This window comes from Sesamum indicum, linkage group LG13 (genome assembly GCF_026168435.1).
Source record: "Sesamum indicum cultivar Baizhima isolate 11 linkage group LG13, ASM2616843v1, whole genome shotgun sequence".
Classification (NCBI taxonomy): Eukaryota; Viridiplantae; Streptophyta; class Magnoliopsida; order Lamiales; family Pedaliaceae; genus Sesamum; species Sesamum indicum.
Genome location: NC_142669.1, coordinates 17,424,641 through 17,494,519, shown reverse-complemented (window position 1 = coordinate 17,494,519; position 69,879 = coordinate 17,424,641). Strand labels below are relative to the sequence as shown.

The 69,879-nt window shown below is 34.2% G+C and overlaps 9 protein-coding genes, 1 non-coding gene and 1 pseudogene across 18 annotated transcripts; 7 read left to right on the top strand and 4 right to left on the bottom strand.

Annotated features, from left to right (window-relative positions):
• Positions 1-7,410: 7,410 nt before the first annotated feature.
• LOC105176367 (geranylgeranyl pyrophosphate synthase 7, chloroplastic-like) lies at positions 7,411-8,577 on the top strand. The gene has a single exon (XM_011099148.3). The coding sequence runs from the start codon at positions 7,411-7,413 to the stop codon at positions 8,443-8,445; it is 1,035 nt and encodes a 344-aa protein (XP_011097450.3). The 3' UTR covers positions 8,446-8,577.
• Positions 8,578-8,743: 166 nt separating this feature from the next.
• Positions 8,744-12,368, bottom strand: DHAR3 (dehydroascorbate reductase 1). Its single transcript, XM_011099147.3, has 6 exons — positions 11,993-12,368; positions 11,514-11,604; positions 11,261-11,404; positions 10,083-10,200; positions 9,351-9,491; positions 8,744-9,098 (listed from the first exon to the last, which is right to left on the bottom strand). Exons 1-6 carry the CDS (start codon positions 12,219-12,221, stop codon positions 9,012-9,014), a joined length of 810 nt encoding a protein of 269 aa, XP_011097449.1. The 5' UTR covers positions 12,222-12,368; the 3' UTR covers positions 8,744-9,011.
• A 2,969-nt stretch (positions 12,369-15,337) lies between these two features.
• On the top strand, positions 15,338-19,516 carry LOC105176365 (uncharacterized). Of its 2 annotated transcripts, XR_016063527.1 has the most exons (3): positions 15,338-16,578; positions 18,560-19,003; positions 19,079-19,516. XR_016063527.1 is itself a non-coding variant. In XM_088876953.1 (2 exons), the coding sequence occupies exons 1-2, from the start codon at positions 15,554-15,556 to the stop codon at positions 18,567-18,569; spliced, it is 1,035 nt and encodes a 344-aa protein (XP_088733079.1). In that variant the 5' UTR covers positions 15,338-15,553; the 3' UTR covers positions 18,570-19,516. The 2 variants fall into 2 exon arrangements, 1 of the variants encoding a protein (XP_088733079.1); XM_088876953.1 differs by having other exon boundaries at positions 18,560-19,516.
• An 8,158-nt stretch (positions 19,517-27,674) lies between these two features.
• On the bottom strand, positions 27,675-28,829 carry LOC148784578 (uncharacterized). Its single transcript, XM_088877303.1, has one exon. The coding sequence runs from the start codon at positions 28,827-28,829 to the stop codon at positions 27,747-27,749; it is 1,083 nt and encodes a 360-aa protein (XP_088733429.1). The 3' UTR covers positions 27,675-27,746.
• A 1,278-nt stretch (positions 28,830-30,107) lies between these two features.
• Positions 30,108-34,446, top strand: BOU (Mitochondrial substrate carrier family protein). Of its 3 annotated transcripts, none has more exons than XM_011099144.3 (4): positions 30,108-30,253; positions 30,601-30,695; positions 32,491-32,882; positions 33,729-34,446. In XM_011099144.3, exons 3-4 carry the CDS (start codon positions 32,491-32,493, stop codon positions 34,228-34,230), a joined length of 894 nt encoding a protein of 297 aa, XP_011097446.1. In that variant the 5' UTR covers positions 30,108-30,253; positions 30,601-30,695; the 3' UTR covers positions 34,231-34,446. The 3 variants fall into 3 exon arrangements, with proteins under 3 accessions (XP_011097446.1, XP_011097447.1, XP_011097444.1); XM_011099145.3 differs by having other exon boundaries at positions 30,165-30,317; XM_011099142.3 differs by lacking the exon at positions 30,108-30,253 and adding an exon at positions 30,336-30,489.
• Positions 34,447-38,265: 3,819 nt separating this feature from the next.
• Positions 38,266-41,142, top strand: LOC105176419 (caldesmon-like protein (Protein of unknown function, DUF593)). The gene is made up of 4 exons (XM_011099215.3): positions 38,266-39,318; positions 39,411-39,566; positions 39,657-40,757; positions 40,934-41,142. The coding sequence occupies exons 1-3, from the start codon at positions 38,337-38,339 to the stop codon at positions 40,745-40,747; spliced, it is 2,229 nt and encodes a 742-aa protein (XP_011097517.1). The 5' UTR covers positions 38,266-38,336; the 3' UTR covers positions 40,748-40,757; positions 40,934-41,142.
• A 2,948-nt stretch (positions 41,143-44,090) lies between these two features.
• LOC148784577 (pentatricopeptide repeat-containing protein At5g43790-like) lies at positions 44,091-46,912 on the top strand (annotated as a pseudogene). The gene is made up of 2 exons (XR_016063511.1): positions 44,091-44,231; positions 44,589-46,912. The product of XR_016063511.1 is annotated as a pentatricopeptide repeat-containing protein At5g43790-like (transcript).
• ALY4 (ALWAYS EARLY 4) lies at positions 44,097-51,240 on the top strand. 4 transcript variants are annotated; one of them, XM_011099138.3, is made up of 7 exons: positions 44,097-44,231; positions 47,597-47,813; positions 48,636-48,779; positions 48,864-48,932; positions 49,783-49,970; positions 50,502-50,555; positions 50,863-51,240. In XM_011099138.3, the coding sequence occupies exons 2-7, from the start codon at positions 47,619-47,621 to the stop codon at positions 51,038-51,040; spliced, it is 828 nt and encodes a 275-aa protein (XP_011097440.1). In that variant the 5' UTR covers positions 44,097-44,231; positions 47,597-47,618; the 3' UTR covers positions 51,041-51,240. The 4 variants fall into 4 exon arrangements, with proteins under 4 accessions (XP_011097440.1, XP_020554292.1, XP_020554293.1 ...); XM_020698633.2 differs by lacking the exon at positions 44,097-44,231 and adding an exon at positions 46,728-46,853; XM_020698634.2 differs by lacking the exons at positions 44,097-44,231; positions 47,597-47,813 and adding an exon at positions 47,851-48,481 and having other exon boundaries at positions 48,636-48,752.
• A 638-nt stretch (positions 51,241-51,878) lies between these two features.
• Positions 51,879-58,365, bottom strand: LOC105176363 (alpha/beta-Hydrolases superfamily protein). The gene is made up of 5 exons (XM_011099141.3): positions 57,201-58,365; positions 56,149-56,207; positions 55,889-56,017; positions 53,889-54,024; positions 51,879-52,415 (listed from the first exon to the last, which is right to left on the bottom strand). The coding sequence occupies exons 1-5, from the start codon at positions 57,897-57,899 to the stop codon at positions 52,071-52,073; spliced, it is 1,368 nt and encodes a 455-aa protein (XP_011097443.3). The 5' UTR covers positions 57,900-58,365; the 3' UTR covers positions 51,879-52,070.
• A 2,849-nt stretch (positions 58,366-61,214) lies between these two features.
• Positions 61,215-61,288, top strand: TRNAI-UAU (transfer RNA isoleucine (anticodon UAU)). The gene has a single exon. It is a non-coding gene; the product is annotated as a tRNA-Ile (tRNA).
• Positions 61,289-65,375: 4,087 nt separating this feature from the next.
• On the bottom strand, positions 65,376-69,631 carry LOC105176360 (glucan endo-1,3-beta-glucosidase 2). Of its 2 annotated transcripts, none has more exons than XM_011099135.3 (4): positions 69,006-69,631; positions 66,156-67,409; positions 66,023-66,050; positions 65,376-65,778 (listed from the first exon to the last, which is right to left on the bottom strand). In XM_011099135.3, exons 1-4 carry the CDS (start codon positions 69,067-69,069, stop codon positions 65,634-65,636), a joined length of 1,491 nt encoding a protein of 496 aa, XP_011097437.1. In that variant the 5' UTR covers positions 69,070-69,631; the 3' UTR covers positions 65,376-65,633. The 2 variants fall into 2 exon arrangements, with proteins under 2 accessions (XP_011097437.1, XP_020554290.1); XM_020698631.2 differs by having other exon boundaries at positions 65,376-65,775; positions 69,006-69,624.
• Positions 69,632-69,879: the final 248 nt, after the last annotated feature.

The window sequence follows — 69,879 nt, the reverse complement described above, 5'->3', positions numbered from 1 at the left end:
CTACCAATTTAAAAAAAATATAAAATATAAAAAATTTAGATTAATATTCTACTTACTCGAAGATCCAAACCCACAAGTGTAATAATTTATACAGTTCAACGAGAGTGATCAATCAAATACTAAGTAGGATTTAGGCCACACATCCAAAAGGTTGTCGATTCGAGTTCCAAGCATTTGATACTAGTAGACTCAAGTCGGAATGTTGAGGCAACACAATCAAAAAGTTGTGAATTCTGATCCATGAATGTAGGTATCTAGTCTATTTTCATAATAGTTTCTTGTGTTTTTTGTTTTCTTTTAATATATTCGTTGATTTGGAATTATCAATTAATTAAGTTAATTTTTGAATTTAAATATATTGAATGATATAATTAATCGAATCATATAAATTTCTTTCTTAAAGTTAATTATGCTCATTGAGTAGAGATCAAATATTACTAATTTCAGGATTTTCTTGAAAAATTTTCAATCATTGTAGTGCTGCTGGATTTCGATAAATATCAATTACATCAATCAATAAATTCAAATTCAATACATAATTAATTTAAATCAACGATTAAATTGAAACAAGATAAATTAACAATAAATTATTTTAAAAATAAACATATACTCATATTCGTAGACTCGAAACCTTACCAGTCCAGCAAGATTTTATATTACACCTCCATTGCTTGTCCAAATCACTTATCTGTCTTCCTAGGGAATCATGTCGTGGATTCTAAGGAAAGGGATCTTCACCCTGGCTGTCCTTAGCGATTAATCCAAAATTATCTGAATTAATTAATTAGAATTTTAATATAAAAAACGATTATCTCTTTCAGTCACTGGCCTGCAATTGGTACTATTTTTTGTTAATATGCACATTTGAGCATCTAAAGCCTGCACATAAGGATAAATTTCATGTAATAATTGTCCCAAAAAATTTCAAAAAACAACAAAAACGCATTTTGGGTCTATCGATTGATTGCCCGTCGTTGATTTGAACCAGTACGATAACTTACGGAACTAGAAGAAATATAACATTTAACTATAATAAATTATCATAATTAGTAATAAATAATTATAGTAAGTATTCATTGATCAAGATCACGCAACGATTGTTGTCTATGATTTTTGCGAATATGGATAAAAAAGTCATTGCACATCTATTTTTTATATGGCACTATAATCATGACAACAAATATTTTTCATAGTAAATAAATTAAATTTTTGCATCGATTTTATATTCATAATTGATAATAGTTATTTACACGCCCTGTTGTCCATAACCATTAAAAATGTAGGTAGGGCTGAGAAAATAATCAGACTATTCAATACTCGATTGAAATCGACCAATAAAAACTCATTTAGATAGAATTGTTAAATTTTACAAACCAAACTTGAACAAAAAGTTTTGCTCGGTAAACTTTTGAGCTCGGCTCGAGCTCGAAGCGATTAGTGCAAAAATAGTAAAATATACTTAAAAATATCAAACCAACTTCAAACACAATCTTTGAAGCTCGATAATAATTCAAACAAGCTGAAAAATAATATGTTTGGTTCAGTCGAATCATTTACCATCCTAAATATAGGCAATAGTAATTTCTTTTTTCTAGTGCAAGGTCTTGATTTCGAATTTTATGAATATATAGATATTAATATTCTTTTTAGTTTGATTACATTTAATTGTTTTTTATGATTAAACTCCTTAACATTTTATTATGTTATAGTGATGACCTAATTTATTATTTTCTAACTTTTTTTGAGTAAATTGATTTTAATTACATCATACTTAAAATATTTAATATGCACTAATTTTTAATATTAAATATATATAATTCGAACTCATAATGGAATCCCACCTCGCTTACTAAAATGGGCCCCGTTGGTGTAATTTTATATTTCATATTCAATCAATTTTGAAAAAATCTCCAAAGGGTATTATGATAGGATTAAGCCGTCAAATGATGCTACTTTTGAGTTGATTAAGACATTTTTCCCAACTCTATTTAAGCTGATTATGACAATTAACTGCTAATTTTATTGGATGATATAATACTGCATAAAATTTCAATTTCTTTGCTAATTAATAATAATAATTAAAAAAAAAGCACTAATGATTTATCGAAAAATTAGAAAAACATCCTATCATTGACACAATAACACTACGTAAATTAAAGGGTTTTAATGTAATTTATCTCATATGATATTATAAATGAGCAAATTATTCTCTTATAAAAAAAACAGTAATTTATCCCGTGTTTTTTTAAAATACCCCCAGTTTCCTGGACAGGGGATAAATTACTTCATTTAAAAAAAATATAGGGGGTAAATTGCTAATTTTTTTCATAAAGGGGTGATTTGCACCTTTACAATATCACAGGGGGTAAATTGTATTTTTTCCTAACTAAAGGGATAATTACACTTTCATTCTTTAAGATTTGATCTAATTACACGCACATCTTATGTGATGTAAAAGATTATATCTAGTACCACTAAGTGTGTTCGTTTAACAAATAAATTCCTTTATTAGTAAAAAATTATCAATTTGCTAGTGTTAGCAAAAAAAAATAGAATGAAGAAATGTATATTTACCACCGATTGACTCACTTATTGCAGGTTTAATAAGTATTTGCTAACCAAAATACCCTTGTAAGGGTGAAGATAACATGCATAATTGTGTGAAGATGTATGAACATAGTTTGGTTAGAAATGATTTGTTAGACCTGCAATAGGTAAGTAATAAGTCAATCAGGTATAAATATAGATTTTTATTGAACTTTTTTACATGTGGGTACTAAATATAATTTTTTAAATTATAAGAGATCTACGTGTAGTTAAACTAAACCTCAGAAGCGAGCAGCTTAACTATCCGTAGACTAAAATAATTGAGCACTTTATAGACCAGCCGGTTTTGAGAATACCTATTATATACCAAATGGAATCCACAGCAACATCTGCCTTCAATACAATTTTACGAAACTTTTTGCATCATTTTTACCGATTAAAAAAGAAATATATTAATTTAACACCACTAAGAATATAAAATACAATTCATGGACTAACTAATTCAAAAGTATTCTTAATTTTCACAGAAAAATTCATACAAAATTAAAAAAAAATAAGCATTCTTGAAAACTGAAAATTGAAGTTGGAAACAAAACCAAAAAAGCCTTAACAAAAACAACCCATCAAAGAGGCAATGTATGATGTAGATTTCTCAAAAATGAACAGACATGATGAGGACACGCATTTAATAGGATCTTGGGACAGTGAACCCAAGATCAACCCATGTGCATCATGTTCGACTGCATGCAATTATTTGTCCAAAACAACAACTTGAAACCTGGAAAAAGCATTGTTCCCATTTCTTGCTTCTAACAACTTTGGGGACCCCAAAAGATTAGGACACATATTTATGTGCTGTCCAGGCAAACAGGAATAGTCCCTCTTGCCCACAACAACAGTTTTCTGCCTGCCCTAAACCAGATCCCACATGCCTATTTCCATCTGATATTGGACATGAGGGCTCCTATAAACTTTTCCAATCAAATCCATCAATATATGTTTTCTTACAATTAAATTTAGAAATAATTATATTTATGCCCCTAATTTATAGATTATTTATATAAATTATTCTTGCTTTTTCTATAATAATATAAATTAACCACTCCTGGCAGTTAAAAAAGCAGAGGTGCTTGTGTAATGGTGTTAACGTTTTTGGGGGTGTAAGTATAATTTTTTCAAAAGTATGGATGCTTTGTGTAAATGAAGTTAGACATTTTTAATGGGTGTAAAAAAGCAGAGGTATTTGTGTAATGATGTTAATATTTCTGGAGGTGTAAGTATAATTCTTCAAATCTTAAAGTAAATCTTAATATTAAATCATTACACAAATAAATCTTAAAGAAATATTATACTTTTTAAGTATTTTTAATTTTTCAAAAGTATGGATAATTTATGTAAATAAACTATAGGTCATGGGGGTAGGTATAATTATCCTTATATATATATATAGATATATATATATGTGTGTGTGTGTGTGCGCAACAAAATACTGAGTGGTAGCTTGAAAATGATCGCTAAGAACATATATTAAGTACTAAAAATTTTATTTTGTTAAAATAATAAATTTTCATAAACTTAATGATTATAAAAAATATATTTAAATTATTTATGGTGGTAAATCATCAGTTGTTAATAATAAAAAATATAATATTAATAATAAAATATTAAGTGATAATTTTATAGTTGTGGCAAAAAATATATATATTAAGTGACAATAAGTAATATCTTGTCACGGTATTATTATGAGTGCACGACTTTTTGTCATTATTTTTTATTAATAAAAACTTTTATAAAATAATAATATCTATTAGAATCATGAATTACATTACCTTGCTTTTTTTTTTTTGGGGGGGGGGGGGGGGAGGGGTAGTGTATATAATTTATATAATTAAAACAATAACATTTTTAATATAATTAACTGTGTGTGGGCAAACTTAATTTCGATAAAAAAAAAATTCTCTTTTTTAAGAGTTCGTAATGTAATTAGATGAATTTAGACAGTCGCTGGATTTAAATTTTGGGTTTGCAAGAGGGGAAATTCTTATTCAAACTCAACAAATTGAAACTAATCACACCTCAAAGTACAGTATAGGGTAAATTACAATCACCATGTTTGGTCTCATATTTTTACATTTTTCGAGATAAAATAAAATGTATTCGATGTTTGTTTTTGTGTTTTTTACACTTTATTTGTGTGTTTTTTTAAAATTTTTCAACTGTCTATATAATATAAAAGAGACATGATTTGACAATGAACAGTATTTTTAGACTCCAAAAAATACAACATTAAACATACAATATTTATATATAAAATAATATATAAAAGAGATATGATTTAACAATGAACAGTGATTTTTATCTGTCAAATCCCAAGATCAAACATACACCACTTATTTTAAAATATTTTTGCCTCTCTCTATCTTCAAAACACCAAAACAAAACACTTAAAACACAAATCCAAATACTAGGAAGGAGTTTTTCTTGAAATTTGACATAGTTACGAATGTCATCTTATTATTTGAAAAAACCATCAATGCCCCCTGATATTTGATGAAATTATGTAATTTTTAAATGGAGTTTAGAATTGTCAGCTTTGCGCTTGTTGGATTTTTTCTTTTAAAAAAAAAAGATTGAAATTGAAAAAATATCAAATAAGATGGATTGGAGAAATTAAAAAAATTGTAAAAAAAATATCCATTTAGTCATAAAAATATTTCAAAAAAAATTAAAAATAAGTAAAAATAATAATTTGTAGTCCACACTGCATTTTGGTCAGCTCACTATAAAAATAGATGAAAACTTAAAAAACAGTAATAGATTGGGCTAATTGTTCGACATGCGTTAATATCAATAGAATGAGTAATTTTCCATATAATAAAGAAGAATTCATAATTATAGATAATGCCAAAGTAGACTGGAATTTAGGGTTTATAAAGTTTTGGGACTTTTCCCACAGGAATCTGTTCATCTTGGATACTATATATTCTATTCCACCAGCATTTGAGAAAGACATATCAATATGTCAGGTGGTCCAATTTTGCATCTCCATCGCTAAATATTATTAGAGAATTGATGGGCTCTACATCATTCCATGCATTAATGTCTAATTTCAACATTAAATAATTCTCTTTGTCTTAATCCATAAATTGTCTATATTCTTAGGGCTAATTTTACCGTCCTCTCCTCAAATTTGATGTAATTACATGTAAATCTTTCGTGATTTTGACAAATTATATATAGTATTTTTTATATTTATTTCTGTCTAATAAATAGATCCCCCAATAGTCCAATTTACTGAATTTGTTGATATTAGCAAAAAACTTGGATGAAAATCCATATTTAGCCATGATTAACTTATTGTTGATTTATTGCAAGAACATTAAGATGATCTTTGTAATAGTTTAATTGAAATACTTGTATACTAAAATTAAATTTGAAAATAGTGTTTGTGATTTATAGTTTATGCATTTTGAATTTTTTAGACTAAGCTCATTTAAATTAAAAGTTATAAGCTTTTACTCACCAATTTTTGTAGTTTATTGGTAAAATTGTACATGTTTATTTATTTATTTTCAACACTTCAATTTTAATTTTTTTTCACTTTTTATTTTTATTTTCAAACACTTCAAATTTTTATTATAATTAAACTTATAACTTGTTCCCGTCGTAGAAACGGAAGTTATTGCAAACTCTCCCAAAGTTGAGTTTGAGCTCAACTCGATAGTTTTTGTACGAACTAGATTTAGATGATTGCATATATATTATCAAATATGAAACAGTAAATTCCAAATTGAATTATGGATAATTATATATACACCTCTTGATTTATGGTCTATTTATATAAATCATCCATGTCTGTTGAAAATTTACACGCACATCCACCAAAAATATCAACGTCATTACACAAATTAATTTTGAAAAATTACACATCCACCCCCAAAAAATCAACGTCATTACACAAACTATCCATATTTTTTAGTTGGCATGGGTAGTTTATGTAATTACTCGAAAAATAATAATAATTTGTGTAAATAAACGATAGATCAGGATGTGTAAATGTAATTATCCATTTAAATTACGAAAGATGCACTTAGACTTGAGTTAGGGGTGTCTGCAAAGACTTATTTTAAATATTTATCAGCTTATTTATTAAAAATAAACAAAAATAAGTACTTGTAACTAAAAAATATACTTTTGAACCACTTAAATTAAGCTTTTGCTATAAGCATCTCTCCATTAACGTTTGCATCCTCTTTGTGAAATTGTAAAACCTTTGAAGTTTGTATTAACCATTTCATCCTTAAACGCTCCAACTTTAATTTATTTCTCTAGAGTCTCGATTCCTCAACTTTTCTTCGCAAATACTCTCAATTCTTATTACAACTAAATTTATAATTTTTCAAATAACTTTTTTTCTACTACAAAGTACAAGTTTTTACGAACACCCCTTTAAGCTTTGCATTATAAGCATTTAATCAATCAACTTGCCAAATGGTACTGATATTGTTACTTGATTGATCATTTATCTTGAACTATACTAATAAGTATAATACACTCATCATATAATTTTAATACGTTCTAATCAAAGCCTATCCATACTAAAAATTCCCAGTTAAAACATAGGAAGTATCTCAAATTTTGAGAGTAGAGTCCGATGCAAGTCTAATGGCATAACCCTAAAGCATATAACTAGAGAACAAAACAGCATCTTAAGTAAGCAAACACACACACACACACACATATATATATATATATATATATATTTGTATGTGCCAGAACAAAACAGCATCTTAAGTAAGCAAACACACACACATACATATATATATATGTATTTGTATGTGCCCTTACTTCACAAGTGAAAGTATGGCAACTCTAGCAACAATCCCTTGTAATAAAACTTCGTCCCTCCAAAAACACTTGTCCATTTTCCACCACCCTAACTGCAAGATTATCTGCAATGCCGCAAACACATCCATTTCTCTTCCCCTCAGCCCACAAACCAATCGCCTCCCCAACTTCCATTTTCAAGAATACATGAAAACAAAAGCAAATAAGATAAACATAGTCCTAGATGCATCAGTCCCACTCCAAAACCCCATCAAGATCCATGAATCCATCAGATACTCCCTGCTCGCCGGTGGCAAACGCGTCCGGCCGATTCTTTGCCTTGCCGCCTGTGAGCTCGTTGGAGGGCATGAGGACACGGCCATCCCCATGGCTTGTGCGGTTGAGATGATCCACACGATGTCGCTCATCCACGACGACCTCCCGTGCATGGATGATGATGATTTACGACGAGGCAAGCCGACGAACCACAAGGCTTTTGGCGAAGAAACAGCAATCCTTGCCGGTGACGCCCTATTGTCCCTTGCATTTGAACATGTTGCTACCAAGACTACAAATGTGGCGCCTCAGAGAGTGGTTCAGGCCATTGCGGAGTTGGGTTCAGCCATCGGGACAGAAGGGCTCGTTGCTGGGCAGATGGTGGACATATTGAGTGCGGGAAAGGAGGTGAGTTTGGATGAGTTGGAGTATATTCATGTGCACAAGACATCTAAGCTTCTTGAGGCTGCTGTGGTTTGTGGCGCAATCATAGGTGGAGGAGACGGAATAGTTGTTGAGAGACTAAGGAAGTATGCAAGATGTATAGGGCTGCTTTTTCAGGTGGTGGATGATATCTTGGACGTCACAAAGTCGTCGAAGGAGCTGGGGAAGACAGCCGGAAAAGACTTGGCGAGCCACAAGGCAACATATCCAAGGCTGATGGGACTGGGGAAGGCCAAGGAGTTTGCCCAACAACTGGTGGGTAACGCCGTGGAGGAGCTGCGCCACTTTGATGCTTCGAGGGCAGCACCATTGTATCATTTGGCTGGTTACATAGCTTCCCGCCAGAACTAATCTATGATTGCTGGGTAGATAGATACTTGCTGAAATTCTAAAGAATGATAATTTGCAATATTTCTTTACTGCATCTTAGAAATGGAAAATTTCAGGCGATGTGAATAGCATCTTTGGTGAAACTTTTATGAATCGAGACAGTTCTTTCAACACCATTGGATTTGAATGCTACAATGTTATTTGACTATTTTTCGAAAATCAGAGGTGACAGAAAGAGGATGAACCCAAAGAAACCAACAGTAACAATCAAAAGCAGTAAAAGACTGATCAAAATTTTCTTCTAGCTATTACCAGGTCATACTGCTGAAAGGGTTGCACACCCTCAAACTCATTTGAAATTTACCAAAAATATTTTCATGTCATATTTTTGTACATTAATACACTAATTTCATTTAAGTTTTGCAAACATCAAAATTCCTACACCACAAGGTGGAAACTAGACATGTTTCAACTTGAACTCAGAGAGTACGATGTTATGTAACAGTGAACAACCTGTCCAACATGTATGTTGGGATACAACCAGAAGCCGCCAAAAAGTGCTGACTGCTGATGACTGTAGTGATGCCTCAACCTTCCACTTTCGACCGCCAACCCTCAATCACATCTTCCCGCAGAGCTCGTGTCTTGATGAAAGAATCCATGGAGAATATAGTCTGAACATCAAAGCCAAACAAGGTTCACAGCATCAACGTTTCAATTACATAGATATGACAAATGTATTGATGGACATATATATATATATGTATATTCTGTATATATTGGGATTTTCATTTCAAAGTCTGTAATGATAAGCATTAGTCGTTGTTTGGATGAGTATGATATATCAAACATGTTAGTGATTAACATGTTAAAGCAATAAATACGCCTGAGAGGCCACAAAGCAACTTGGTGCATATTAACCATACCTCCATATATGACTTCACATAGGTTAGTGAATCTGGGATAGACCAGTTCTTATAGTGTCCCAGAGCGATTTCTAGATGGTAGAGCTTAGGTGCAAGGGACAAATCTGCTGCAGATATCACTTTCCCATTGATAAATGGCCCCTATATGTGGAAGATTCAAAGGAACGAAGAATGTTAAGCACAATCTTGGATAAAAATGTCACCTAGATTTAATTTCCCTCGTCTGCCACTCTATCATCAAAGAATCAATTCATCCATAATGCCCTAATTGTAAGTATTAGGATGAAAAACGTCAAACAGAAAGTCATTTCACAGGGAATTCCATGAGTGACAAACATTAAGGTGCTAATAAAGCTAGTAAGAAACTGCATACAGTTCTTAATCCACTGGTGAAGTACGCAACTAAAACTGGAAATTGACAACAGAACAAGGAAATTAGAGATTTACAAATCTATTGCACATGAAAAAGGTTAGGAGTCATATATAAGAAGAGGCTCGTCCCGTTGAATCATCGAAAGGCTTTAGGCAAACCCTATTAAAGAAGTGGCGTACAGAAACTATCTGAACATCCTGTTCTTGTTCAAAGGCCACTCTACTATTTTCCGCATTCCATAAGCAGTTGTAACTAGATACATGACCATAATAATGGTTTTATGCCTTTGCTAACTATTAACATAGAAAAAGTAGTTGAGTCTTACACAACACAGACGCAACTAGAAATAGATAGCTCACATTTTCTTGAAGATAATCGTTGAAAGCAGTCAGCTCATTGAGTAATGCCTGCTCTGTTCCGTCATTGGAGTCTTTGCTTTTAAGAAACCCAATAAATGTGGAAAAAATCTTCGAACCACTACAAGTCGATCATAAAATAATATGAAAAGCTGTCGTCAAATATCCAATGAAATTCACATAATTTGTTAGAAGTTATTGATTACAGAGCAAAGTCTATATGTGCATCCATTAAGTCAGCATCATCACCAAATGACAACAGTTTCATTAACCCTGATAGACACAGTGACACAGCCATTGCTACAGACTCTAATTAATTCAAAAATGAGAATTGTGGATTTCTTTGTTTAACTCTATAATGATAATTGCAAAAAGTGCATGAATGGAGTTGGTTCCTCACAGTGCTCACACATGTTTGCCTTGGTGTAAAATTCAAAAATTTCCTGCATTGTGATGATGTGAAAGGTGCAAACTTTTGACACACGAAACTCAAGATTAGGTCATTGCCAACATGTGTTATAAAACAGTTACTCTTAAAATCAAGCCAAGTTGTGATCCTTGATAACAACACGCTGACTGAAATTGCTATTATAAATAATCTTGATCTAGGTGTAAGCATGACACTGCAATTTAATTGTAGGTGACAGGTTGGAGTGGCATCAAACAACGGACACTACACTCTAATAACCAGTACAGAGAAACCACCATAGTATCTAAAATCAGTCAACTAATCAAGCATGGTAAAAGCTATCGAGCATGACAGTGAAGACAATATAGGTACATTGAGAACTATTTACGAAATCCTTTTCTTTTTCTTATTTAAAGACAACTAAAATCCGGTATAAAATCATTCAAATGTCTACAATCTAGAAGAGCAACATGTCTGCAATTCACATGTGGGAACCTTTCTGAATTAGTTTGAAACTGTCCGAAAAACTTCAACCATGCTAGGAAACTCACATGGAGAAGTTTCAGGAATCAGCCTAGTTCCGCGTACTATCAAACTTGCAGGAGAAGTGTCAGGAATCAGCTAAGCATAAAACCTCTAGCTAATAAGGAACAAGGACGACAAGAAGCAATTGTACTCACACAAGTAATCCATCTTTACAATTACATCCTCCATTCAGAAAAAACAAAGAATACATAAGAAGCAAAAGAGTTAAGCACATTATGTATCATACACTGAAGCTTTCTCCGGTGGCGTTGCAAGTGGTGGATCAGGGAATTTTTCTTCCAGCGCCTGCGTTATAACATCAGAATCCGGAATCCACTTCTCGTCAAGCTTTATCAAGGGAACTTTACCCTCTGGACTTATGCTCAAGAACCTAAACATTATGAAGTACATAACAAAAGAAGCACAAATTCAAAATAAAATGTACTCTGTCTATATAACAAAATAATGAGCGCAAAATTAAACAGCACGGGATCCATTACCATTCAGGTTTGTTCTTCAAATCAACCAACTTCAAGTCATATGGAAGGTGCTTTTCCTCCAATGTAAGCAAAACTCTTTGCGTGAAGGGACCTGAAAACACAGTTTAGAGCTTAGATACAGCAGAAAACGAAAAGAAACAACCCCAAAACACATACCTGAAAAGGGCTGGGATGATAATTGAAGGGAAAAACTTAGGGAAAAAACAAAGTTGGTTTCTTTCTCATCAACAACCAATTACTCACAAAACCCATGACTAACATACACCAATTCTGAATTAATTATCTCTCGATTCTAAACCACATATCCTTATATTACCAAAACAGCAAACACCAAAAGGAATTCTTGATCATCATTTCTTCTATGCACCGAAAAAAAAAAAAAGAACAATCTTTATCTTCAAACAAAACCAAACTCTTTGGTGAATTCCTAGGACCCTTTAAAAAAACAGGACAATTTGGAGAAGACTAAAATCACTTACAGTCGCCAAGCTTGTTGGGAGTAGTGAGGGACTCCTTGGCGCAGACCTCAAGCGGGTCCGATGCTTTCGAGCACATTGCCATGCCCAGCCCGTTTTTAGGCCGTTTACCGAATCCGGGCACGGTTATCCTGGTGGTGAAATACCTCCGGGTGGGACGAGGGCGTAAAGCAAGGTGTTTAATGGTAGTAGAGAGTGCGGCTGCCGGTGGTGTGATTTTCGCAGTCGACATGTTCTGGAATTCTTGTTTCCTTTTTATCCTTCACTTTTCAGTTTTTGTTATGAATTGAAACGTCAAGAAGAGCGTAGAGTGACGTATGTGTGGCTGTGGCAAGGACTTGCTCGAAAACTCTATCTTCCTCTTCTGAAAACCTTCTGACCAATACGAAGGAGATCTCTCTAATTTATATTGGGAATAAATTACAAAAAACAATAATAAATTAAACAGTAGTAACGAGAAATGGAAAACAAAAACTGAAGTTAAAGTGTTTTAAAAATTACTTAATATTTATAATTTTATTAAAATGTTGGAAAAGTTTATAGGGAGCTATTTTTAATTTTTAACTTTTAACTTTTAACTATATTGTACGTAGTCGTATCAGTGTTGTGTCGTATACTAATTTTTTAAAATTTTTCATGTTGTCATATCTGTATCGTATCATGTCCGTGTCGGCCTGTTCGAGTCTAAGCATTATAGATTTTTGTTCAAGTCAAATTCTTCAAATTTATAGCGTTCAATATGGGAATAAGTCAAAAGACTCCTAAATTAAAGTTATTGAAGATTTGAGTCAACATCAAAGGAGATTAAAATGTCAAGTTCCACCTTTGAAATTCCAAAATTGAAGATTGTGTTTTAATGTGAAGAATCAGATGTTTCAAGTAGAGATTTTATACCCGCAAAAAATACAAATTAAATCAAAAAATCATTTGTAATATTTTCTTGTTTCAATAACATAAAACACAAAATTTGCGTCACATTGTTGGTTCTTATTTTACTTAATTTTTATTATTTTACAACACATTTAAGTGAGTAATTTGAAAATTTTTTATTCAATTCCTTTTTCCATTCGTTTAGTATACCATGAATATCATTCCATTTGTACTTTCATTCTATTCCTAAGTTAATTCTCTTCCCCCAAATTCAAGCGACATACCAATCATGGTCTTATAGTTATGCTCTTCTTTTTAGTAACACTATAGTACACAACTCACAATATTTTTTTTAAATGTTACTAGTTGTTATAGCATGTTGTCCCCACGAGTATGTAAAAAAAATTATAATGTGAGATGAAGATAACAAAAAAATAATGTGTTGGGTATCAACCACCAATAGTAAAGCCCAGGAATCAACTCCAATCATACTATTACAAAAGATAAACGAGTTTGAAACCCTTATACAATTATTCAACAGTATAAGAATAAAGAATAAAGATAATTACAGATCTATACCAACAAAAATATATCTATATTGTAAATAATATAGCAATTAAAGAAATAAAGAAAGATAGAAGATCTTAAGCTCAAAAAGTCAGATTCGGAAATAACAAACCCAAACGCCACAAAGGCTTGCAACCTAACTCATGATTGCTTAAAATACAGAGCCACAAAGGCACATATCAACTTAGAGTCACTTAGGCACAGATTCACTAAGGATCATTATCAACCACAAATATTAGTTCACTAAGAACTTTTAATCGGGAGCATAGAGAAGGAGATATTAGAGTGTAAGATTTCATGTCCAATTTGAACCAAAATGCGGATACTTATAGATACTGGCCATTAGTAGCCGAAGGGAATGATTGAGAAAAGAGGCGATGAAGGGAGAAACGAGAAACGGCGGAAGAGAAACCAAGACCAGAGTCAGAAGGAGGGAGAAGGCATAGAATCGGGGCTTCAGGAATTACTGGGAGAGAATGAGAGAGGCATCTTATTTAAAGTAGTATCGGGTCGGATTGGTGGGCCAGTAAGGGAAGTGGGCTTGGAAAATTGATATGGGCCGAGAAGCTAAGTGGGTCAAGATTTTTTATCCATCCAGTGTGATGGGCTTTGGGCCTTAGCCGAATTTGGGGCACACAATTTTTACATTATGAAAAAACAGTGCAGGTGAGGAGAAAGAAGAAAAAAACGCCAGTGAAAAAAATGTGAGGTAAAGTGAAAGATAAAATAAATTAAAATTATGAATTTATTGAAAATATGGAAGTTTGTGAGGAAAAAAAACATGGTATGAAAAAAAAATTAAATTATAGTTATGAGTTTATTCATTAAATATATAAAATTTTATGAGGAAAAGAAACATAGAGAAAGTGAGAGACAAACATAAAGTAGTGGATTGAGAGAGAAAAAAATTATAATTACGATATTATTAAAAAAATTGAAATTACTATTCTGACTAAATTTTTTTAAGGAATAAAATGAATTAAAGGATAAATTGAAATATTCAGAATTTATACCATAACATGATTTTCTTTTATAAAATAAAAGTAATGATAATCAAGAAAAACAAATTTCGTATTACAATTTACCCTATAATTGTATAAATATTAAACAAATTTATCCATACGATTACTTAAATGGAAGGAATCATATCTGTTAGCAATAATTTTTTGTTCATGTATTATGCGGCCAAAAATGCTCGAATCCAATAAATAACTTTTATAATTTTTAGAAGAATAAAATTTTATAAATTATATATCGTTATATTTATATTAGAAGAAATTTAACAGTAATTATGATCAATTATCATGGTTAAAAATAAATAAATATAATATATAGTTATTGATCATGAACTCCCAACGGTTATTGATTATGATTTTTTCAAATGTGGCTAAAATATTTATTATGACTAAAACATGGCAAAAATAATTTTATAATGGATACTCTAAGTTTTTGTATTGATTTTTGGTTAGACATGATTAATAATAATAATTAATTACTATAATTTTTAGTCCATAACAAATAAATTATCAATTAGAAATTCTGAGGTAAATAACAATGACATCTCTTGAGGTTTGATATAATTATGAATACTCACTCGTCGTTTGAAAAATTATAAATACCCCCTGGTATTGATGGAATTGTGTAATCCTTCGCTAGATGTAAAAATTGTCAACTATGCTCTTATTATATTTTTTTATAAAAAAATTAAAATTTGTGCAAAAATCAAACGGAGTGGATGAAAAAAATTAAAAAATTATAATTTTTAGTCCATAAAGACATTTTGATCGGTTCATTATGAGAATAAATGAAAACAAATGAAATAGATTAATTATTAGACGAGGGTTAAAATCAAAATATTTATTAATAGTTTTTCAAAACAACAAATAAATATTTATAATTTTAGATTGTAATTTATTTTAATATTATATTGTATCGTGTCCAAAAACCGAACCCAACACAAAGGATTGCAAAAGTAGAAAGTAGTTAACCCTAACCGATAGTAACGCTCACCCAAAAGTAGTCGATCAAAATCGAACTGACACCCTAAATCAAAACCTAATTACCCTAAAATCACAACAGAAATTGAACAGTAACAGTCAGGTTGAGGCCCGTCCTGGATTCCTACCCATGGACTCCACCCTGATTCAACCCCACCACCACAAGCCCTCCGCTTCAAAACTCCCCATCAAACGCAAAACCCCCGACCCTAATCCTCTTCCTCCGCCCGATGCCAGCCCGGACACCATTGATGGCAGAGCGCCGCCGTTCAAGTTCCACCGGATATGGACGGAGCCGGACGAGATCCGTTTCTTGCAGGGCCTCTTGGATTGCTCCTCTCAGCATCTAGCGTTTCCGAGGGACTTGGGGATCTTCTATGCCCGGTTTTCCAACACCATGTCGCAGCCCTATACGAAATCCCAGCTCTCCGAGAAGCTTCGGAGGCTCCGAAAGAAGTTTCGGGTCATTTCCACCCGGTTGTCTAAGGGTCTGGATCAGTCGCAGTTGTCGCTCCATGATCGTGCGCTTTACGACTTGTCGAAACAGCTCTGGCACCCGGAATATGCTGCCACCTCGCCCTTCAGTGGCGCTCGGAATGTGGGTTTGAATCACAGTAGTAATACTGTTGTTGGTGGTTATGTGGATGGGAAGCTAAAAAAGTCGAGCCTTGTTGGAATTAAGGTCGACTTTTCACCTACTTTGCAGGCGATCACGTCTGGTTTTGACCAAGAGAATGATGCCAATTTGGAGTTGGATTCTGTTCAGAATGAGAATGGGGGTGGTGATGAAGGTGGGGTTGCGGTTGGAGATATTTATGTTGAGGATAATAGGAATGAAGAAGTTAAATTGAGTGAGGTGAATGTGGAATTTGAAGGGGAAGAGGAAGCTATGGAGGATGAGGGACACGATACCTTCGGCGGAGGGATTGGGGCTGTGAAAGTGGTGGCTGGGCAGAGTATTGATTCTGACTGCAAGAATAAAATAGGGGAAGTGGCGGCAAAGGTGGTGATGAATGTCTTTGATGAGTGCTTCAAGGACGTAAAAAGGAAGCTTCTGGTTGGTCGGGTTGGTGAAAGGGTGGGTGTGGAGAGTTTCCAAGTGCGCTGGCAGCAGCAAATGATTGCAGAATTGGATGTATTAGGAAGCCGATTGAGGTTGGCTCTTGAGCATTCTCTTCAAAAGCATTGAGTAAATATGCAAAATTATATAGATGGGGTTGGTAGAGTAGATTAAAAAAAGCCCCTCCTTGGTAGTCCCGGTTTATTTTTGTTTATAGCTTCTTTTTTTCTCATTAGCTTTGCAACTGGAGATAATTGTACATTTGACAATGGAGTATAAAGAGTTGCAATGGTAATATGGTATATAATTTTTTTATGGTCTTTCAGTTTGTGTTTAGGCAGTACATTATCTGCCTTAATTTAAATGATTGACATTAAAGACAAACATAGACCCAACAAAAGCTTCTGAAATTCGAATTTTATCTTAAATATAGTACCTCATAATGGATTGCTGGGACCTTGCTTCATTTCTTGGAATGTTGATTTTAGTTTTCGTTAATAGTTTCATACAGAACCATACTTCTGGAGCTGCCTGTCATTTATGTTGCATTTCAGGAAAAAAGAAATGAAAATTCAAGAAATTATATTGGAAGGTATACCAAATAAATGTTTGTTAAATGGGTGGCATCTGAAGTGTTGTCTATGCAGTTTTTTCTTGTTAACTTGCCAATTATCACCTGGAGCTTGAGTCCTATACTTTCTATCATGGTATTAAAATGTTCCTTGTAGTTGCTCATCTGCTGAACCTTTGTCATAGTTTAAGCTTTTTAGGTGTGCATGCATAAGCTAATGGGGATAGTTAAACAATGTGGTGGCTTATTTATCGCGTAGCACAAAGAGCCATTTGTTCGTGATCCTTGGATACAATTAAACAGTGTGGGTTGGTGCTATAATAGCACAGAGCAATAATATTAGCATGATAACTTTTAAGTAACAATTCATAAATGAGACTACCGCTGCAAAAGCTCCATTTGTTGTATTAGTTATCCAAATTACCTATAATTCTTATTATGACAATTTCGTTGGACTCCGAATACTGTGTGTGATTCATTGACCTAGTGACTACAGGCTATTTGGGGGTGCAAACTGATGAAAATAGCATTTTGAAGATGTGGCAATACGTCTGTTATTTTGTTCTTTCTTCTAATAGTCCATAAGTTTTGTGAATCTAGGAGATGCTACTAATGGTGACAACGAGGTATGAGTTATGGGTTTGTACTTCTTGCTGCTTATTATGTAGGGCTTGGTTGGCTTAAAGGGGATGGATTTTTGTGGTGGTTGGATGGTAATTTCTTTTCTGCCAAAGCCTCTCATCTGGTTTGTCTTTCTAGACAGTCTAACCTGGTTATGTACACTTCTTGCTGGATAATGCTATCATATTGATGGATTTTGGTGAAGATGATTTGAGTGTCATATGATAGAATGTCAAGTGTGACCATGATCAGGCAGCCTTTCCGTGGGATGGTTACCAATTTTGCTTTTTCCAGTAAATTCCAACTCTCTACTTCACATCTAACATGCTTTTATGTCCAAATTAAGTTGGGGTTTAAATATATGTCCTGAATCCGAATCCTTTACTTCTGCATGTTCCTGAGAATAATGAGATGTTGAAATATTGGAAGTAGCGAAAGAGGCTTTGCTAATTCTCATTACCTGAGAGATCAGACCTGGTTGCACATATATAGATGTTGATAGAAGCCTGTTGAGTTAAGATGTTAGCACCAGTATTGTAGAAACCATTATTTCATTTATATGCTTGATCCAAGTAATACAAAACTTCTTGTTGTTGACATTGTACTTAGGACTGTGCATTACTCAACTCTGAAATATGATGCTTTCTTTCTCGCTTCTCCATGATCATTTAATTAATTAATTCTTTGAATTGTCAAACCATTGTCCAAAATTTTCAGCACTTGAGAGTATCTGTCTGGCTTATTATTCTCTCTGTTGGCCATAAAAAGCGTAGGCTTCACATGTGGTAACTGCAACTTGTGCATTTATTGGCATGCTAAATGCATACCATATGTTAGGTGCAGACTTGTGGAAATTTCTTTACTTCAATTTTTTTCTATTACAGGGAGACTTAGATTCCTGCTGGGGGAATGCTTAAAGTATGTTGTAAACTTTGAGGATAATTAGGTGATCTCTTCATTGTCTCCAAGTTCGTTTGGCTAACTTTGCCAGCATGACGTTTCCCATTTGTCTCATGAATTCCTTGACCGATATTCAGTTTCCTAAAACACTTTCCTGTTTCTTTGTTCATATATTTCAAGGTTATGATCTTTGCTACGGCTTAAATCAGTTCTGCGTTGTTTGTGTTTCAAGTTCTACATATACTGTCCTGTTTCGTTTTATTCCAATCGTTAGCATTCTCTCGTTCTGCTGATAAAATGAGCAGTGCGATCCACTTCCTGTATCTGTTCCTGAATCCCTGATAAGCCGGAGAGCACTAGCTAATGCATTATCAGCTGCTCCAACGATGTGGATTCTTGAAAAATGCTGATTCATGGGAGCTTCGCAGGTGCTCGTTTATATTCACAGTGCCTTCTAACGTCATTTATTGTCCGATCATTGACTGTCCACAACATGGTTGCAGAGACTAGCAGATAATAGAAATCCTGCAATTTGCTGCGGCTGCATTCAAACCATCTGTGAATTGAAGGAAACAATGGGAAACAGAGGACAATAAAGCTCAGGATCCATGATGAGCCAAAACCCAACGACAAAGAATGCACGACAAGGAAGATGAAACAGGGGTAGAATAGGAAATCCCCTTCTTTCTTACGAGGCTCCGAGATATAAAATGCCTGGACAATCATAATCATTTATATGGTGAGACCCGCAGGAGATAATTGTTCTAGAATCCAAGTCTCATAGCCGCGTAAGAACTTCTTGAAAGTAATGTATATGATGTAGTTAGGTTAGCATAAGTAATAGAAATATGGTTTCTCTCAGTATCCGGACAATCATAATGATTCATGTGGTAAGACTCATATGAGATCTGCTATACACGAATAGTCGTGATTCTTTGGAAGTTCAGGTCTCGAGATCGTTTGAGAATTTTGCAGGAATCTTGTTCACATTGTAGTTAGTTCAGTACACTAAACAAATTAACTAATAACACAAAATGTTTGTTCAATTATTGCATTTGTGTAAAATTATTGAATAAACAATTCTTTACCTAATATTATCTTGATTTTGGTGTAATTTTGCACTATCTTTGATTGATATATGGGTTCAGAGTGTCTAATACAAGTTTAATTATTACATTCAGACCAAACAATGATTTCTTGAATTCTAAGGCACCCAACTGTTTAACATAATGTGGATCTGGTCACCCACTTTCTTATTTCAGAAAATCAGCTAATGTATTTTCTGTCCTATTATTAAAAAATTATTGTAATTTCAATAAATTTTTAATAATCTCACAATTATAATATTTTTTCCTCTAAACCCATCATTCCACCTGTCTATCTTACCCTATTTTGCCATGTGTCTTTTTCTCACAAATTTCTATATTTTTAATAAATCTCATAATCATAACTTATTTTTTCTCTCTGACCTCATCCCACTTCTCTTTCTTTTCACGAATTTCTTTCTTTTTTATCTTCGCACACCACGATTGTTTCTTTTTACAAATTTCTCGTTTTTTCTTTTCATCTCATATCATATTTCTTTTTTATATGCTCGTGGAGATCGTGTACAACTAAACTAGTTATTTTATAAATAAATATCGATTTTTCATATCTATAATTAACTAAAACTTACAGAGCAGTAGATAAGTACTCATATTTAAATATTTTAAATGAATTTTTTATACTTATAAGAATATCTACCTAAGTATTTGGAAAATCCGGGGGAAAAAATTACATAGTTAAGTGTTAAAAAAAATAAAATTAAAGAAAATCCATAAATAAGGTTGTGTGGTTAATTAGGTATTATGTTTTGATCAGTCCCCATCACAAACAACATTATAATCTTATTAATATTAAGAGGTTGCTTTGTTCTTGGATGTGACTGTAATTCATAGTTTTCTTGTGCAATAATTATTGTTTTTTTCTTCTAACAAAAAAAAAGAGAGATACTTTGCATTGTGATGAAAAAACAGATGAGGTCTATTCACTACTATAAAAAACAGTATGATGATTAATTTGCTTAAATAACATAAAAAATTTAATTTTGATTGTTGACAACTTGTCATTACATTAATCACAAGAAAATATAATTAATTATATGAAGTTATTAATTGCTAAATTGTTTATGTTGCAGTTCTATGAAACTTATATATACTAGCTGTAGTTAAACCGTGTTTGGTTGAATTCATAAGTTTTTTAAAATATTTTATAAGATATTTAAGAATTTATGAATTCTATATAAAACTCTTTATTAATTTTATTTTATAGTGTAAAATCTCAAGAAAATATGTTTAGGTTCTTATAAGCTTTTTAAGAAAATGTAAAGTCAATTCATTTGTTCTTTTATAAGAATTTTTAAATTATTAATCTTAGCACTTAGGTCTCGTTTACTTTGAGGGATAGGATTAAGTTGGGACAGTTTAACGATGTATAAAATGTGGGATGAGATTAAATTGTCACACTACGTACCTTATTTTCTTGTATTGATAAAGTTTCGGATAAAACTAAATTTGAAAATAAGTTAAAAAAAATAATCAGACAATTTTTCAGATATATGAAAAAATGAGGTTATTTTAGATTAAGTATTTTATATTTGGGAAACAAAAATACAAAATTCATATACTCCCGTTCAAGTGGGCCTGGTGAGATATTAAAGCCCACCAATCCTGATGCGATTTATATCATCCTTTTATCATTATATTTCACTCGGCCGACCTAATGCAAGTAAACAAAGGATTAGATTGGATATCCGTCTTCATAATTAAACAAGGTCTTAATATGTAAAAACACCACAATTTCACTAGGTATTTCACTTTCACCCTTTGTATGACGTTTTTATGCCAAAGTGAAAACATCTGTTTTATTTATTTGATTTTGAATTCTAATAGCCAGATGACTTTTTCAGACATTGTGATAATAAGAAAGACTCAAAAATTGATTACTATATATCACGAAACTGTGTGTTCGAATCTCTAACTTGATGTGAGATTCTTGTTGGTTGGTACTTTATTAATATATAGGACGCTTGCTTTTAATTGAACCTGAAACTTGCTCTGACTCCAACGGATCTAATTCACAAAAGTTGATTATTATTTTTTAATTAATTAATATCTTTTTTATAAATAATAATGTTATTTATATAAATATACAATAAGATGTTACTATGTTAAAGATACAATTTATTTTGTAAACATATGTATTAATAAAAAAAAGAAGAAGTATATTTGCAAACTATTATCTGATACGTGTTTGATGCGAATTCAGCAACTTAGAGACCTGTTCCAACACTCCAATTAAGTCTTTAAAACTATTTTTTTTTTCAAAATTCATATTTAATAAACTAAATAATTATTTGAGACGAATATCTGCTTTCTTACTCGTCTCGATTGTCATCCCTACTATTCTTGAGTGTATAAGACAAAGTTTATGTACTAAATTCACATCTAACATCATAAGCAACCTCGTATCTTAACAAGATTCATAATTTGTGGGGTGGGTTTGAGTGCGATTGACCAGAAGTTACGTATACCTACCCCAACATACCTCAATCTTGTCCCTTTTTAACCAACAAACATCCTTAACCTACCCAATCCCTTAACCTTAGTTATGTCTTTTAATTTATTTATTTATTTTTCTCGTAATTCATTTGTTGAATACTTAAATAGTTTATTTTGAATTATTTCAAGCTATATTTGGAATTCAATGTCGAGTTTGAAAATAGAATATCGAAATGACTCAATATTAAAAGAATTTAAAATTCATCACTATTTAATAAAGTATAATTCAATATTTTGAATTTAAAATTGAAGAATTTGAAACAAATTTAAAATATTTAACTTCAAATTCATTACAAACATAAAATTATAGATTCAAGTCAAATCAGTCGTGTAAGTATTGATTTTACTTCATAATGAATTTGTCAAGATTTATTAATTTATTATTATTAATGTTAAAAGTATATAAAATACTAACTAATATTTTCCTATAACAATGTGATTATTATATTTAGAAAAATTATATTTACGTCTTTGATCTGTGATCTATTTATATATATTATTTTTTGAAAATTATATCTATACCAATCAAAAATATCAATATTAATTACACAAATTACCTATATTTTTTTTTTGAAAAATGCGCACACATACTCCCATAAATGTTAACATCATTACATAAGCTACCTCTATTTTTTAGCTGTCGGGAATAATTTATATAAGGGTAAAATACACTTTGCCCCCTTGAAATATTCATTTTGTAACATTTATCCCCATAAACTAACAAATGTAACACTTATTTTCTTAGTTGGACAAAAATGCCCCTCATACCTTAAACAATTATATTATTTTCAATATATTTTAGTATTTTGCACATTAAATCATCACTAAATTATTTTTTAATAAGTGAAGAATTTAAATTAAAAGTGGAGTATAAATTAATAAATATATATAGTAGATACACAATAAATATAATATAACCAATAACTCATATGCTTCTTAAAAGAAATTAATATATATATATATGCTTAACCAAACGTTAAACATTTTTAGAAAAAAATGAATAAATACATTTTATCATATTTTTGAAAAAAATATGTTAAAAAGACCGATATATAATTATCTATTTTTATCTAAAAGAATAAATAGTTAATAACTTAATTTTTTTATCATTAATAAAATCTTTTCATGAATTTGTTTTTTGTATTTATTGTACTCATTTATTAGTTAATCTTGAGTATGTAAACAAAAATAAAATTCAGAATTATTAATTCACTAATTATATTTTATTTTATTATAAATAAAAGATATTTTGATTAAATTTCAAATACAATATTGTTTAAAAATTTAATTATAGGAGAAAGTTTTATATTTGTCAATTTAAGAGGTAATTATTAGATAACGAATAATTCAGGAGGTAAAGTGTATTTTACCTTTTATAAAATTATGTAAAAGATAGAAACAGTTAGCCATAGTAAATTATGGTTCAAGAGGTGTAAAATATAATTATTCCTTATATTTACTAAAAAATAGGTAAAAATATATTTTTGTTATAAACTTAGAGAAATTCTAAGTTTATTAGCCTATCACTCTTAATAGAATATAAAGTAAAATATATGTATTTCTCCAACAAACTTTCTTTGTTCACTCCAAAAATCACTTTACAAATGAAATACATGGTGGTATTCATAGACCACCAAAATTGTGGTTACAAAATACATCATAACTATTTTAATTACAAATTATAATGGGGATACAAAAGGGTGTATAACATAATGGGTATTAAGAAAGAATATGAAGAGGTGTATGCATTCATATATACATATTATATATAATACTCCCCCTTGAATGCATACCTCTTTATCATATACATCCTGCCTCGTTAAAAACCTTGCCTGGAAAAACCCAATGGGATAAAAACCAAGGCTAAGGAAAAGAGTACAGTTGTATAATCTCCCCCTCAATTGAGGCAGATATCTTTCAGGTGTCGCATGCCAATATTACGTATGAGTTGTTTGAACACCCTTGTTGGTAATGCCTTCGTAAACAAATCTGCTAAGTTCTGACTTGATGAAATTTGTTGAATATCAACTGTGCCTTCCACTTGAAGCTCGTGAGTGGAGAAAAATTTTGGTAATATGTGCTTGGTTCTGTCGCCTTTAATATAACCATCCTTGATTTGGGCGATGCACGCCGCATTGTCTTCATATATTACTGTGGGACTTTTCTCGATTGATTGTAGTCCACATGATTCATGCACATAATGTATTAGTGATCTAAGCCATACACATTCACGCCCAGCCTCGTATAATGCAATTAATTCTGCATGATTTGATGAGGTGGCTACCAAAGTCTGTTTGGTTGAAAGCCATGAAATAGCAGTTCCACCATACATGAATACATATCCAGATTGAGATATAGCTTTATGTGGATCAGATAAATACCCCGCATCTGAATAACCAACTAATTTGGTTGTTTTGGCATCATCATGCCTTTCAAAATATACTCCCATGTCACTTGTTCCACGTAAATAACGTAGCACGTGTTTAACACCATTCCAGTGTCTCTTTGTTGGTGTTGAACTATATCTTGCTAGTAGATTAACAGAAAATGCTATATCTGGTCGGGTATTATTAGCAAGATACATCAATGCACCAATTGCACTGAAATATGGTACTTTTGGACCTAAAATCTCATCATTATGTGCTGGAGGACGAAACGGATCTTTATTAACATCAAGCGATCGAACTACCATAGGTGTACTCAATGGATGAGCTTTGTCCATATGAAAACGCTTAAGGACTTTTTCTATATAGTTCGATTGATGAATGAAAATTCCACCCTTAGTATGTTCGAACTGCAGGCCGAGACAATACTTTGTAGTGCCTAAATCTTTCATCTCAAACTCACTTTTTAAGTAATTAGCTGCTTGTCGAATCTCTTCAGGAGATCCAATAATATTCAAATCATCAACATACACGGCTATGATTACAAATCCCGACTCTGTCCTCTTTATGAATAAACATGGACTTATTTGATTATGGCAAAATCCTTTCTTTATTAAGTACTCACTAAGACGATTGTACCACATACGTCCTGATTGTTTAAGTCCGTACAAGGACCTTTTCAATTTGATGGAGTACATATGACGAGACTTTGACTGTAATGCTTCAGGCAATTTTAATCCTTCAGGGATTCTCATATAGATATCTGTATCCAATGACCCATACAGATATGCAGTTACCACATCCATGAGCTGCATTTGTAGTTGTTCAATTACTGATAAACTGATTAAAAATCTAAGTGTGGTAACATCCACTACAGGTGAATATGTTTCAGTAAAATCAATTCCGGGCTTTTGAGTAAAGCCTTGGGCCACAAGTCTAGCTTTGTACCTTACAACTTCATTTCGTTCATTTCTCTTGCGTATGAACACCCACTTATAGCCAACAGGTTTGACACCTTTTGGTGTTGGAGTTATAGGTCCAAATACTTCTCGCTTATTTAGCGAGTCTAGCTCATCTTGTATGGCCTTTTTCCAACTTTTCCAATCATTTCGATGTCTACATTCCTCCATAGTTTGAGGATCATTTTCATCTTCATCCATGATTTGGACGGCTACAGAATAGGCAAAAATATCATTCATTTCAATTTCTTTACGATACCAACCAAACTGTTATGAGCATAATTAATAGACATCTCATAACTGTCCTCGAGATCTTGCTCATTACTTTTAGAGTCATCAGATAAAACCGCTTCAGGGATTTTATCCTTAGAGGCACTAGTGGTCACATTAGTATCGTGATTAATTGAGACGATATGTTCCTTTCTCTTTCGAGGATTTGCATCTTTAGAGTCAAGTGGTCTACCACGCTTCCGGCGTATTTGTGACTCAGATGCATTTGATTTATTTAGAATCGCTTCAGGGACTTCTAAACGAGCTGGAACATTTTCAGCCAGAATATATGATTTTGTGACCTTTTTGGTATCTATCAACGCTTCTGGTAGCCTATTTGCAACAATTTGCAAATGTATGATCCGTTGAACTTCAAGTTCACTATCATTTGTCCGTGGATCCATAAAAGACGTAGATGTTGCATTCCATTCAATATCTTTCCTTTTAATCTCCTTATCTACTCCCCCTAATGCCGGGAATACTGTCTCATTAAATTGACAATCCAAGTACCTAGCAGTGAATTGATCACTGGTTATTGGTTCAAGGTACTTAATAATTGAGGGAGATTCAAAACCAACATAAATTCCCAATCTCCGTTGTGGCCCCATTTTAGTTCGTTGAGGAGGGGGTATCGGGACATATACCGCACAACCAAACACCTTTAAATGAGATATATTTGGTTCTCTTCCCGAGACCAATTGTAATGGAGAAAATTTATGGTAAGCGGTAGGTCTAAGACGAATTAGAGCCGCTGCATGCAATATTGCATGCCCCCATGCCGATGAAGGCAATTTTGACCTCATCAATAAGGGTCTAGCTATTAATTGTAACCGCTTAATTAACGACTCTGCCAGGCCGTTTTGAGTATGTACATGAGCAACTGGATGCTCTACAACTATCCCAATTGATTGACAATAATCATTGAAGGATTTAGAAGTAAATTCTCCCGCATTATCTAGCCGTATCCTTTTAATAGGATAATCAGGAAAATGAGCCCTCAATTTAATAATTTGCGCTAACAGTCTTGCAAAAGCAACATTTCGTGTTGACAACAAGCTTATATGTGACCAACGTGTTGATGCGTCAATCAACACCATAAAGTATTTAAATGGCCCACATGACGGTGTTATTGGCCCGCATATGTCTCCTTGAATTCGTTCAAGAAACATAGGAGATTCTACATTCACTTTTGTCATAGATGGCTTTGTAATTAATTTTCCAAGAGAACAAGCCGAACATATGAAATCGCTTTTAACAAGGAACTTCAGGTCCTTTAGTGGGTGTCCATGTGAATTTTCAATGATCCTATACATCATTGTTTTACCTGGGTGGCCAAGTCTATCATGCCACAAAGTAAAAATACTTTGATCAGCTAACTTCGGGTTAGTGATATTATGTGTTTCAACGGAGCTTATCAATGTGCCATATAAACCAGAACTATATGTTCTCATTCTTTCTAAAACTTGCTTCTGGCCAGTTTTATATGTTGTAAGGTACAGATATTCGATACCATTTTCATTCATGGTTTCAATATGAAAACCATTTTGTCGAATATCCTTGAAACTCAATAAGTTCCTTTGTGATTTACTCGAATATAAGGCATCATTGATATGTAATCTTGTTCCTTCAGGTAACAAGATTGTAGCTCTTCCGGAGCCTTCAATAAGATTACTAACTCCTGAAATAGTACTCACATTTGTTCTTGTCATTAACAAACTTGAGAAAAATTTCTTGTTTCTCAAAATTGTATGTGTAGTGGCACTATCAACAAGACAATGTTCCTTGTCATTGAGATTTGTAATGGCTTGATCCATTCTATATAAATGAAATAGACATATAATAAGTAAAAGAAACACTTCATTCATAAAATATAAAAACATTACAAGATTAAAGAAATACCCTATCAATGAAAGTAAACGTAACTGAATAATAGAAACATACTAATGACATGAGATAAATCTAATCAACAAGCATGTCAAAATCCTCAGTAATGTCACCAAACTGTAGGGGCAGCTCAGGGAGATTTTTATCTTCATTTTCAATAGACTGAAAAAAATCTGAAGCATCCATGTGGGTATTGTCTGAGATTCCAGCCTCAACAAAATTAGTCTCAACTTCTTTATCTTTCGCTTTTACAGAAGCCTGGTATAATTTGACCAGATGTTGTGCCGTACGACAGGTACGGGACCAATGTCCAGACATCCCACATCTATAGCAAAGATCTTCATTTGTAGTTTTCTCTTGTTGATTCTTTGCCTTGTTCCTATTGTTCTTTTGAATATTGGGATTAATCCATGTATTACCACGACCATTACCGCGACCACGACCACGGCCGCGACCGCCACGACCACGACCACGACCATAAGAATGGCCCCGTGGTGAGCCATGGTAACGACCATGCCCCTTTCGTGAAGAAGTAGCATTTGCTTCAGGCAATGCCGCTGAAATTTCAGGAAGTGGCTTGGAACCAGTGGGTCGGGTGTGATGGTTATTCAACAAAAGTTGATTATTTTCTTCTGCAACAAGCATGCATGAAATCAACTCTGAATAGGTTTTGAACCCACGTTCCCTGTACTGCTGCTGGAGTACAAGGTTGGATGCATGAAAAGTAGAAAATGTTTTTTCCAACATTTGTTCATCCGTCACATCTTCTCCACATAACCTCAACTTTGATACAATTCGAAACATTTCAGAATTATATTCAGCAATCGTTTTGAAATCTTGCAGTCGCAATTGTATCCACTCATATCTTGCACGTGGTAAGATTACAGTCTTTTGATGGTCAAATCGATCCTTTAAACTCTTCCAGAGTTGAAAATGATTTTTGACTGTTAAATATTGAGACTTCAGGCTCTCATGAAGATGATGACGAAGCAAAATCATTGCTTTAGCACAATCTTGCTCAGAAGCAACAGTATTTTCTTTTATTGTTTCTCCCAATTTGCTACTTGCCAAATGTAGTTCGGCATCAAGAACCCATGATAGGTAGTTTTTTCCAGAAACATCAAGAGCAACGAAATCCAATTTTGTGAGATTGGCCATTAAGCTACAACAAGTTAATATGCACTTTTAGCATAATATACAACATATACATAAAAGTAAAATAATATGTATTACACATGATATAAAGTAAAAATGACATGAAATATTACTAACATTAAGTTACATATAAGTTACCATGTAATTAGTATGAATTATAATGGCATGTATACATGGAATTAAATAAAAATGTTTGCCTTAAATCTTATAATGTTACAAATAGCAATTAAATGGTATTCATGCCAAATCATTTTCTTAATAAATAAATTTTGTTGCAAATACTAGCAAAACATGTAAAATACATACATGGGCATATGAAAGAAAACTATGTGGGCAAAGTTAATAAAGTTAACTTCAAGTTAGTCATATAATAATAGCTATACTATGTTATCGAAAAATTATCAGAAATCAAATAAATAAACGAAGAAGCATCGGGCTTCTTGATCAAGCCATTATCTCAAAACACTTCAGGTGGTGAGAAAATTAAACATATACTTATCATCGCTTCAGGGATGATATTGCACATAATTGGTACAAAATATTTCACCTACTACTGGAGATGATTTTAACTCATTACTTACTTCAGGAAGCAATGAAATTTTATAGAACATATCCACTTCAGGGGATAAAATCAAGAATTGTATGCCTGCTTCTGGAGGCAATATCACATCCACTTCAGGGGATAAAATCAAGAATTATATACCTACTTCTGGAAGCAATATTACATCCACTTCAGGGGATGAAATCGAGAATTTATATATATAAATATATATATATGTCTACTTCAAGAGACATTGAAATATACAATATAATTACTCATATTTTATTATGAAATATTCAAGAATAAAAGTAACTATGATATTGTAAAGGTAAACAAACAAAGAATAAAAATTATACTAATAAAATTAACATTTTACCTTGATCGATCGTAACGTAACGTCGTGCTGATAACGTGTTATAAACTTAGAGAAATTCTAAGTTTATTAGCCTATCACTCTTAATAGAATATAAAGTAAAATATATGTATTTCTCCAACAAACTTTCTTTGTTCACTCCAAAAATCACTTTACAAATGAAATACATGGTGGTATTCATAGACCACCAAAATTGTGGTTACAAAATACATCATAACTATTTTAATTACAAATTATAATGGGGATACAAAAGGGTGTATAACATAATGGGTATTAAGAAAGAATATGAAGAGGTGTATGCATTCATATATACATATTATATATAATAATTTTCTTGATAAAAGAAAAAGGTTTCTTTGTCATGACATTGGTAAGTGGAATATCTAAAGATCCCACTCATTCACAAACTCTCCCTCCCTCCTCTCACTGTGACTTTGTCTTGATCTTGGCTCCGTGAGAGGCTGAGATTGGCGCAAGAACTCCGGCCGCATCTCCCTCACCCACTTTTCACTGGTCCGCATCTCTCTCTCTCTCTTGAGCCCAAATTCCTATGTTTGTCGTGTCTTGGATTTCACTCGTGAGGCTCTTACGCTCTCTTTCCTTATTGCATTATTATTATAATGTAACGCACCAAAACCAAATACATCCCCCCATCTTCTACTTCCCACTCCATGAATAGGGCACGCAACAAGTTGCTGTCTTTTGATTTTTAATATGGTGTAAATGGAAGTTAACTAATACCATTTTTGGTATTTTCCTTTTTTATAAAACCCTTTTGTTTTGATTCAAATATCTTGTGTATTTATGTAGCATTGGATGTCTGTATTTAGGCCGTGATTGACTGTGATTTTAAATCTCAGATTGCGGTTTCTGGGATTTTAGCCTAAAGGGTTGAGGTTTGTTTGGACGTCCATTGGTTGCAAGAATCATCTGGGATTAAGGGAACGAGGAAAAGGTGAGAACTTTAGCTTCCTTTCTGAATCTTTCTTTGATTTTCTGGGAAATTCGATGATCTGTTCGGAACCCGAAATCTGTTTGTTCGAGTAGGGTTTAACTTTGTAGGTTATAAGATTGTGAACTTATGGAATTCAGAATCTCTATCTCGAGGCAAAATCAGTTTGGTGGGAATTACTGTTCAAGTTCGTGGCTTTTGTGTTCTAATGGTGTAAATCGGTGTGGAACTTTCCATTGTGTCTCTGGGGCTAGATTTGCTTGCTTCACTGTTTGTTCTTGTAATGGGAAATGAATGAGTTCTTTCAACATTTATGTTCAATCATGTGCTGATATGTTAACTCTCTGTTTTGTGCCTAAGCAATGGAGATAGTGTTAATGTAGGTGTTAAAGTAGATGTCTATGCTATGCATTTTTGTTTACTGGTAAGAGCCATATTTCAAATGTGATCAAAGCTTTTATTGTAGTTTGCTTGTAATGGATTTGTGACTCAAATTTCCCTATTTATGAGTATTTTGATTCTTCAGAGGTTATCATTTCTTTTCAAGAGTTTTCAAATTGTTTTTGGGTTTGAAAATGTATTTACTTAATGCAAAAGTTCCAACTTGTTAGTTGTAAATTGCGGGTAGCAGTTATGTACCTAACAACTTTATCTATAGTTTATGCACTAACTTAAACGTTTCAGATGGGAATCAGTGGCACATACTGGTTACGGTCGGAGTTCAGAGACAGTTAGGACTTGTGTTTCAAATTTTCGAATGTGTTTCACTGCCACTTGTTAACTATGTCTGGACTAATATGTTTATAAATAATTTTCTTACAAAAAAAATAGTGATAGAAAGGGAATGTATTTGGATTTATACTGTTCTGGTTAAAGTTTTTTTGTATAAAAAGACGAAATATAATGACAATGAGTTTGGATTTGAATTGTTGCGATGGTTTTTTATACAAAAAGATAAAATATTTATAGTAGTACTTTTGTATAAATAGACGTGATGGAATAAGTTTTTTGAAATTTAGTACTTAATCCCACAAAAAGACCAAACTGGACATGATCTAAAAGGTCCAAGGAAAATCATCTGGGGTGCATTTGTTTCTGTTGTTGTTTTCATCCACATCCTGCATATTTTCAAGTTTGTGCTCTCGTGTTGTGCCTATTAGCTTGTGAAGATGATTCTATACCTTTTTCTAGTTGTCAGATTCCAAGAATTTACAATTTATTCTTCTCCAAATTGTCCGATTTGAGTTTTCTTGTTTGTTCAATTGTTTTGCAACTAGAATCAGAGAAGGTTTGATAAACTTAAGAGGTGACCATTTCCATTATCTTAGTGGTTCAGTATATTTGAAGCATGATGTTGACTTTCCATGTTTTCTTATTTTTATACTGTTACAAAATATAGTAAATCGAAAGCCACAAGAATAACTTAGCTATGTAGTAAATTTAGACATTCACAGAAATGATACCTAATGTAGCATGTCTTCGATTAAGATATAACGTGACAACCCAAGAGAAACAGGCACCTGAAGGACTGTCCAATTGTAGTAAGTGTGAAGTAATTTAATACCTAGTTTACGGTAGCTTTACTTGATATACACGTTCATACAAACTTGAATCTTATTATTATGTTCATGCTACATTTTTATGGTTTGAGTCGATTCTCTTCCTTATTGTTTCCATTCTCGCAACAATTTCCTGTATTAAGAATCCTGAGGAAGTTTTGACTGTTAGTTGTATCTTTATGTGCTTGTACTTGGTAATTCTGCTACCTAATCTTTTTCTTGCACTAAAAAACGTGTAGATGGGTGACGTAGCAAAAGATCTAACTGCTGGGACTGTTGGAGGGGCAGCACAGTTGATATGTGGGCACCCTTTTGACACAATAAAGGTCAAGCTCCAAAGTCAACCTGCTCCACTTCCTGGCCAACCTCCAAAATATTCTGGTGCCATAGATGCTGTGAAGCAAACATTAGCTGCAGAAGGTCCACGGGGTTTGTACAAGGGCATGGGCGCCCCACTTGCCACCGTGGCAGCCTTCAATGCCGTGCTATTCACTGTTCGAGGCCAAATGGAAACATTGTTGAGGTCTGCACCTGGTGTACCTCTTACGGTGAGCCAGCAGGTTGTTTGTGGGGCCGGGGCTGGTGTTGCTGTGTCTTTTCTTGCTTGCCCAACCGAACTGATCAAGTGCAGGTCAGCACTCATGTCTTAACTGCCTAGTATGCATATTTTCATGGGCCTTAGACTGATTTGTCAACGAACTTGATATTCATAATAAAAAAACAGAAAACAACATAGTAAACGTAAGAGGACAAAAACTAGTACTCATCGCATTCCATTTATATCTGTTGATGTCTTGGATGTTTAAGAGCATCAGAACTTTTGGCCCCACAGGTCATACAAATAAGGAAATTGTAGAAGCCTGATTCAGTTCCATGATGAAACAATTTGCTTTGCCTGGAAAATTTATAAACGGTAAATCCTGTCCAAACCATGATGCAAAAATGGTTATCTTAACTTGCAAGGTTTTCAGAAGAATCAGAAGAAAAAAGGCACTCATAAGAAAGAGTTGATATTCTTAAAGCAAATAACTGCTGGTTACGGGGCTTATAATATATCCTTGTAAGTACCAAAAAACTGGAGCATGGCTTGGACTGCTCTCAACTTTTGTCATTTCACTGTGATTTCTTCCTCTCATGTACTGAAGATTGTTGGATAGTAGTCTTTATTGGTGCAGGAGTTTGAAGTAGGAAGTAGCTAGTGGTACAACTATACTCTGAAAAACCTCAATTGGATATGGCTTGAGAGAAGATGTCTATAGTATTTATATGAGATAATACAAAACTCCAAGTACTTTCTTTACATGCCATATGTGGCACATAAGGGAACACACACACCTCACTTTGTGTTTCTGCATGCGAGCATTTTCGTATGGGTTTCAGCTGTGTTGTCTTTCTGCCACCCACTAACTTTATCTAGTCACGCCTCAAGATTTTGATGTTTAGCTATTTGACGTTATAATTTTCCCATGAGTTGTAGATTGCAAGCCCAGAGTACTCTAGCAACCACTGGCGCAGGCACCGTTGCCATAAAATATGGTGGGCCAATGGACGTGGCAAGACATGTTCTTCAATCAGAAGGCGGTGCGAGGGGTCTGTTCAAGGGTTTGGTTCCCACATTGGCACGTGAAGTACCTGGAAATGCTGCCATGTTCGGCGTCTATGAAGCATTGAAGCAGTATCTTGCCGGAGGCCAGGACACATCCAGCCTAGGAAGAGGATCATTAATACTAGCTGGAGGCTTAGCCGGGGCTTCATTCTGGGTTTCCGTATATCCCACCGATGTCGTCAAGAGTGTACTTCAGATCGACGACTACAAGAATCCTAAGTTCTCCGGCTCCATGGATGCCTTCAGAAAGATCTTGAAAACGGAGGGCGTTAAAGGCCTCTACAAGGGCTTCGGACCTGCAATGGCCCGCAGCGTTCCGGCAAATGCAGCGTGCTTCTTGGCGTACGAGGTTACAAGGTCTAGTTTAGGATGATCGACCTATATCAAACATTATTCAGAAATGATTACTGCAATCTTGATGTCATTTTCTACATATTCATGGGAGTTTTCTGATTGAAAATGTGAATGATTCTTCTTGAATTATTGTCATTTCTATCTTGGGCAATTTCTGAATTGTAAATTGACTGCTTTCTTTCTTGCTTTACACTGAGCAAACTTTAGGGATGTGAACTGGTTATTCTTTTACTCACATGGGCTGTTCTTCTTTCCTTGCTAGTTGCTACATGAAATATCTGCATATGGAATTTTAATCATTTCCAGAATTTAGACCGTGGATCTCATGTGTATTCAATCTGATAAGGGATAATTACACTGAATTTTTATAAGGTTTGGTATAATTATATGTAAAAATTTTTGTAATTTAAGAAATTACACATATCCAACAAATAGTAATAATATTAACCTCACTCCATATGCATATATATTTTGTATCCCCCTTACAAGTACAAAATACAAAATCACATAAAAATACTAAATAAGGGATAAAATTGAAAAATTATTTAATTTATCTTTTACAGACGTAAATATTTTCCATCTAAACCCTAACAGAAGGAAGTTAGGTGTAAACGAAGAATTTTTGGAAGGGGTTTAAGTATAATTTTAAAACTTTATTGAAGCAAAGTGTAATTTCATATTTTTAGAGGAGGTCGAACTATAATTAATCCTAAAAGAAAATAAAGAATTGAATGTTTGCCCAATAGCACAAAGCTAGTACTCTTGACTTTTTCTCATCTAAAAACACTTTCTTAATCATAAAAATATAGTTTTTTTAAAACAAAATAATTATAGTGTCTTATAGACATGATTGTTCAATTTAAATTTCAAGATTTGATTTCTTCTTTTTCTAAAAACAAAAGGATTATGCAGAAAAAGGCATAGGGCCCTTTGGGAATGGCAACCGAAGAAGGGGGATTCTCCACTCCTTCAACGGCTTGCCGAAATCCGCAATAGGGTGGTCACCGACTTTGGGTCTCCGGAAGCAGCAATCGAACATCTGACGAGATGGTCTACCCCTAAGGGTCTCCAAACGTCAAAAGCTTATGAGTATTTTCGGCCGAAGCTTGCGAGGCAGCCTTGGAAAGCGGCTATATGGAAGGCTTTTATCCCGCCAAAATACTCATTTATTTTGTGGCTTGGCATGCGCGGTAGACTAGCCACAAGGGACAGACTTGGGTTCCTCCAAGAGGAGGATTTGTGCTCATTATGCATCAACACCAAGGAATCGGCCAGGCACCTTTTCTTTGAATGTCCGTTCAGTAGCTTCGTTTGGTCACGGATCCGACACTGGATTGGCATCAGCAGGACTATGTCAACCCTTCAAAGCGCGACCAAGTGGCTCAAGAAGGAGAAAATTGGTTCGTCCGTGCAGAACAAAGCGCGACACCTCGCTTTGGCATGCACGGTCTACACACTTTGGAGGCATCGCAATGAAGTCATCTTTGAGGGCTCAACGCCCTGTCCCGAGGGGCTCATTAGATTTGTCAAGGTTACATTGTATAGGGTCCTTTGGACTCTTTTCCCACATGGTTTGCTTGTATCCTAATCTTTAGCGTGGGATTTTTGTATCTCTCCGGGTATGCCCGGAGTACACTGTAAATATTTCTTGGATGAATGAAACTTACATTTCACCCAAAAAAAAAATACCCATCACTATCAAACCCCTTAATTTCATCCATTTTAATTGTTTTCACTTTTTTTTTCCTCCCCAATTTCAAGTTCTCTTTTCCAATATGTTGTCTCTTTGTTCAGACATTAGGTACAACTTTTATTATTTTTTTGATATCCTCAAACTTCTCATCTAATCGATATTATTAACTCGAACACTAAAGAGTCATGACCAAAACTTTTCTGGTAATATTCGAGTTTATAATTATAAAATTATTTGAAAGACTTTGATCTAAATCCAATGTAGAAAATTCACCGACCCTTAATTTAAATTCAGACCTCAAATAAAAATTAAATATTTTCACATAATAAGAGCTTAGAGCGTGACAATAATGACTATAGTTTATATATATATATATATAAAAGATAGTAAAAAGATGATAATTGCGGGATAGAAATGCACATGCGTGGAGGCCCTAAAACCAAAGATTTGGAGGAGCGTCCACACGAATGACTCCAATTTGCAATAATTTGGAATTATGAGTTATACCATGTGTCTCATGTGCCCAAACTTTGATTTGGTTTGATTTGATTTGATTTGATTTGCAGGTATGTGTAATTAATTTTTTTTAACATTTTAATTAGAAATCCTTTGTATAAAGTTAGTTTTGGTGGCACGTCGTTTCTTCTAGGGCATAAAATAAATAATTTTTTATATTTTAAAATATATTATAAATAAAAATGAAATATATAAATAATATATATCATAGTAAAAAATTAAATCAATCATCTTATGAATTGAAAGATATTTTTGGAATCACAAAGTATAATTAAGTCAGTTATTTTATCGGTTAAACATTATTTTTGAAATCATAATAAATTGATGCGACGATGTCATTAAAAATTATTAGTGAGTGTCGATGATTTTCTTTTTTATATTATGGTTAATTATATTTTGTCATTCGAACTACAACCATTTCAACTTTATGAAATTTTGCACTTTGTCAGTTGTAACTGTTTTTCGACCAAGTTTTTTGTCGAAAAAATATCACATGCAATGTACATGTGATACTTAACGGTTATGTGATGTAATATTACTCACATATGCATGGCAAAGTGAAAACTTCTATAGTTGATACGATAAGTTAAGAAAGAGAAGTTTTGATGGTAAAATATAAAAGCGGACATAATTTAAATAATAAAACATAATACAACTTTAATATTAATACAGATAATTAGATATAGATGATGAGGACAAACAGGGAATAATTACTAGTGATTGGGAGCGTCTTATGCTGAAATATCGGTGACCCTACCATTGGGGAAAAAGGGTTCTAATTTGATTGAATTGGGCTAAGTTAAAGTTGGGGGGTGTTTGGGTGAGTTTATATTATGAAGTCTTTTTAAAAAGTCAAGATTTCTTCAATTTATACTAAAAATCTGAATAAGCTCCTCAAATTTTATTCATATTAATTACAGAAATTGGCATTAATAACATTTTAAGTTCTATTTTATTCAAACATTTTAAAAATTTTATTTTTAAAATAAGTATAACAATAATAATAATAATAATAAGATATATGAACTTATAAAAATTGTTAAATAAGTTACTATAAACATCCTATTAATCACACGCTAAGTGTATTATATTTATTATACTGATCTATCACATGATAAGTATAATAACACTTGTAATATAATTAATTTGATACGTCGAAATTTGAATAATTTTTCTTTTTGTCATTGAAAAAAAGCAAGAAAATTGAAAAAAAAAAATAAAAAGAAAAGGGCAAAAAAGAAGGTATTATGAGTAGAACCGTACACTTTTTGGTGGGATTACCAGCCTAGCACAACTCATTATGGAGATGGTGGTGCCCCTAATTATTGTTCTTGTTCACAAACTAAAAAAACAAAAAAAGCTTCTAATTCTCGTCGGGTTTGGCTAAATTTGAATATTTATACGATAAGTGTACTATATTTATCGTGTGATTAGTATATAAGAAGTGACTGATCTCATTGCAAATGTATCATACTTATCGATTGGTTTAAGAAATTTTCTACAAATTGCGAAATATTCTTATCCAAACTAAGTTAGATTAAACTAGATCAAATCACAGAACAAGTGTCATATACTTGCCATGTGATTGATTACCCTTTCTTAAATTCTACACCAATCACACGATAAATGTATTGCAATTGCAATATAATTCATTCAATTTTGATTTGAATTAAAATTTTCCACATGCTACAGGGAAAAAGTTCTCTCTTTCGCTAATACACATGTGAATTCTTTAATGAGCTAAAATCTCCTCCATGTTGTAATGGAATACTGACTTCATTTCATGTGACCATCTCAGAAAGATTGCAATTTGCAAACACTCCACCCCCCCCCCCCTCCCACCCACCCACCCACAACACACACAGCACACGCAGTGTGTATTTGTTCATAAACATAGTAGAATCCAGGAAAGAACAATGGCAGCCAACAAGTTTGCAAGAATGCTGCATAAAAACTGCCATAAAACAGTTGTTGTTCTAGTGTATGCTGTCCTTGAGTGGATTCTGATACTCCTCCTGCTTCTGAATTCCTGTTTCTCCTATCTGATAAGGAAGTTTTCCAAGTACTTTGGCCTCAAACCGTCTTGTCCGTGGTGTTGTAGATTAGATCAGATTGTGGACTTTAAGAATGTCTGTGAGGCACATGGGACTGAGATTTCCAAGCTCAGCTACTGCTCTAACCACAAAAGACTGGCTGAGTTCAAGGTTTTGTGCAGTGATTGCTCGTTTTCTAGGCCGGCCCGTGATGGAACGGTGCACGGAATCTCTTCTACAGTTGCTTTCTTGTCATGGTTGAGTGGGAGTATGTCAGAAAACAGAGACCAGAGCCGGTGTTCTTGCTGTGATGAAGTCTTGAGCAGAAAGCTCTATGCTCCGTCTGTGGTCTTCAAGCCTTCTTGGGATGTTCTTGGTTATATCAAGAAAACGCTGTCGGTTGCAGACTTGATTGATGCGGAGGACGATGCAGAGCAGGCTTCAGAAACGACTGCACGGAGCAAAACGTTATCTCAAACAGATCACAAGAACCATTGTGATGGCAGCCTGAAGGCAGAAGTTGTTGAGGATTACTGCAGTTCAGCTTCTGTTCCGAGTGATGAAAATGGTGGAAATGCATGTGAAAATTTGGGTAGTTTTGAGGTTCAAGAATGGGAGTCTAATCCAACCGACTTTGCTCATCAGCCAACCGATGATACCTTGTGTAATGAGGATGACGAATCGGTTTATATAACGGATATGCTTTTACAGAGTGCAGGATATGTTGACTCTGATAGATTCATATGCATAGAGCTGATTGATGATACAGCTACCGCTTCCAGCCAAACGACGTTGACAGATAGTGAGGAAGAGCATGATGATAAACAAAGTAATGCTGAAGCAGAAGGGACAGATAATATTCCAGGTTCTTGAAGTTTAAGTACTATGATGGATTCTAGTTTAACAAGATGTTCTTTTCTGTCTAGTTCTAATTGTCTGTTCATGTGATTACGTTAGAATCTGAGGGACAAGATTGTGACAAGCTGAGCATTGAAGCCGAACCTAAGACCACTTGCCCCGAGCTGGATGACTGTGATCAATCTGTGAGAGCAGCCGTTCTTTCCAACAGCACAAACATCGAGCTCTCTGCAGACAATAAATCGAATAATCAAGGTAACATCTATGCTAAATTGTCCCTTTTTCACTTCTTAAGGTATCTTGTAATACTTTGAATAGAAACTGAGAATGAGAAAGTGGGATCAGGGATGGAGGAGTGTTTTGATGGAAGCGTAATCAGTGAGATGGAAGTTGATGATGAGGGTCTTACGACAGAGCACCTGAAAGCGACACTAAAAGCTCAACGGAAGGCTCTGCATGAGCTATACACAGAACTAGAAGAAGAGAGAAAGGCTGCAGCAGTGGCTGCCAACGAGACGATGGCTATGATAACGAAGCTTCAAGAGGAGAAGTCTGCAATGCAAATGGAAGCACTTCAGTATCAAAGAATGATGGAGGAACAAGCTGAGTACGACCAGGAAGCCCTGCAGCTTCTGAATGATCTCATGATGAAACGAGAGAAGGAGAAGCAAGAACTTGAAAAGGAGCTGGAGATGTACCGTAACAAGGTTTTGGATTATGAAGCCAGAGAAAAGATGACGGTGGCTAGAAATACCGGTGATCGTTCCATTGATCTCGACTCAGAAGGCGAGTATGACGATATCAGTTTTGATGATACTCATCAAGAACACAATTTGTATGATGCCCCAGAAGAAACAGGAGGAAATTTTGATACTTCTTTAGAAGAATTTGAGGAAGAAAGGCTGTGCATTCTTGAGGAACTCAAAGTTTTGGAAGCCAAAATCTTTGCGTTGCATGAAAACGAAACACCGTTATCTAAAGATTTCGACAGTTGCAGTCACGAAGAAAACGGGATGTTTGATACATCAATGGATAACAAGAAAATCCATTTTGAAGGAAAAACTACAGACGCTACGGCAAAGAAACTCCTCCCACTCTTCGATGCAACTGATGATGAATTTGGAGAGGAAGTGTTTGATAAACAGGAAATTAGTACACATAACGCAGGAAACTTAAACGACATTCCCAATGGAACCGAGTTGGAAACAAGCAAAGTCGTTTTGCAAGAGGAACTTGGCCACGTGTATGAGAGGCTGCAGGCACTTGAAGCCGATAAGGAGTTCTTAAAGCACTGCATACGGTCCATGATGAAAGGAAACAAGGGAATGGCTCTTGTCCAAGAAATCTTGCAGCATCTTCGTGATTTGAGGTCTGCAGAACTCTCTGCAAGAAACTTGGCTGAAATTCCATTAGCTGATGTATCAAATGAAGACTGAAAAACAACAAGTACTCTTTTCTTGACTTGATGTTCGTTTAGTTTAAAAAGATTGTATCTTTCATTAATTTTTTCCTGAGTTGATAGCTATTATCAGCTTATATTATTTTTTTAAATCAATCTCAATAGATTTCGAGCATCTGATTTATAATATTATACATGTTCTCATCTCTAAATTCTTTCACAGGTCAAGTAGATTCTCGAGACTCCAAGGTTTTGATGCATTTTCTGGAGGGAAAAATGTATACATTAGATTTAGCTGCAACGCACGTGATGCTATGAAAATGAACATATTTGTAGACAACCAGCAAATGTTAAGATTTTGTTGATTTTTTATGAACTATGAGCCTGTAAGCATGCAAAATTTATTGTCTATTATATATGACATATGCAATATATTTTTTCATCAATTTTATATTCTTTATAAAAGAAAATATTGATCGATAAATCAAATATTTCCATGTTTGTATTTGAAGTATTCAAGGCAATATAAATCTTTTCTTGCCAACAAAATAAGAAAATATTAATGATTTAGTAACTTTATATCACATCTTATGATTAAAGAAACAATTCATAAAAGGCCAACCTTATCATGCCACGTCATCAAGTGATTATGGCAAAGTCTTCAATGCTACAAATATAAATAGGAGCATTTCACCACTCAACAGACACAAAACTCAATGCATTAGACAAGACACAACTGAAGACGAGTCAAGAGGTCGCTCAAAACAGAATTAAGGAGACAATAGAAGAAAGAAACAAAAGAGCGGTTCAAGAAGTCTCAAACCTCTCAAACGCAAATCAAGGAAGATCCACGACATTCAAAGAAAAATCAAGACGCTCGTCACAGAAATCCTCTAAAGTCAACATTTGATTCGTCAAGAAGTCGGGAGACCTGCGAATTAACGTTGTCAAGACCCGAATCCACTTTGACGGAAGATTAAATCGTCAAATCCACCAAGAGATATTCAATTTCAAGTCAAGTTCTCCATATCTATAGCTTTATAATTCGGGAATAAGTCAAAAGACCCTTAAATTAACGTTATTAGAGACCTAAATCAACATGGGAGGAGATCAAAGCATCAAGCTCCACCTCCAAAGTTGCCAAAATTAAATATCGCATTTATGAAGTGAATAATCAGATATGTTTAAGTAGAGATTTTGTACCTACAAAAATATTCAATTATATTAAAAAATCATTTGTAATATTTTTTGTTTCAATAAATTCATAAATACAAAATTTGTGTTACAAATTTCTGGCACGCCCAGTTGGACCGTCTCTACCTCTCATCTCTTCACCAAAACTCTAAAGTATCACAATGACTGCCAGCAAGATTCTGGCTCTCAAAGTCGCTACTTCAAGTTCAAATGAAACCATTGGAGTCATCACAAGAAGTATGTCCAAGAAAGCATACCTTGATGTGACTTTATAAGAAACTGTTGAGAAAGATCTACTCCATCTCGGCAGGATCGATGAAGATGATGGATATTTGAAGGATGATTCTTTTTCATTCACTCCTCGCACAAGTTGCAAATCTGACGAGAGACATAGAAGGTCTTGCAGCTCTCAAATCAGCAAGTTAATGAACAAGATCGACAACACTGATGCTAGTCACATAGCCGAAAAACAAGTTGAGGCACATGAAGAAGCTGAGACGTCTCTAAGGCAGCAATCTAATGAAAGAGAGAAGTCATCAACGAAATAGCTGCAAATCTCCTCAGAAGGGTTGATTTTCATTGACCAGCTGAAAGAATTCATCATGGGGACTACAAAAAACAACTTAATGGAAGCTCTAGGTCATCCATGACATACACAAAGCCATACACTCAAAGAATCGCTTCTACAGTATCAGAAGGACAATCAACACGATCGAGCTTACAAACTCCCACCTGTGGAAGGAAGAGCCTGATTATATCAACTGCTGGAGAAATTTGAACCTCAATTGCAAGGATAGATCATTCAAAACTTCAGCTATTGAGATATGCATCCAAGGAACGCATTATGGTCTTTGCTACATACTTTAAGGAATCAAATTAAAAACTTTGAAGAATTACCAACTCGTGCACATGCCATTGAGATAACCATGGATCCTGATGAACGAGAATATTTAAGTGCTGACACTGATGAAGATGGACAAGAAAAAGGACAAAAAATATGTCACATCACACTGCAAACTTTGGAAGGCTTCTTGATAAGAGCCTAAACTGTTAATAACATTCTTTATGATAAGAATATTTAAGTGCTGACACTGATGAAGATGGACAAGAAAAAGGACGAAAAATATGTCACATCACACTGCAAACTTTGGAAGGCTTCTTGATAAGAGCCTAAACTGTTAATAACACTCTTTATGATAAGAGTTTAAACTTTCAATAATGCTCCTAGATATGACGTTAAACTATCTAAATTCTTAAACTGAATTTCCTTCGAGCACTCCTTGATACGAGTATAAAATATCTATCAAACTCAAATGTAAGTAAAGACTTCTTGATACCAGTATAAACTATCTATCAAATTCTAATGAAATAAAGACTCCTTGATAGAAGTATAAACTTACCCTCAAATTCAAATTCAAATAAAGAGTTGAATACTCCTTGATACGAGTATAAACTATCTGCCAAATTTAAATGAAGACTCCTCGATTTAAGTATAAACTATCAACAAATTCAAATTGAAGGTTTTGATACGAGTGTAAACTATCAATTAAGTTTCAATGAAAACTCCTTGGTATGAGTATAAACTATCTGCCAAATTCAGCAAAGACTTATACATACACATAGAGTGCATCACAAATAACTAACAATTATTAGGGTTGAAAAGTAAATCAAATTATTCGATACTCGACTGAAATCAATCGACAGAAGCTCGTTTCGATTTAAATTTTTTTGTTTGATAAGGTTTCAAGTTCGACTCCAACTCAATTAAATTAATACGAAAATAATAAAATATACTTAAAATAATAAATTACTCGAATTCCACTTATAATTGATTTAATTAAAATTCGATTAGATTAATACAATTAAATTCAAACTTAATATTTTAAAATTTAATAATAATTCAAATAAATTTAGATAATGAGTAGAATCATATACGAAGAAGGATAATAGATGTTTGGAAAATCTTTAGAAATGTTTTAGAGGATGACGAAAATTTGATTCCACAAGCAGCAAACGCGTATTGTTCTCAAAGAGACCGAAATAGACGGCCCACAATATATACATATATATATATGTGTGTGTATAAGTTGGAGGTCATCACAAAATTCCAACCCATATTTCACGCTCCCTTTCCCCATCTTTTCTTCCTTGAAACCCTAGATCTTGATAAACAACTCCCCCTCTGCAATCAACTTTTTCATCAGGAAAGCCTCTAACCAGTTAGATCTCTATCTATTTCTCTCTCTCAGATCATCCTCTTCTCCTTTCTGGTCTTTCGTTACGCCTGAAGGTCGAGGACCGTGCCTGCTGCTTGCGATCCGATTAAGGTACTGTTGTTTTTTGCTTTTTTGGAAGTCCGAGGATTTCGGCTTCTATGGATCTGTGTGCGTGAATAGCTTTTGTCTTCGTTTTATTTGCGAATTTCGTTTTAATCATTGTTGAAAAGCTGGAATATCAATTTTCTGTGTTCTGATTTGGGAATATCTTCTTCGTTTTCGGGATTTGCTTTCAGAAACGGCAGATTCGTTATTTCTCTCTTCTAAGATGTATGCGCGTGCGTTTTTTTCCCCTTATTCTTTAGATCTAATCTATGTCTCTTTATTTTGCACAAGTGCATCATTTAACCATTTAATTTTTGTTTATACCGTTTCTTATTTGGTGATGTTTATTCGCATGGTTTCAAGTTTCAACTGATTATCTAAAAGAGGACGCGGATGGGAATTGAACGGGGATGGTTTACTATGACGAGTTAGCAGGAACTATTTTGTAGGAGGGTTTGTTAAGATATTCGGCAAAAGTTTAGATAGAAAGGAGCCAGGGGATGTTATCTGCTACACTATTGAGAAATAAGCAGAAAGTGATAGATTTACCATATTTTTCTGGTTAATTCACTTGAGAGAAACTTTTTGCTCAAGAAAGCTGGACTTACAAACTGACAAGACTTTGGTATTTGGAGGTTACGAAATGACACGTTTTAATTTGAGAGTGGTAAGTCAAACATAGCTCTATTTCAATGTCGTGAAGTGCTAATTAACCTGATTTTACAGCTCAAAAGTGTTGCGCGGTTGGAGAAACAGTCTTAGTTACTCAGTTCTACAGTGCAAAAAACAGCCTGAAAATGAAGAGAGAAGATATCATAAGTGAGGGTTAGACAGATTCTGTTGGCTGACAAATTACCTGGAGTAAGTGAATGAACCAAACCCAAAGCAATTCCTGCCATCACCACGCAAACACCATGTTCGTTTCTCTTTGATGGTATATCTTCCTGCTTGCCCCCACCATATCTTTTGTTCTTCATTGCCTGTTCAATCTATAAATTTGGATGCTCCTGAAGAATCTTTTTCATCGAGGAAGAATTATGGTTCTCCAGCACCTTAGAGAATCATTGCTTCCATTCTTCCTTTGCAAAGCAGTCAATTATTCATTGCAAACCAATTCTTCCAACTGGGTTCACCATAACCAATTGTTTCAGAGGCACCAAAGATTGCAACTCCTCGAAGAACAATGCAACAGAACATTTTCTAATCTCAAACAACTTCTTTCATATGTTTTTGTTTCGGGTCTTCACAGGAATCCATTCGTCATGAGCCGTCTTTTGTATTTGAGTTTGATTGAATTGAGAGGAAGCAATGGGACGGAAAAATTGGAGTTTGGAGTTGAAATATTTAATCAAATTGGACAACCAAATCTTTTCTCTTGGAATACAATGATCAGGTTCTTTGCAGTGTTTGATCCTGTGATTGCTTTGAATTATTATAAACAAATGCTTAGCCGGGAAATGGTTCCTGATAGATATACATTTCCATTCGTGCTCCAGGCATGTGGGGCTGGTCTTGATCTGGGTTCCGTAAAACAAGTTCATTGTCATATTGTGAAATTGGTACTTGATCATGATTTGTTTGTACAAAATTCTCTTCTTAATGCCTACATCATCTGCTGTTCAGATGCAGATGCATGGTCGGTGTTTAATGAAATGCCTGAGAAAGATATTGTTTCATGGACAAGTTTAATTTCAGGGCTTGTCTCGCAATGTAGTTACTGTGATGCCCTTTATTTATTCAAAACGTTATTGTCTGATGATTGTCAACCACAGCCTAATGTTGTTACAGTCGTCTCTACAATGTCTGCTTGTGCTAGTTTAGGTTCTATGGACCTTACCAAATGCTTTCATGCATTACTTGACAAGGCTGGATGGCTTGAGTTTGATGTTTCCGTTGTTAATTCACTAATAGACGCCTATGCAAAATGTGGAGATTTGTGCTGTGCTAGAAAAGTGTTCGAAGACATTGAAAATAGTAAGAGAGACTTGTACTCTTGGACAGCAATTATCTCAGGATACACTATGCATGGGCGGGGACGGCATGCTCTGAACATGTTCACTCAAATGGAGCTATTATGTAGACTTGTACCTGATGAAGTAACTTTTGTTGCAGTTCTTTCGGCATGTGCACATTCTGGACTGGTTGAAGAAGGTTTATACATTTTTGAGTTGATGAGTACAAAATATGGGATTCAGCCTGATCTTCGGCATTACGGATGCATTGTTGACATTTTAGCAAGAGCTGGGATGGTTTATCGAGCTTATAATATTGTTGAAAACATGCCGATGGAACCTAATCTGGCTGTATTGGGATCTTTACTAAGTGGTTGTAGGCTTCACAATAACTTGGAGTTTGGTGAAGCTGTTTTGAGAAAGATTGAGTTATTGAAAGATAGAGGTGGTGGAGCTCCTGTCCTTTTATCTAATATGTATGCAGATGAGAACCAATGGAGTAAAGTCATACACTTAAGGAAAGAAATGCGAGTACTGGTGCAGGGGAAACCCCCTGGTAGAAGCTGGATTTAGGTCAAGGATGCAGTCAATGACTTGCAACTAGGAATGAAACTGATTGACAAGCTATGGAGCTGGATATGGTTCTTGAAGGACTTGGAGAACTTTTTAGACCGTAGTAAGTCGATTGAGAGGGGCTCGAAGTATCCTCTACTTTGTTTGGTGAAAGTTACTTAGTTTGACTGAAAAACTATGTGGATGTCCCTACATCAATCCCTTTTTCTTCCTTTTGTTTTAGAATTTTGTTTGTAAGTATTGCTGTAAACATAGAAGTATCAATTTTGATTGTGCTGATTTGAGGAACATTTCTTCTTCTTGTTCTTTTAGGTTTGCTTTATAAAACAGTAGACTTAGTTTTCTCTTCAAAATATCATCCAAGATTTGGATCTAATCCTGTGTCCTTCATTTTGCCAACCATAATTGATTACTTTTATTATTTATGCTGTTTGTTTTATTAATGGTCCCAAGAGTAACTTTTGCTGTTGCGTATTCATTTTGGCATGTTTGAATTTGTCTGCTTGATTTTGTCTGGACCATTCTGTGGCACCTCTAAAGATTTCTGAACTTGGCCACAAATTTATAGATTATGTACTGCCCACAAGTAATGCTGATGTGTTGATGGGCTTGTATCAACTAAACAACTCCGGTTGTAGCATGCATACAGTGAACTATTAATTCAGAAAGTTGCTTCTAGCTGCATGTGTTTGGTTTAATTTCTAATTTTCTAGTGAGTTCTTTTTTAGTTTCTTTTTCGTACTTTAATCTGTCAGTTTCACTTGGATGACTGAGCTTTCTGTGCTTGAGATTAGTACTTACTATTTTTGTCCATTCGTGTTCTTACTTGCATTGTTTATTTGGCAGATTCTTGCAATTTTTATCATCAATGGCTTCTTTGGATATGTCTTTGGACGATATGATAAAGAACAGGAGAAGTAATAACCGAGGAGGCAGGGGTGACGGCAGGCCCCGACGTGGAAAGGGGCCAGGAATGTCATCCAGAGGTGGAAGACCATTTGGAGCTCCTCGTAGAAATCCACTTGGAGTAAATGTTCGACCATCAGCATACACAATTGCCAAGGCAAGCTCAAAATTATGGAAGTCTTGTGCATTTTGTTGACAAATCTGCTATGCCATAGTACCTTACAGGAAGGTTCTGTAGTTGCTTTAGAAATTCAATCTGAGAGATATTGACACTGTTGCTCCTTGGAGAAGCCTACAATTCCTCGGCCAGGGAAAAAAGGCTGTTATATTCTAATCAATGCTCTAGGTTCCTGATGGTTACTCTCTTCCTGTGGGTTTTTGTTCAGCATTTTGAATTGGCTATTTGTCAAAATTGGAAGACTTGGCGGCTTCTACGTAGCATCTTATGTAGAGAAGCTTCATTACCTGAAAACCTAAAGGCTTTCAACGTTTTAAGACCGCTAACAACTCAGTTCTTGAAATGCCTTACCATCTTTATTGATTATTATTTAATAGAGAGCGCTCTAGTTTGTCATTATGGCCTGTTAGAGGGGGAGTTTGTGATGGATCCTTTCGATACGACTGTTTTTTGATGGATTCGATTGCACTCTGGATTTACTTTGGGGCGAGATTTCGATCATATTCCTGTTCATGGTATTTTGCAAAGGTGGCTTCCTTCGCTGAACTTCAGAACTGGACTACACCTTCTGCATGGCATTATCTGGCATGCAGTGTGTCAAACCTCAACTCCAATATAGACTAAAATACATACATCAAGTTTCAATGGTATTAGATTGTCTTGTTTGCCCTTTTCGACGTGGCTTCTTCGTGGAACTTTGCTGATATCTGATTTATCTTGAAGAGTAACTATTGTTTTCTGGTCATATGCTGACATTGACTTTTCCCAATCTCCATATATTTTTTGGTTTCCTTGCATCAGTCCATCCGCAGAACCAAGAATTTGCCCTGGCAGAATGGTTTGTTTGAAGATAGTCTTAAAGCAGCTGGATTGTCAGGGCTGGAAACTGGTACACGATTGTATATTTCCAACTTGGAGGTTGGTGTAACCAATGAAGATATAAGGGTACTAATATTCATGTGCTTTGACATTATTCATCTTTTAATTGAGTCTCTATTGGAAATTTGCTGAAAGAGACTTGCGACACAGGAGCTCTTTTCTGATATTGGAGAGTTGGTGCGATATGCAGTTCACTTTGACAAAACTGGGCGCCCAAGCGTAAGTTTGGAACTTTGTGTAGTGTATGTTATGATTTATTTTATCCTCCAAACCTTTGAAAATTGATATGCATTGACGCTTGATGGGGTACATCTGTTACTCGTGCAAAAATGTACTTTCCTGCCAAAGTGATGCTTGTTTGGAAAAGATTGTCCTGTAGAATTTAACATGCGTTGCTAATAGGGTGCTTTTTCAGAAACAACCCAATGTACTTCTGGAATAGTGCCTTGCTAAGTTTTATCTTCTTGGTTTGCTTGTTATCCTGTATCATAGGTTACTCGTTGCCTCTTTTTAGATTCGTCTTATCAACTTTTAGTTACCCCTTTGTGATGGGGGTTGGTTGATGGGAAGGGGGAGGAGGTGGGTATATACATGCTAATTGCTTTGAATTTACACTACTTGTGAAGTCTGACTGTGGCATTTATGTATGAAGGGCTTCATCAAGTCTAGCCACTGTTGGCTTCCCTTTCTTTTCATTCTACTTTTAATAGATTTAGCACTCGGACCTTATTAATTTGTTCACCTCTTATGATGTTCGTTTTTTTGCTTTCGACGTCTTGGTTTTATCATAATACTGGCTGTTGGTTTTATTCTACTAATAGAGATAATTTTTTGGTATCAGAGAATTGTCACACCTTTCCTTATATAAACTTCAAACTTTTATGTTCCTATTCCTTTGCTTGGAGATCTGTTATGCTAAATTTTATTTAGCCTGGAAATGATTATAAGCACCATGTTGGATATATGTTCGGCTAATTTTATTTAGTCTTGAAAGGAGTTATTTTTTGTATCCATATATAGTGGTTGCTTTTTCCTGCAAAAGCTATAATTTTCTGAATTTGTGGCACAGGGTTCGGCTGAAGTTGTATTTGCAAGAAGAAGTGATGCCTTTCAAGCACTGAAGCGGTATAACAATGTGCAGTTGGATGGAAAGCCTATGAAGATAGAGATCGTTGGTGCCAATGCTGAGACCCCTGTCTCAGCTCGAGTGAATGTAGTGGGAGGAGCAAATGGAAGAAAGAGGACAGTTGTCATTGCGTACGTGGATATAGTTTTTCCTACTTTTTCTGACTTGTCAATTTATGTTTTTATTTCGCCCTGTCATAGTTCTTTATTTCGCTATTGTGGCTGTTGCGTGATTTCTTATAGTACTATTTGCGAAGATATAAGGGTTCTTTAGTCCTTTCATCGCACTGGCTTCGTTATGCATTGATTTTACTACATCCTATCCATTATTGTTGGCCATAATGGTAATTGTAGGTAGTGTCAGACTGATCCTAGAAAATCATTTTCCAACGGTACATTCCTTTTTTCTTTTTCTGGTAAAGAGTGTAGTTTGTTCTCCCAATGACTATGGAGGTTGTTTAATTGTGGTTCATGTACAGTGATTTATCAGTGGGTTTTCATTTGGTATTTATTCTCCTCTTTGTTAAATACTTCTGGAATCAGAGGCCAGTGGGCAGCAGATGCCAGAAGTTTCTTGTTTGCAATATTCTAGGGTTTTGTCGATAAAGGTTGTTCTTTTGTGATCCTGTTTGGATGGAAACTGAGATGCTAATTTTTGTGCAGGCCTGGACCTGGTCGTTCCAGAGGAGGCTTTGCATCAGCTAATCGTGGTTCTGCGTAAGTTGACCATAACCTTTTCCTTTTTTCTGTGGGTTGGAGGGGGGTCTCTTGCGGTATATTAGACCTCTGTTAGCTGCTTCAGTGTGTGTTTTTGAAATGCTAGTAATGCAAGTTTTGATTAGGCAACGAATCCTTTTCAAACTTTTAAGTCTTCATTGCCATGTCTACAAATAGGCTGGTGTTAATATGTAATATTGGCATGGAAAAAAGGACACTTGTGGAGGATTGTCCCCAGTTTTCAAGTGTGTAAATGTGTTCTTTTGTTCACATTGCTAGTATTGCTTATATGATGTGTTTTTGGCAGACAAAGGGGTCGTGGAGGTTCAACCAATGTACGTGGAGGCGGACGTGGCCGTGGAGGTGGACGTGGTGGAGGTCGTGGACGTGGTGGAGCTCAATGGAGAAAGAAAACTGTGGAGAAATCAGCTGATGAACTTGACAAGGAGCTGGAGACTTATCATGCTGAAGCAATGCAATCTTGATGTGCATGGAGCTGCTTCCTAGTTAGATCTTCGACTGTACAACTTTCAGGGTGCTGACTGCTAGAGTGATTTTTGGTTCTGTTTCTCTTGTTGATTGGATTAAATTGCTAGTCTTGCTGGATGATTGAACTCAGTTGTGTGGCTGACATAGTGTAATAGTATTATTCATCTCTTGCCCCCGAAATTCCCCCTTGAGAACATCCTCGGAGTTGCATCCCACCATCTGTTTGGCATGTGCAAGTCTTATGATTTCAGATTTAGGGTAATGGTAAAGATCCATATGATGGGATTCTCTTGAGAGTCGATACAGGGAAACTAGAATCTGCAGCATTTGGTTCAGCACCATCACACGTGAAAGCTGCAACACTTGCCTGGAGTGAATGCCTCCACAAAGACCGCCTTATACTTCCATTCTCGTCCTTCGGCTCCAAAACCCATATATTGTACATATTGAGTACTTCTTAACATATAAGTTGCTCGGCCGAGCCTGCCACTAATATGCAATTTGTTGTGACTGGGTATGGCATCCTTCAAGCAGCTGAGGATGGCTTCACTTTCCATTTCCCACCTATTAATGCCCAAGTCGAACTGTTTACTGCATTATCATGTTCACATCTTAAAATAACTATTAAGTTGTCTATTCTCCTATTTTGATTTCTGCATTTCACTTCTTCGACTGTCATTAGTTTGGACATGGGAAGCATGAATTTGCTCTTCTTCCTCCGTAGACGGATTGGGGCAACTTGTTTCCCAATCACAAAATGTTGCTATACGAGCTACATATTTATGTGGGGATGAATTAAATCCATGCAGTACGGGAGAAGTACGGTAGAAAGAGTTGGAAGTAAAATAATATCCTTTTAAATATCATGCTCTTCTCTAAACACACAGCACTCTGCACGCTAAATTTACAATAGAACTACCAGAGAAATATTTGTACAAGCTTTTGTACAGAAAAGAATGGTAGGAAAAGTAACCAGATGGAATTTCTTTTTCTTCCTAACCTTTGCTTGAGCAAAGCCGATGAGGATTATTTCTCTGTAACCGAGGCATCTCTGTTCAATAGCAATTGTCCTGATTCATCTCTTTTGAAAAGCTTCTCAACTATGTCATTCCAATTGGTTCTAGCGGTTTTGCAAAATGACTTTTCTGAGGAAGGTTTGTCGTCAACCACATCCACACTTTTGGGCACCAAAGATCCCTCTTCCGTGTTGCTGGAGGCTTCTTCTTCGCAAGACGCTACAGCGTGAGGTATATTTAGACTTAGAGCTCTCTCCAATGCATCCTTATGTTCTTTCTCCAACGTCAGCTTCCTATCAAGCTTCTGTACTTTAGGAGGAGTTGTTATTGTTTCTGTGCTGTGCTCCTTCAAGCACTGCATGGGAATATGCACTTTCTTACAAACATTTGAGAAAGAATATGAAACCAACTTGTGCAAGTGTGTAACTAAGTGTAATATATAATCTGATAATAAGCTTCCCAAGTCCTGTATTTGAAGGGTTGAATTACTAGCTGTAATATAAGTATTACAGTCACCAGTGTTACGAGTCTAAAGATTCTGAGAGAAGTTTTATAGTAGATGAAACATATCCGTCGTTTAACATATGGTCCTATAATTCCAAGGGTGTGAGCTAACACCTAACCATCATAAAGATAATAGAGCAAGTAGAAAAGCAAATATTAGCAAATGTAAAACACAAACAAGCACATTAATTAGAAAGGTGATGATTAAATGCCTGTGCATACCCTTTTTTTTTGTTTCGGGGGGGGGGGGGGGGGGATAGTGTGGGTGGTTTGGTGTAAGAAAACAACAGAAAAACCTCTAAAGGGAAGAATGGAAATGGAACAAAGGAAACTCACCTTTAAAGTGTCACAAGTTCAGCCTATCCACTTTGGTCTTGTTTGCAACACATTTAATCTGGTATGCATGTAAATTTTACTATTAGTCTTTTGGTACATCAGTCAATTAGTTTCCACCAGAATGGCTCCTTGGACTGGAAAAATTACCCACTTATGATTCTACCTTAACAATAACCTAGTCCAACAAACTGAAAACCCAACTATGAGGAATATCACATTACCCACATAAGATCCCTAGTCTTCCCAAATCTCAGAACCCTAATTCTTCAAGTCCTCGGGTTTCTCTAAATTGAATTCTACCGTAATCATCTTGGGGAATTGATAAAGAACTATCAACCAGCATTATCATTACATTGTGGATAGTATAGTAGATGTCCTAGTCCAAGTTATAGTGCAAAAAAGGACTGAGCTTCTGGGTTGTCATCCACCCACAAAGTTCCCAAGCTAGCCTCCTTCCAACAAGAGCACGCTCAAAGAGGATCCAAGTTTCAAGCCTGTGAGGGTTTACTGTTCAATTTTCTTCAAGAAACTAGGTAATTTATGTTACAGAGCATGAACTAAGGTAAATGAGTCGCAAGTTTCTTTATGCAAAATTTGGGTCATGTACAAAGGGCTTGGATTGCAAGAGCAAAGATCCTGAAGTAAATGCAGCTTAAGTAATAATAATTAGGGTTTCTTTATTACTTAAAATCTCTAATAAGTGAACGCTGACTAAGAGTTTCATGTAAATCCTAAATATTTATCCTCCATATCGTTATGGTGGAAGATTGAACAGCAGATCTACAGTAATCAAACAATAACGGCTTTATTATCATTTCTGTAAGATAAAGGGGCATAAAAAAATTCAAAACTGTAAACCAGATGCTACTTTGTACTAGGAAATCAATGTTTAGGCTCCAAGATAAGTAAATCATGTCTATAAAGTTTATTGAAGACAAAATAAAGGGAAGAGAAGTTAAGAAAAGAGACTCAAAAGCATTATACTCACTTCTAAGGCTTTTTCTGCCTCTCGTTCTATCCAAATAATAGCATGATCCGAGGTAGCATTGCATGATAAGACAATATGCTCAAATCTTCCATCCACAGGAATAGCTGTTCTAATCTCTGGAGGAAACCTTCCACATCTATTTGTGACAACCAGAGAATTGAATTTCTTGTGACACGTGAAAGAGATTAACTATTACAAAATATATTAAAGCACAGTGTTTGTTAGCATCATGTCATACATTTTTATACAAAAGTATAAAGCACTTGGTCATGATGGCGATAGATAGTGCCAGAGGCTAATTTTCTCAATGTTTTTTAAGTAAATGAGGAGATATGGCAGGTGCTTTGTGCATGACAATCATTTGAAAGATAAATGAGGAGATATGGCACTGTATTAAGTTGCATTATAAGTGGGCTTTCAGCCTTCAGGATGCACATATTATAAAAAAAAGGATCCAACAACACATACGAATCTGTGACAAGCCTCTTAAAATGAATTCCACTCAAGTAGAAGCCAGAGCCTTTTGTGGGTTCAATGAAGTTAGGAACAGGTTGAACTACATAGAACCTAGCATAAATGTATTAACAACGGCGACTTATTTATATACTAATAATTGTGGCACACTCAATGTGTGTGCAAAATGGATAGGAATTCACATAATACTTATATAAGTATATAATATTAATTAGATTGAATAAATGTAACTTATTTTATATAAATAACGTGTTACTGTTTTTTTTTCAAACTTAAATTAATGAAAATTGTAATTATTATGAGTTGGTTCCTATGTATTTACCAAAAGGAGAGAAAAATATAATACAATAGGGAGGTGAGAGAACAAAAAAGAAAAAATACGAGAGAAGGGAAAAATTACTTATTATTTTTCTTTTCATATAAGGTTAATTTGGTCCGTACACAGAGCACGGTGTGGTGGGTACTCTACATCCTGCAACGTAAATGGTATAGACTAGCGGTCGGAGCACATTCAATGTTTGTTCATACTCGAAATTTTATTATACTTGTGTAACTATTGAAAAAAGAAAAGCAATATCAAATGAAAAGGTGATTGAATTTGATAAATTGGATTTAACTGAAATGGGTATAAACAAAATTTATTCATAAACCTGATTGTATAAAGTGATGGTTATATTATGGAAGAAATAAATATAATTGAGGGCATTCCAGTCCATGCAAATTATGCCAACCAAGGTCGTTACTATGGGGATCAACCCTTCAATAAATATTATAAATAGATATGTGCATATAGAAAATATAGGGGAACTGGTTTTACTGAGCACAATGTGTATGGCCTAATAAACCTTATATGAAAAAAATGATAAGGAACTTCTTCCCTTCTCCCCATCCTGCAACCTAAATTGTATACACTAGCGGATGGAGCACATTCAATGCGTGTTCATACTCTAAATTTTTATTTTATTTACGTAATTAGATGGAAAAAAAATAAGCAATGTAAAGTGAAAAAACTGATTAAATTTGACAAAATGGATTAAGTTAAACATGTATAAACAAAAATTTATTGATAAACCTAATTGGATAAAGTGATGACTATTTTACGGAAGAAATAAATATATTTGAGGGCAATTTAGTCCATGCACGTCATACCAACGAAGGTTGTTACTATGGGGATCAACCCTTTAAAAAATAGTATAAATAGATAACTGCATATGGAAAATATGGGGGGACTGGTTGCAGGGGTTTATTATCTGCAGACAACTTATTTCATTTATCCTGTACAGTCATTGGGGAGAACATAGTTTATATCCTGGACTGAGTTATTGGATATCAACATGAAACTTAGGAACAATTACACCAAAGCAATACACGTTACCATGATGAGAAAGTATTTTCACTAATTTTGATCTGATTTTATTATACCATGTAATGAAAAGAATTTGAGCTGTGGAGACATGGTCAAGTTAAATCTCTGGCCTTGAAACCAATTGCGAAACAATCTTTACAAGTTTTTGATGCAATTTTACCTGCAAAATTTTCTTTCCACGATGTGGTATACCCGACCAGGTGCATATAGTCTTCTTGGATCTCTGAGCTTTCTACCTTCAGGTATGAATGTATCCCTCAGGCAGACGAGAAACAATAAGCAGGGCAAACTGTCCAATGCAATTGGGACTGGTTTAAATGGTGGTAAAGACTCGTCTATTTAAGAGCCAAAACTTAAAAAAACATGGTATTGCGAAAGCTTCATATAGCCTCCAAGTATCATCGGCTAATAAAAACTAACCAGAAGATGGACTTGAAAATGTCTTCCAATGGAGTCGGAGTTCTGGGCAAGAAATCATCCTGAACAATGCAAGTTACAGGAGCATCATTAGTTAAAGATGTTCAATTATTTTCAACAATATACTATGCACCAAAAAAGGTGGAAGATGAATTTACAAATTCATTTACTTCTTCACAATGGGGCTCTTATTGGCATTCAGAACAGAATTTACACTGGAGAAATGCAAACATACAGTGCCCCAATCTCAGTCAAGGGGGCTAGTTGTGAAAGAATCTTATTTTGGGATGCTTCACATTCTTATAACCATGTCATTCCAATTTACATCCTCCACGTAAGACACAATATGATTTCCTCCTTTCTTCTGGGGTGAATTACACTGATAAGACTTCAAGCATTATCTCATTTCAGTCTCTCACGTCTCATTATATAAAATTTGTCCATCATATCTAATAGATTATCTCTTCCCATGGCTCATATTGAGACAAGTTTCAAGCATGAAATGACCCCGGTTATACGCATTTTGGAGAAAATCAGTATAAACTTCATCTTTTGCATGATAAATTTAAGTTTTTCCCAACTCAAGTGGGAAAATATGGTAGGACCAAGTGACTACTTCTCATCCCATGGCACTGTTATCCATGGTTGATTCTATACAGCATAACCAAAGCAGAACTCGGCAATAATGACAGGAAGACAAATATTGAACCATCAGTACAGTGGCAAGATGGAAACTTAGCAGAATGTTTCCCAGCTGCAAAAATATGGAATGTAATTTGCCGCCCGAGCAGAAGGGAGGGCTTTGAGATTTCCCAAACTTTGGCCTGAGAATATTGTTCCACATAAGGCGCTAAGAATTAGAGTTCTGGTTTTCTCTTTCTTCTTTTTACCCGATATGGTTTGATCCGCCATAAAACAAGACCGTGGTGGCGAAAATAGCATATAAAATGTTCAAATCATTCAGCATCAACTTCCCTCAATAAATGTAACAGACTATCAAATAACCGATTTAGTCACAAAAAATTAAAGGCAAGGATAAACTAAAAACCACTCACCTGCAACACAACGGAATGTATAATATCAGCATACTTCACGGCCAAGTTCAGAGACATACAACGAGCCGGCGCCACAGCGTAACACCTCACCAAATTCCTCGGAATACCCCCTAATTTATTCCCATGGTTTGCCACAATCACACTCAATAGAGATGCAACCCCTGACCCCAAAGAATGCCCAGCAAAGACCATCTTGTACTCCCTTCCATTCTCCTCCCACAGTCTTTTCAAGGTTTCCGACTCGGCATTCAAAACCCATATGGCAGATTTCAACAACCCATGATGCACATATCCCCCATCAAACATCTGCATACCCAGACGGTTATCAAGAAGCAATTTGTAATCGCTTTCCTTCACCAAATTCAATCCCCGGATCGCAAGTACTATCTCGCGATTATCGTGGTCGAGGTATATTAAGTAAGGCGGAGCGTGGCCCTCTGTTTGCTCGTAGGTAACGCGCTTGATTACCCAGTCGGGGTTGAGACGGTAGCCTCCTGCAGGAGCGTATTTGGGGCAGCGGAGGTCGGGCTCGTAGACAGCCAAAATGATGCGGCAGACTCGAGGAATGGGTTCAAATTCCTCGGCGGTGGCGATGGGCCAAGTGGCGCTATCGTCAGAACCGATGTAGGTGCAGCGCTTCCACGCCCAACGCAGGCACCCAAGAACCACCACGCATTCCACCCCACAAGACACCGACATTTCATCAAACAAATTATGCGCAACAATAAACTTCGAGCTTTTAATAGGGCTTTATAATACCAAGGAGTGCGAAATGACTTTAATATGATGATTTCACGTGGAGAAGACAGCACAAAGCTTCACGTGGGTCGGGGCTGTAATTACTTGTAAATCTGCTAAATCCTTGTTGGTGGGCTAGGAAATCAAGAACTGGAAAACAGAAAAAATGGGTTTATTCTGGTGCCTATCTTGAGGTTTAAGCATGCAATTTTTCCCTTTGCCCTGTAAATTATTGAGTCCGTTCTATGCGTGTTCTAGGGAAATAAGAGACAAAACGCGCTCGAAGTGTTCGAAGAATTGACTAGCTGTTAATGAATAATGACTCTTGCATAGGTCACTGTTGTAAGTTTGGGAACAAATCAACAAGACAAATGGGGCATTGTTTCCCCATTTTGGACTACGCCATATGAAGACTGTTTTCAGTTTCGCAGCCGTCTTCCCATCCTTAATATGCTAATTTGTACTCGTGTTTGTAAATGCTTAAAATAAACGTTAACATTATTATTGAAAATAAATTAAAAATAATATTTTGATTTTGTAATTTTTATTTTTAAATTAATTTAAATGAAAAATTATATAAAGACTTTTACATTAACATTCCTTCTTCCCATCCTCAATATAGTAATTTATACCCGTGTTTGTAAATACTTTAAATAAACGTTCGGATTATTATTAAAAAATAAATTGAAAATATTTTGTTATTCTTACTTTTAAATTGTTTAAATTAAATTAATTTAAATAAAAAATTATATGAAAATTGTTAAGTCAAATTAAATATAGTAATTTGTGTCTGTGTTTCTAAATGTTTGAAATAAACACTTATTAATTAAATTTAAAATAGTGATTTTGTTTTATAATTTTTTATTTAAAATTATCTAAATTAAATTAATTTAAACAAAAAATTATAAGCAGCTCCTTCCAATTTCTGCATCTTATTGGTAAAATTGTAAATATTAAATCATTTTTTCAAACATTTCGACTTCGACTTTTTTTCGATTTTAACTTTGTTTTCAAAGACTTTTAATTTTTACTATTGCTCAGTTTATAATTTTTTCTGCAGCTTATTCTCATTTATTGCAAACACCATCACATTTCAGTTAAAATTACCACAAAAACACAAAAGAAAACATTACATCTCATTTGAATTTGCAATGATCATATTATTATTTAGGGTTAATTGTGACAACCACTCTTTACTTTATAATGAATGTGATTATTTGTAATGGGATTAATTTAAGAAAAAAAAGAAAGATCCACAAGAAGTGTAATGTCCTGAAATTGTAAAATATCCAAATAAGACACAAAATTTACGCGTTTATTCTAAAAATAAACTCTTAAATATTTAGATAAAATAGACCATAATCTTATAAAATATTAGTAATTCAAATTTTGTAATTAATATAATAAAATTTGAATGGGTTTATAAAAAAATCAAAAAATAAATTAGGAACTTCTTATTCTTTTGAAGAAGTTTATGAACATTTAATATCTTATTTATTTTATCTCATAATTTTCTTTCTTAAAATATTCATAAGATGTTCTGAAGGGTTTATAAGCTCACCTAAATCCCTTTTGAACCATTGCACGTATTTATATCTATGCAGACGCATATGACTGGGGAAATTTTTATCATCATTATATTTTTATTGTACATATGGAATTAATTATTAACAGTAACAATTTTTTTTTAAAAATAAAAAAGAAAACTGTAGTATGTATTAGTAACAACATATAAAAAACTATTGTTAATGTCAAGATCGTAAAAATTATTAGTGTAAATTTAACTGACGCCTCTTAAGGTTAGGTCTAAATATACAACACTCTATCTCCTTTGCAGAATTACATATTCACCCTCTAACGGGGAACGTTTGAGTAAATTTTTGTCTCTATAATTTTAATAGATTTAATTATGATTTTATGAAAGAAAGAGAATATTTGTGTATTTAGACCTAATATCAAATAATATCAATATTTTATCAAAATTATTATTTTTAATTTGGGGGGGGGGGGGGGGGAGTAGAAGAAGAGAGAGCTGGTCTAGAAGCAACTGCAAGTGGACATGAATTAAAGTATATCATTTGAATGCTTCTCTCCAATCTCTAGAAGGTTGTAAGCATATCACTTATTTCAATTTTTATTTTCCACGTGTACTATTTGAAAAAAAATAGATTTTTTTTTATAAAAAAATTAAATCAAATTTAATTAAAATAAATAACTCTAATTACTATAGAAAATTCTATTTATTTATTTATTTTAAAGAACTCGCTAAGCTCAATTTTCACATATTATAAGTCGGTCACTGTTAGCTCATACTATGTCACATAACATAACGAGTTGTATTCAAGGGACCAAACTTGACGAACATCATAATATTGGACAACTTTATAATAAAACAAAACATTAGAGAAATTAGAGAGTAAGAGATTATTTGAGAATCACTAGATAAAAAGTAGACATCTTAATTCATATTTTATGTTCAATAATAATTCATGTAAAGAAAAGAATAAAACAGCACATCTGAATTTGCAAGATAAATATTCCTCCAATATAAAAGGAGATGCCTAAAGTATATCAATTTATCAGCTTTTCACATCAACATCTCTGCCCCATTATTTTTCTCAACTTTACAACAATATTCCTTTTTCTTTTGACAAAAACAATTAGTTGAATATTCATCTTTTTTTTTTTAAATTTTTTGACCCAATTTCTTGGAGTGATAGGATGTTTGGCTAAGTTTATTTAAAGGATACTTACACTTCCCTCCCTTGAATTTTGGTGTAATTACATATAAATTATATGTAGTTTGAGAAACTATATCTAGCACCCCTAAGGTTTGCTTCCTTCTAAAAAATAAGTCTCTTCGTCAGTTAAAATTCATCGAATTTTGATGATATTAGTAAAAAATCAGAGAAAAATAAGAGGTATAATTGAGTCTAAAAAAATTGTTAAATGAAACCAAATACTTGAAAAAAACAATTGAATATCAAATCATATTTTTAGTTTGGTATTGGCAAAAACTGAACTTTCAATTTGATAGATTTTCAATTGGTTAATCAAAAATTGCGCACTCCTAATAACAAATATAATTAAAAGTTGAAGGGGATTATTAAAATCTTAAGAATATATTGGGAACTCCTTATCTTTTTTGAAAGGAGATTAATTATAAGTTTATTTCAAAATCTTTTCAATAACTTAAAAATTCTCACACATTTAATGAGGTGTTTTGAAGAGTTTATAAGCGCACCGGCAAACACAAAACTCATCAACCATTCTTGAGGTCTTGTAGCTCAGTTGGTTAGAGCGTTGGTCTTATGAGCCGAAGGTCGCGGGTTCGAGCCCCGCCAGGACCATCCCACCACTTTCAATTATTTTAATATTTTTACGTCGATAAAAGAATCATTGACCATTCTTTTCAAAAAGGGAAAAAAAAAAAATCAAAGATGGTGGCTTTTTAATTTTAAATAAATGGTTCTGAGAATCTCTTTTGCCCGATGTACTCCATTTCTCTCCCAGAAAATTCAAGGAAATGATGTGAAAAGTATCTAGATTGTGAGTAGACCCACCTCTTATTTGGCTTCCGCGGATCATTCCACATTTTTTCTTTTTCGATAAAAAATTGAGTGGTTTTGATTTCTTAGGATATATTATTAATATGATAAAATTCTTATAAGTTATTTATTAATACATTTTTTCACATCGACTAAAAAATCAAACTCACAATCATCTAACTATAAAAAAATATAAGTTGTTCATACCAGATGAGCCAATAAGTATTGGCTTGATTAGGCAAATATTGTATGTGATTGAGGACGTCCTAGAAATGGCAATCGGGCCCAGACCAGGATCTGCTCTAACTAGGGCGGGTTTGGTACACTTTTTAGGGGGTTTGGGTCCTAATTTATTGAATCCGGTCAAGTCCATGGTGGGGCAGGAAGGGTTTGGTCTCCCGAAGTGGGGTGGGTTCAGGCAGACCCGCCACATTGCCACCATTAGATTGTCCCAGTGATGATGATCCTCGCAGATTATTAGAAATATCAACTTTTTAGTTAACCAATCGCATAAAAAATTTAACTTTTATCGAATACTAAATCAATCATTCTATTTGTCGGATCCAAGTTTAAAAACAATGATTATCGCAATTACAGTCACTTTCTAATTAGTCACATCTTTATCATTACCTACAAAATAAAGGTGCCCTTAGTCTCAGTTAATAAACCCACTTCCCTTATTGGGTTTATTAATAAAGGACATAGGACAAATTTGAATTAGATTGGACAATTAATCTTAACCCCAAAAGTAAGCGCGTTTGAATTGCAATAATATATATATAAAATAAATAAAGTTTTAACAGTAAAAGCACACTCAAAAAAAAATTTGAGTACTATTTATAAGTAATGTTTAATGTATAAAGTACAATTAGATAGGTTGGATGCTACCACTCTTGCTTTCAAAATTTGGGTCGAAGAGTTGAATCAGGTCAACAACAGGGTGGTGACAGTTATTTAATAGGTCGTATTATTATTCTTAATGATTCTTACATTAATAATTTTGTTAAGTCATTATACATATGATATTAATTCACACAATTTATTACCAAAAGAAAAGAACGGTCAAAGTGTAAGAAAAGTCGGGTTTTGTCAAAGATGGCTCTGACTGATCATGGCTTAAATGCTTTCAGACCTTTCCATTTGACAATTCTTAACTAGGTTTTGCCATTTATTTCTTTTCTTCTTTTCTTATTATTAATAGGCAATTCAAATAGCAAATAAAATAATATGACCTATCTCATGAATAGGGATGACAAATAGGATAGATAGACTGTGATAGTTGTGAGTGTAAATTCTGTCGTGTCTGAAAAATTAAAACACAAATATATTATTATAAATAAAAATATGTATTTGATAGGTAAGAATGTGTACAATCTCTATATAATTCTCTGATTCTTCCCTTCGAATATGTATGTGACAAATTTAAGGTAAAATCTTCTTGTAAATCTCCCATTAACTTGGTTAGAGTTTTTATAATATTGATTCAAGGGCTTTCACCAGTAATTTCGAATTAAACGCTATAGTTTTGACTTTGAATTTGAGGATTTGGAAGTAGATTTGCTACTTGAATCTTCTTGAAAATATATTTGGATATTTATAACATTAATTCGAGGGTTTACTGCCTGTAATCCCGGAATTAAATGCTATAATTTGTGGGGCACTATCGACGAACAACTCAACCTTCAGCTTGGATGCATTTAAATATTCTTGAGCTTTGAAGAACTGGGCAAAGAGAATAGCCTCCTTTGCTTGCTTCAGTCTTTGTTATCTAGCTCTATGTGTTTTGAATGAGCTCTAGTGATCCCTTTATATAGGTGTGAAAGAGGGAGAGTTGTGATGCACTTGAACGCCTTTTGTATTATCTATTTATAATTTAATTTAAAGAGATAAACACATTAAATATTTGGCAAGACATGATTGGTCAATTTAACATTATCTCTTTAATATTTATATTTTTTAAAAGAGATCAATATCAAATTACATGTTCTGATTTGATTGAGAGCACATGCAGTTGCTTTATGTGGTGAATCTTTGACTGCAAAGCATTATTTGACTGACCGAATATTTCATTTTGACACTTATCGACCATTGAGTTGACGATAAAATATATATAAAAAAATATCAATTAAATTGACTATTTACATTTAAAATTAATTTAGTAAATTCTAAAATATAAATAGAAAAAAATATAATTGAGAATTTATTTTACACTTATCATCATTGAATTGAGCGTGAAATTTATCAAATTAACAACGTGTAAGATAATTTGTCAAATTTTTTAGTAGAGAAAAATGGTGTTCTACTTTTTTAATATAAGGTCTACTGTTATGTATAAGGTGCTAAATATAAATAGTTATTTATTTATTTAATAATATTATATATGATGCCACTTATTATTATAAAACACACATAAACACTCAAAAATAAAACGATGCTCGCAGAATAGTTTTAAAATTAATGTAAGAAAATTGAACTTACCAAAGAAAATTTTATTTTAAATTTAATAATGAAATGAGGATTTTATAAGATAATTTAAAATTTTAAACATAGCAATAAATATGAATTAAAATATGATAAATAAAAATGTAAATACTTCCATTAATTGATTATTCATAAAATTTAATGTGTTGGAAAATATATTAAATTAATTTGATTTAATGATACAAATACATAATTTAGTATTTTTTTAAAAAATTATATATGTAGTATTTTTAGTATGAACATTAATTGGGAGTAAACATTTATACACAACTTCAAAGGTACAATGATTTGATTTTATGAATAAGATTGTGTACAAGTCGGAAAGTTATTATTTTGAACTATATTATACAAGAAATTAATTACCATACTATACATAAATATTAAAATTAGTAAAAAAAATAAGGTGATTTTGAAAGCATATTATAACAATGTGACGATATCATGGAGTTAAACTCTTACATTTATTAATTATATAGAAAATTTAAAATATTTGAAGAATATATATAATACAATATAAAAAATTATAATTGTTATTACTGTCTTGAGTTTTAATTTGAATATTATCAGACTCTATATAAGAATTATAGTCTACTAAATATAAAATCAAACTCGATTACAAAAATACGATTTTCAAAATTAGCCCCAACACCAACTCACCCCATCCTTAATCCACTAATTGCAGTGTGGTTTGAATTGAGGCGGTCCCACAATTTTATTGAGCACCCCGACTCTTGATAGTATTTATACAAATATTTAATTTATTCGAATTTTGGTTAATAATACATGTGTTTGTAAGAGAAATTATATTTTTAAATATATTAAAAATAAATAATAATCTTAACTTTTTAAAAGAATATATTATTTTAAGAGTATATTACAACGAGCACCTATAAAATATATCATAATTATAAATATCTCATTATTATTTAAAATATTATAAATTTTCCCTTTGAAATTATAATTTCCCCTTCTAAAATTACAAATATCCTAATAAATATCTCTTATGACATCCCATTCAAGAAGATATTTATAATTTTAGATCCACGGCCAAGTTGGGCTCCGAACTAAAAATGACGTGTATTTTGAATTTAATTAAAACTAAGTGAAACAAAACCACAGCCCCGTTAGCATTACTACACACAAGTTATATGCAAGCATGGTGGCAAGAACGAATCAGTTTGAAGTGAATCAAATGATTATGTTCGATTTTGTGGGCTGATGCAAGAATTACGTTGGTGTGTTCAATTTTTTGGGTTGGCGCAAGAACTGTGTTGTTGGATAATCTAAAAATACCCCTATATATATATATATTAGTGATCCAAGAGGGGTGTGATAGTGATGATTGAAACTGAAACCACTGAAATCTTTTATGCCCCCCAACACCCTCATAACTGTATCCTACATTGAATTGTTGTCAATTTGTAATGAAATTTACTCATTAGAAAGAATTTCAAATTGTTCAGACAGAAACCTCATCAATACAACAATTCCCACCCACCCCTCGTCCATTTGCAACAAATACATGCTCTCTAAACTTGTTCTCTGTACAAAGCTACTCTTTCAAAATCTTGCATGACTTCTGCCCCTGACATCCTCTTGCTAGAGGAACTTGGCCAAAACTTCTTCAGGTTGCCGCGGTCGTCGACCTAGTTTCAGATATAACGAGCTACAACAGAACTGCGATCCATCCTAGTACTCCAATGATTAGAGTGTTCACTGTGTAGAATGCACTGCCATACACAGGAAAGCCTGAGCTTTTGGAATCCATTGCCGGAATCGTGCTGTTCAGAAGGCTGCCGTTCCTGTCGCTGCTGCACCAACACACAACATTTAGTATAATTCTTAACTATATCCACTCTTTTGAAACTACAAAAAGCTGAGTTTTTCGTCTCAGAAGAACCTTTTTTTAACCTCAATTATGGCCCTATATTTCCCAAAAAAATGACATCGTCCCTTTAAGTTGTAATTATTACCATCAGTTATCTGTATACAGGCTCCAGTGATCAAGCATGTAAGTTCTAACCCATATGGACGATGTATTGAAAGTTTACGTACCTTCCAGGGAATATGCATGACCCATGACCTGCAACGAAATATAACAAACACATATCAGATAGGTGATTAAAAGAAACTATCCATTCGAGCAGCAAACGCTAATCCAATTCCAGGAAATGCTTTATCAGTTTACTTGGATTCGTGGTAGTGATGGTCGCCACCCCTTTGAAATCACAACTCTCAGGAGTCTTCCCCATCTGATGGTAATAGGTATTGAATGCGTATGTTGCATGCGCAAACACGGTGTCTGGTTCATAGCATGCTTGTCCCTGCAGCAACGGCGAGCAATCCACCTTACCTGGTCCGCATGCCCAGTCCAAAGCAGCCTGCAACATTCTCGAATCCGAACCATCTTTTGCCGTACAATAAGTTTGGTTCGCTGTATCATTCGCCAACACTGATCCAGAGCCCGTCAAGTGCAAAATGTAAACCGGAACTCCATTCGAGTCAAACAACCCCCAGTTCTTCTCCGACAAAGGCCCTGGCTTCATGTCTTCATTGTAGAGCTCGTAAATGTAAGTACTAACAGCAATACCAGGATGTTTAGGAGTTCCGGTCTTGCTCAACACGTGCCTTATCAAATTGCTATTGTAAGTATTGGCATTGTCTAAACTGGCATCTGGTTCGTTTGAGTCGCCTTTCGACGGCCAGCCCGACTCAGTCACCAAAACAGGAATGTTGGTTATGTTAAGATCAGCCATGGCGAAGTATGCAGCATCAACCATCGCATCAAAGACGTTGGAATAGTGAAGAAGTGTGTTTGCGTCTACAGCTTCTTTGTTTGGGGCAAGAGGCTTGAAGAGTGCATAGTCTAATGGAATCACACCGTTTGACTGCATGTAATCAAAGTATGGGTATATGTTGAGCATGAAATAGGAATCGGTCGACTGCAAGAATTTGAGCATAGGGACTAATACTGGATTCCATGACCGGTTAAAGAAGGCTTGAGATGGCGGAAAGGAGTCGAGGATAATGGACGAAGCAAGAGGAGTGGATACTTTGATTTGCCGGTCGAGATTGGATGCCACAAGGGCTGAATGAATATATTTGAGGGCATTGACTAGAACGGGTGCAACGTTAGGAAGAGATGTAAGAACTTCCGAACCAACACAAATTGTTGTGATATTGGTGGCGGGATAATGGGCCACAACGTTTTGTGAGACCCAATTAGCAGCAGTCGAATTGGATTGACCGATGCCTAGAAGCTGTTCGTTGGGCACCGAGATGGTAACTCGGATTCCTGTATTGGCAAGTGCAAGAAGCATCCCTCGGTCGGCATTGTACAACCTGATGTGCCGGATTTGTTGGGTTTTGAGAAGTGCAACCACCTGAGTCGGGTGTGGCATGTCTGATAGGTCCGTTCCGATGTTAACTCCAATAAATGCATCTGCAAGAGACACAAAGTTAGCTATTTTAGCACTCTTAAACCTTAAAGTTACACATAGATTACTTGCATTAGAATGTTCAAGAAAATATTATATCTAGGTTTATGTAAGAACAAGAAGTGCGGATTTTTCTCTAAACTTGAAGTGGTACTGATGTTATGAGCATTTGGGCTCTGTTTGGTTTAATTTTTCTGACTGCCCGAGTGAGAGCCCAATCATCTCAAATATTTGCCTTTTTTAAGCAAAATACACTTAACTGTGTGTCTTAACTTATCTCTATGCATTCCACATCAACACAAAATACAAATACACACATTCTAAAAACTCCCAAAAAACCAAAAAGAAAACTTTAAAATAACCAAACAAAGCCTAGTTTTTATTCGAGAACTCATGAAGAGGGACGAAATTAATTTATCTTTATTTCTTGACAAAAAGTATATAGTTAGCCCACCAACATCCATAAAGCTATTAATTAGCAAAAAAATTTTAGAAATCTTGAATCATAAGCTCAATCTTTTGTCCCAACAGCACCAAAGTACGGGTCCATTCAAGAAATAACCGAGTAAAGACAAAACAAATCACAACAATTATTGTCTTGTAAGAAGCAAAGTATCCTTCCTGGAATTTCACATTCTAACACAAGTATAAAAATGCTGTTGTTTGGAGTTACCACAAACGACTTGAACTTTTGCAGAATACATTTGGACACACACACACACACATGATCCAGCGGACAAAAAATACATCAATGAGCTGGAAACCACATTGTTCACTTTTCTTGTTTGGTTGCTGGATCTTCTATCATACAAAACAACATGTTTCAGGACAAAGAAATAGAACAAAAGAAAATTACTAAAAATCAAGTAAAAGACTAGAAACATGATATCAGCTGCAGTTGGCAATAATTCATACAAGAGGATGCGGCCATGTCCTAAAGAGAATAGACAAACAAAAAGGGTCTGAAAATTTGGGAGTGTAGGCCCAAGCTTTCTTACACCATTAGACCACTGGTGTTCTTTCACATAAGTGCTAACCAAATAATTCCACAACCTTGGATTTTCTATTTCATTCTTGTTTCATTTCAATATTCCACAACCTTGGATATTCATTTCATTAATTCAGACATTAATGTATATATTTAAGGAAACAATTCATACACATGACATGGGATGCATATGTTAAATGGAATAAGAGAGAAGGAGAGGAAGAAGTTCACTCCATAACCATCCTAAAACCAATCCCAGTATATACTAGGTGGTAATCCTAAGAAGCAACGCATGTCTGAACACTCTGCTGGAAGGAATTTTACTACCAAACATCAAGAACTAAGACTAAATCAATAGTTAAAAATTCATTATGAAAAGACTCAAAAACAGATCTCATGATAAACATGCAATAAATTAAATTAGTCACCTAAACCTCAATTTCTTGCCTTACAGAAATCCTAAAATATTTCAGACAAACAACAGCACCCACAAAAGCCCACATATCAACAACCACAACCCACCAAACTGAAGCTTTCCTCAAGATTAAAAAATGAAAGCCCACCGTTAAAATAACCACCAAATTTCAGACCAAGAATATTTCATTAACTGTACCTTCATCAGCAGAAACAGCTGCTGAGAGTGTCAAAACCAAAACAAAAAGCAACAACAATGCCATATCCTCAGAGTCTTGCAACCTAAATACTCCCAAAAAGCAAGAAACCTCGGATGAGAAGGAAATGGTGGGAGGATGAAATGAAAAGAGCAAAAGAGCTTGCAGGGAGTTTCAAGAAAGAGTATGGGCAGAGTGATGAAGACGGTATTTATTTTAGGAGAGAGAAGGAGAGATGGTAGAGAGAGAGATTCAATCACCAAAAAGGCTGTGTCAGATGGATCCAACGGCTACAGAATCATCTTCACTCTGTCCTATTCTCCCCTGCTTTTTTTCTCTTTTCTTTCATCTTCCCATCCCATACATAGAAGACATACATATATAATTTTTTGTTTGTATTGGAAGTGAGCTTTTTACAGTCCCATAGTTTGTGCCTCGAGTGAAGAAAACCACTTTGTTGGTAGCCGTTACGGGCTGCTATTTCCTGAGCTGGGTGGGATTAATGCGTGTAGCATTGTATTCTTGCAAGGGGAAAATTTACTAGTCTGGGGGTGGGGAGGTTTTTAGAACAGAGCCAAATGTGCCATAAGATGACACGATCTCTGAGGTTGTCGGGAATACAGCTGGTTTCAACGGTCAAATAAGTACCTTAGTTATTTTGTTTTTCGTTTTACAATTTCAGGGCATTTGCAGCAATAAATACCTTTGTTTTGGGTTTCTCTTATCTTTATTTTTATTTTTCTTTGGCATTAAAAACTGGTTAATTATTAGGATAATTGCATTTTTCTCTCTTAAAATTTGATATAATTTATAAGTAATTTTTTTAATTAAAAATTTATATTTAATATTTTTATATAATAAATAGATTTTTTTATT

Excerpts from the sequence above, each read along its gene's own strand:
- LOC105176360 (XM_011099135.3), bottom strand. The coding sequence starts at position 69,069 with ATGGCATTGTTGTTGCTTTTTGTTTTGGTTTTGACACTCTCAGCAGCT. Across the intron at positions 67,410-69,005 it reads AGCTGTTTCTGCTGATGAAG|ATGCATTTATTGGAGTTAAC; the intron begins GTACAGTTAATG and ends TGTCTCTTGCAG. Across the intron at positions 65,779-66,022 it reads TCATGCATATTCCCTGGAAG|CAGCGACAGGAACGGCAGCC; the intron begins GTACGTAAACTT and ends GTGTTGGTGCAG.
- LOC105176419 (XM_011099215.3), top strand. The coding sequence starts at position 38,337 with ATGGCAGCCAACAAGTTTGCAAGAATGCTGCATAAAAACTGCCATAAA. Across the intron at positions 39,319-39,410 it reads AGGGACAGATAATATTCCAG|AATCTGAGGGACAAGATTGT; the intron begins GTTCTTGAAGTT and ends TGATTACGTTAG. Across the intron at positions 39,567-39,656 it reads CAATAAATCGAATAATCAAG|GGATGGAGGAGTGTTTTGAT; the intron begins GTAACATCTATG and ends AAGTGGGATCAG.
- LOC105176367 (XM_011099148.3), top strand. The coding sequence starts at position 7,411 with ATGGCAACTCTAGCAACAATCCCTTGTAATAAAACTTCGTCCCTCCAA.
- BOU (XM_011099144.3), top strand. The coding sequence starts at position 32,491 with ATGGGTGACGTAGCAAAAGATCTAACTGCTGGGACTGTTGGAGGGGCA. Across the intron at positions 32,883-33,728 it reads ACCGAACTGATCAAGTGCAG|ATTGCAAGCCCAGAGTACTC; the intron begins GTCAGCACTCAT and ends CATGAGTTGTAG.
- DHAR3 (XM_011099147.3), bottom strand. The coding sequence starts at position 12,221 with ATGTCGACTGCGAAAATCACACCACCGGCAGCCGCACTCTCTACTACC. Across the intron at positions 10,201-11,260 it reads CCACCGGAGAAAGCTTCAGT|TGGTTCGAAGATTTTTTCCA; the intron begins GTATGATACATA and ends ATCGACTTGTAG. Across the intron at positions 9,099-9,350 it reads ATGTGAAGTCATATATGGAG|ACTATATTCTCCATGGATTC; the intron begins GTATGGTTAATA and ends TTTGATGTTCAG.
- LOC105176365 (XM_088876953.1), top strand. The coding sequence starts at position 15,554 with ATGGACTCCACCCTGATTCAACCCCACCACCACAAGCCCTCCGCTTCA.
- LOC105176363 (XM_011099141.3), bottom strand. The coding sequence starts at position 57,899 with ATGTCGGTGTCTTGTGGGGTGGAATGCGTGGTGGTTCTTGGGTGCCTG. Across the intron at positions 54,025-55,888 it reads GTGGAAAGAAAATTTTGCAG|ATGTGGAAGGTTTCCTCCAG; the intron begins GTAAAATTGCAT and ends TGTCACAAATAG. Across the intron at positions 52,416-53,888 it reads AGGCAGAAAAAGCCTTAGAA|TGCTTGAAGGAGCACAGCAC; the intron begins GTGAGTATAATG and ends ATTCCCATGCAG.
- LOC148784578 (XM_088877303.1), bottom strand. The coding sequence starts at position 28,829 with ATGGCCAATCTCACAAAATTGGATTTCGTTGCTCTTGATGTTTCTGGA.
- ALY4 (XM_011099138.3), top strand. The coding sequence starts at position 47,619 with ATGGCTTCTTTGGATATGTCTTTGGACGATATGATAAAGAACAGGAGA. Across the intron at positions 47,814-48,635 it reads CAGCATACACAATTGCCAAG|TCCATCCGCAGAACCAAGAA; the intron begins GCAAGCTCAAAA and ends TCCTTGCATCAG. Across the intron at positions 48,780-48,863 it reads TAACCAATGAAGATATAAGG|GAGCTCTTTTCTGATATTGG; the intron begins GTACTAATATTC and ends CTTGCGACACAG.